Here is a 72089-nt window from a genome sequence, read left to right on the forward strand (position 1 = left end):
CATCACTGCAACACTCCACCGATCTGGGCTTTATGGCAGAGTGGTCAGACGGAAGTCTCTCCTCAGTGAAAGACATATGAAAGCCTGCTTGAAGTTTGCAAAAAAGCACCAAAAGGACTCTCAGACTGTGAGAAACAAGATTCTGTGGTCTGATGAAACCAAGATTGAACTGTTTGGCTTCCGTCTTCAACTGTTTGACTTCCTCTACCCTCTTAGTCAACATGTGGCTCTCAATGGACCGTTTAATCTCCTCTCCCTGTCAAGGTTGGAGTGACCAAAGGCAGTGTTCGGGGCCCACTTCTATGAGAGAGAGAGAGAGAGAGAGAAAGAAAGAGAGAAAGAGAGAAAAAGAGAGAAAAAGAGAGAAAAAGAGAGAAAAAGAGAGAGAAAGAGAGAGAAAGAGAGAGAAAGAGAGAGAAAGAGAGAGAGACTGACTGACTTTGACTTTTGACGTCCTTTTATTCCAAAAAATATAAAGTGCATGGATGTACAGTGTATAAAATCAACAAAGCCAAAAACAAGATAAAACGATGAAGCGAGGAAACAATACAGAGACATGCGTTGATCAGTTCAAATTTTACGGAAAACAAATGCAATCTTCTGCAGCAATACTACGAAGTGTAGAAATTATGAACAATCAAGAGAAAAATAATACCAACTCGTTTTGGCGGACTTCACAGACACTTTTCAAACACCATTTTTCTACAAATCCATCAATTTCACCCATGATCTTGGAAAACTCAAACTCATGTTTTAGCCTTGCAGCACACAGTGCATTGAAAAACGTCATGACATTGCATTGATGAATGGGCTTACCATACCGCTTCTCCTTTCTGGACAGGTAAGTAGCAAGCTTTGCTGTAGCTACAAAAAAGCACAACAGTTCATATTCTTTGTTGTGTTGCCGTCTCTTTTTGAGCCCAAAAATAAAGGATCGAAAAGTAAATCTGAAATTCATTTTGAACGACACAAAGTCTAACCATTCAAATAAAGGAAAAAGTCTTTCACAACCAATAAAAAAATGAAAAACATCCTCATTTACAGAACAAAAGGGGCAACATGCAGATATTGGGGCAAAATTCCATACATATGTATTGCATGGGATGATCCAGTGGGCAAGGCGCCACTGAAGATCACCTGTTCTTTTGTTAATCAGCTTACAATACATTGATTCCCATACAGGTTCATTGGGGGGCCCGGCAGGGAGTAGCCTCTTCCATCGTGCTACTCCATTTAGCGGCGGAATACCAAGAACTTGAGATAACCACCACCTATACAGACTCTTGCTGCTCTCAGTGTGCAATACACTTGTCCCTGTGCTAACAGGTGGAAGTTCCTTGGAAAAGCAGTCAAAAATCAGTTTCGGAAACGAGGACTCGTTGGGGTGTCCAAAAGTATTCCAAGTCCAAAGTTTCTGTAGCTGATGACGTTTTTGAACAACTTTCCTCAAAATCGTTCCAATTGTCCTCTTGGACCGAATCGCCGTCAAGGTTGAAATTTCCTCCACATTCCTCCACCCGACACCGGAGTTTGGCCGAAGGTGCCATACTTTGTTTATGCCTGCCTCAATAAAGCGTTGGCACAAATGACGACTCTTGAGAACATCAGGGAAGAGAAGATTGAAGAACAGGGGTTCAACCTCGAACATCCCTGGGGAGTAAGTGTCCGCTTTACAGCTCACGGAAAGTCTTTCCCAGGCACTGAGAAGGCTCTGGTAAAATATGGGGAGCATTGATGTATTCACGTACTTAAGGTGAGTCAGGAATACTTCGAGACCATAGCCGAGTCTACCCGCCTGCTGTAAAATATGGCAAGCCAAGGCATGGTTTGGCAGGTTTTCACCAAATAGGAGGCGTTGAATGGAGCACAGGCGAAAAGCCATGAGATGGGATCTCACGTGAACAAGGCTCTGACCACCTTCAGATGAAGTATGGCATATTACGCTTGGCCGCAACCAATGATGGCCTCCCCAAAAAAAGTCCACAAGTTTGGCCTGTATCCTGTCCAGCAGCACTTCTGGTGGTTGCAGGCAAATAAAGCGATGCCACAACGTTGTAGCAACCAAGTTGTTTGCCACTAAGACTCGGCCCTTAAATGAGAGGTGCGGTAGGGTTCTTTTCCACAGGTTCAGCCTCCTGTCTATTTCTCCAGTCACACCTTCCCAATTCCTTTTCTCAAATTGTGTAGAGCCCAGGGACACACCAAGGTAATCAACACCATCTGCTTTCCACTCCAAGTTTTCTGGAAGAGAAGGCAGATGTGTTGAGACAGGTAGGCAACTATTAAGGTATGGCACCCAAAGAGCTTTGCTTTTCGTCCAATTAACCTTCAGAGATGAAGCCATGAAAAAGGTTATTAAGGACTTTACAAGAGCAACAATGTCTTGGTGGTTTTTTATAATGATGCAAACATCATCTGCATAGGCCGATATAGTCATTGGTGGGCTTCCAGGAAAACAGGTCAGGCCAGAGATATTCTTTCTCAGTGTGCAAAGTAATGGCTCCATTGCTAACGCAAAAAGCAAACCTGAGACTGGGCAACCCTGCCGTACCCCCCTCTGAACCTTTATGGGGGGAACCAGTTCATTGTTCACCTTAATTACACTGGAGATGTCAGTGTACAATAGAGTTATAAAGGCCCTGAAAATTACCCCAAACCCACATGCTTCAAGAACATGGCACAAGAAAACATGGTCAATGCTGTCAAAGGCTTTTTCAAAGTCTAGAAAACATATTCCAAAATCATTTTGGTCATGGCGAGCATACATTAAATCCCGCACGAAAAAAATGTTGTCGTAAATCGAACGACTGTGGATGCAGAATGTCTGATCAGGTAAAACCAGATCACCAATGACTTTTTTCAAACGATTTGCCATTGCTTTCGAAAACATTTTATAGTCAGTGCACATTATTGAAACCGGTCTCCAATTCTCCATCCGCCGGAGATCTCCTGACTTTGGGAGAAGACTCACCACTGCTCTCCTTAGACTTAGTGGCATTACACCTTTTCGCAAGGATTCTTGGAATACAATCAATAGTTCCGGGCCCAAAATTCCATGTAAAACTCAGCTGGCAGGCCATCAATTCCCGGAGCCTTTCCAGATTCCATTTCAACCATGGCACACTGTAACTCATCAAGGCTTAAAGGCACATCCAGCTCCAGGCGTTGAGTCTCAGTTAGGGTTGGGAGATGGGAGGTAAAACATTTTATTTTATCCTCATATATATCTTTTTTAGCAAATAGTTCAGAATAATACTTTCTAATAGTGATTTTTACCCCATCAGAACTTGTAATTTCATTCCCACTGGGGTCCTTAACTGATAAAATAAGCCGGGGAGGCTTCGTTTCAGCTTCTAAGTGAAAGAAGGCTTTGCTAGGACTATCCGATACTTTAATGCTTTTTACTCTCAGTCTAACTAGTAGTCCTGCAGCCTTCTCCTGTAATAGTTCCCGGAGTTGGGTCCTTTTTTCAAGGAGCAATTTATAATTTGTCTCATTTTCTTGCTCTGCCATTTTGTTTTGCAGTTTTAGAATTTCGGTTTCCAACCGTGCCAATGTGATTTGACTTTCATGAGTGATGTGGGAATTAAACTGTTGACAAAACAGTCGTATATGAGTTTTCATATTATCCCACCAAAGGTTAGTGGAAGCAAAGGGGCTTTTTTCCAACTATAGCTATCCATAGGATGCGAAAGGCTTCCTTAAACAGGGTATCATCCAAAAGACTTGTATTGAATTTCCAATAGGCGCTCCTCCGTTTGAATTGAGGGAAAGATAGGCCCATCGTGACCATGTGGTGGTCAGAGAAGATGGAAGGGGTAATAGTTGAGGAGGTTACAATATTCCTTAATCGTGGGGTGATGTACCAGCGGTCAAGCCTCGCTAAGGATACTTGGCCATTGGAGCATCGACACCATGTAAACTGCCGGTCATTTGGGTGCATCAATCGCCATACATCCAAAAAAGCCCCACCTGAAAGAAACTGGGAGAGGTCACCATGGGACTCGGGATGTGGTTCCGGTGAATTTCTGTCTATTTTGGGCTCTAGCGTACAATTGAAATCTCCCCCCATGCATATGCACTGATTTGGGTCAAACAAATTTAAATGGTTTATCACTTCAGTAAAGAAGGCTTTACGGTCAGTACTCTCACTTGGTGCGTATACATTAAAAATAATAAGCTTCAGGCTTTTGATCACCAATTCTAGGGAGACAAAACGTCCCCGAATCACCTCCTGAAAGAGGCAAGATTCAGGTACAAGTCCTGGTTTTAACAAAAACCCCACTCCAGCAGATACAGATGACATATTACTGAAGAAACATTTACCTTTGAACATGCTGCACCAGTCATGTTCAACCTTCTCAATAATATGAGTTTCTTGCAGTAATATTACATCAACTTGTTTCCGTTTGAATAAACTATTCACTTGGATCTGGCGGACGTGACTGGCCCCACCACCATTTATATTGAGTGTTGCAAGATTAAGCGTCTTCATCACTCATGAGTAAATTTTGTCTGACGCTGTGAGTACTCACTCTTTGCCTTTGTTATGATTTTCTTTAGTCGATGAAACTGCGATTTTGTTAGGTTTAGTTCCTCAGATTTTTTTATGACTAGTTTTGCAGCCTGAATAAAGGGAGCCAAATCAGGGAAATGATCCCCAATGATGACATTTCGCTGTCTATACGTTTCATTGAGGAATGAGAGAACAATATGGGGAGGGGTTGGGGGTTGATCTGCCATTAATTGTGATAATGCTGTTACCTCCACCTCCTCTTCCGATTCTGATAAATCAGAAAGTGGTCCAATGGGGTCTGGGTCAATACCGTTTTCTTCTCCTGCTATGCAACCTAGCCTTCCCTTGTCTGGGAGGTCCACGCAGTGCTGTGTTTGGGAAACATCAGCACATTGATTACTGATTTCCTCAATTGGCATGAAATCATTATTCCCACATTCCTGTGGATTTATGTTTCCACCCTTATCTGCTATATTGGCAGATTTATTATGGATGTCAGCCTGTTCGGCGACATTCGCTTGGATCAATGATGCACCATTCACAGTATCGTGGCCTGAATTATTTGCATCATTAACGTCGTCTGTGTGAGTAATGGAAGCGCGTTGTTTTAGCGGCTGAACCCTGATACTCTTTTCTGGGTTTTCCTCTTTATTTATTTGGTCCACGCTTTGTAGAGAGATTCCAGGTGCATCCTGAAGAGTTTTTCCACCAACAGCCTGCAAATCGAGCACAACCCTTTTACCTGCTCCAGATGAGTCACTATCATCCGGAGCCCTTCGTTTACTCGTCCCCACTTTACTATCAGTGTCCATTTCAACATTTTGCTGAGGAGGAATAAATACGTTCACGCTTGGAACACTGGATTCACCCTCATTAGGAATTTTAAGCGGTGGCAATGCGTTAACCTCCCCCCCCACTGGGAATCTCAATTAGTGGAGCAACGTTAACCTCCCTCCCACTGGGAGTATTCATTAGTGGAGCAGCGTTAACTTCCCTCCCACTGGGCGTATTCATTAGCAGAGCAACCTCCTCCTTACAAACTATGGCAGTGTGACCTGTCTTGCCACACCTGACACACGAGGCTTTGGGACAAGAACGTTTTAAATGTCCATACGCTCCACACTGAAAGCATGTTCAGGTGGTGGACGATGCGTATAGCTGGAAATTTGCCTCTTCAAAATTAATTTTGAAAGTGATGTTGAGGCCTGTGTCGTCCCCACGGTCTGGAAAGACCATATACACCTGTCTGTGGAAGCTCATTACGTGCTTAACACGTTCATTCCGACACCCAAGAGGGATTGTTGAAATCCTCGATACCATTTTACCGTACCGTGATAGCACGGTCATTACCTTGTCATTTGGGATAAATGGTGGTACGTTGGAAATAACCACTCTCGTCGCGGGAGTTAATAGCGGCGACGCCATCATAAAGTGACCGCTTTCCGTGGTTATTCCCGCACTTACCACGTCATGGACGAGTTCCTCATCCGAAACGAACACCACCACTTTCTGGTTCATACGCGAAGCTGCACGTATATTTTCATCCCCAACAATGCTCCCCACAGCGAGGATGATGTCCTCGACAGGGACTCCATCCGGAGGCACGCACACAAACGCGTGCTTCCTGGTTAAGCCTTCAAAGTCGTCGCGACGAGAGCGTGCATTCGCCATTCCAGTGAAAATACCCCCCCCCCTCCCCCCGCTTGTCCGAGCCGGACAAGAGGGTATCAAACCTAAATAAACGAACTAAAGTAAATAATAAACGTGCATTATAAGCACAGAAATGGCTTACAACGCGCCGTCAATGCCAGTAGGCCGCACCCAAAATGGGCCCGCTCTCAATCCTCTCTCTCTCGAAGGCAAAGGTGTAGAACAGATGAAAACAAATGCCAAAGCACACAGGATGGAAAAGGAGAGGGAGGGGGGGGGGCAGGAGAGGGGGGAAAACTCACGACGGACTCACCAAAACACAGAGCAGTTGCTCACAGCCGCCATGACGCTACACCCAACGCACCGACAGCCGATAGGTGGCGACAGAGAGAGAGAGAGAGACAGAGACAGAGACAGAGACAGAGAGAGAGAGAGAGAGAGAGACACACACACACACACATACCAACAGCAGAGTTAAAGGACAAAATAGAGGGAAACTTGGACAAACAATGGTTTGGGAGAGAAATGGAGGATAGTAATGGATGTATGGGGTGAACAGGATAAATACAGAACGAAACTCAAGGAGGACAAATGGGAATTTTGGAAGGAGGGGGACTTGGGGGGTGAAAGATGAGGGAAGGGGGGGGGGGATTAATGAGGGTTGATTTGAGGACGATCTGACATGGTGGTGAACAGCTGTTTTGAGGACATGGAGGGATGAATGAAATTGAAAAGAATGTGTAAATTGGTTCCACAGGTGGGTAAAAATGGGAATGGCATAGTGGAGGTGAGCACCTGGATTTTGGGAGTTTCACCAGAAGCTGGTTGATTGTGGACCATGTGAGCCCTGCACGGAAAGAGCAGAGGGTGCAAGACCAGAAAGGAGGCGGTATAAGATAGAGAGACCACAGACCTGTCTGTGATGGGAAAGTGATAGGCTCATCGACTCAGCTTGATCACGGGAGATTCCAATAATCTTTAAGGTCTTGTTTTCCACTAGGTTAGGAAGAGTAAGGAGTGAGTCAGGGGCGCCAGCCCAAAGCGGGGAGCAGTATTTAATCAGGCTCTGGGTGAAGGCCTTTCATGTGGATAGGTGTTCAGGTGTGCCAAGAAAGGACTTTGTACAACAGAGTGACAGTTGGTGACTGGCTTTGGAGGCCAACTTTGAAATGTGGTTTACCCAAGATAGATCGTCGCTGAAAGTGAGACACAGGAGTTTGAAAGACTGAATTTCCTCAAGAGGATTGTTGAGAAAGTAGATGGGAGGGGAGTTGCCAGACGATCCTTTCGAAGAGAGTGAGAGTGAGATTTGTTTGGATTGAAAGACATATTCCAATTGTTTGACCAGCTTGTAATTTTGTCAAGACCTATGCGGCTGATGCATTTGATGTGCTGGTTAACTTGGAAACGACCAGATAATTAGAGAGGTAGTCTACAATGATGAGAACGTTTCACAATTAAATTCAAACGGGTTAGTTCCCAGCTTGGTCAAAGGGGCGATGGCGATTTCATGAGGTTCTTTCATATGGTCGAAGGGGTCGCTCTTTTCGCTCTTTTCTTTCGCTCTTTCACGAGCCTCGATCTTGTATACAGCAAAAAAAAAAAAAATAATGTAGTGTCTGGTTTTCTTGGCACGTTTGGCAGGTTCAGATAAACTTGGCTATGTTGTCGTTGATTTTTGGCCAGTATACAGTTTCCAGCTAGATGTCTGGTCTTCATCATGCCTAGGTGTCCAAGGTGAAGTTTGCTGAGCATGTCAGCATGCATTGACTCAGGTATGAGGACTTGTCTACCCTTGAGTATCTTCTCCTTCTTTTGTATGCAGCTCAAGACTGCGGTGTTGCATCATTGGCTTAAAATTTGATGTGCCGCTGATGCAATGCCCTCTTTAGGTTAGGGAAAGAATTTAGAATTTGGCCATGGTGCTGGCAATAGTTCTCCTCCTCTTTGTGAAGAATACCGTGGGATCTTTAACATCCACCAACCAATGCTGGCAGACTGGACGCCCGTTTAAAATTCATATGAGCGATGGCACCCACATTGGTGAATCACCCTGCTTGTTAAACACCTGGATGACAGTTTATAGCTGGGTCAGGATTTGAACCCAGGCAGTACAGCTTCGAGGTGACTGTGCATACCTCTGGAGTCTAGGCCAACCTGTTATATATACTGTATATATCAATGGGGCATGCTTGCACACTGCAAGCAATTACTTGGGTGCATCCTACATGCAGACGTAATAAATACAATCTTTATATATTTGATGATGTGGATTGTGAGATTATACATTTGATTGATATGTATATGGTATACACACTGTACATATGTGTTACACGGTACATATGGTATATACACGGTACATATGATATATATATATATATATCAAACAAATCTGGCATAATTGATGTCAGTGTCTTGTCACATCTAGGGTCCATGTCTGCTCCTTTTAGTTATGTACATATAACGAATATATATTCTTCATTTATTCAGTTAGTATGGCAAGAGTCATTAAAGTAAAACACGAATGACGTCAGCATGTAATTTTAAATCGTTTTTTATTACTCCTCGTCAGCTCGACCCCAACCCCACCCCACATTCTCCCCCCCCCCCCTCCCACCCCAAAATCCACCTCTCCCCTCTTTCAAATTCTGTATCTAGCTCTGTCATTGCTGGCATTGTAACAACAATGTCCAGAAAGACGTCACAAAACAAAGGAGTCCCACAAATGTGTATCATAACAGAGATAACGCTTACAAGTACAGAAGCCTATTCTGTACTCGGTATTTGGCATTTTAGTGTTTTATGGTTATGTTTTAAGATGGCTTCAAAGGAAACAAAATGATGTGGAATGACACACAACAGTCTCAAACAGAAATTTGTTTGTCTATTTGCATATCGATGGCATCAGGACGTTTGCATATATCATTGTTTGATTGAGAGCAATATGCAGATTTCATAGTCATGTTTGCTTAATTTTTTTGTTTGCATTTTAATCTTTGGAAAAATACATGACGGAAGTTAAAAAAAAGTTTTACAAACGACATGCTCTGTCTGAGATGGGTTGATGGTGGACCATGTGAGTCAAGGCCAGGGCACACAAAGGTTAAAAAATATCACTCCTGTGTTGGAAGGAAGCGGTTCACTTTTGGAATTCTTATTATGAAATAGGCAAAGTGTGCAAAGGAACTAAACCCATTAATTACCCTTCAGAATTACCCTTTGGAATTACCCTCAGAATTACCCTTTAGAATCACCCTTTTGAATAACCCTTTAGAATAACCCTTTAGAATAACCCTTTGGAATTACCCTTTAGAATTACCCTTTAGAATTACACTTTAGAATTACACTTTAGAATTACACTTTAGAATTACCATTTAGAATTACACTTTAGAATTAGCATTTAGAATTACACTTCAGAAATACACTTTAGAATTACACTTTAGAATTACCATTTAGAATTACACTTTAGAATTAGCATTTAGAATTGCACTTTAGAATTACCCTTTAGAATTACACTTTAGAATTACCATTTAGAATTACACTTTAGAATTAGCATTTAGAATTACACTTTAGAATTAGCATTTAGAATTACCATTTAGAATTACACTTTAGAATTAGCATTTAGAATTACACTTTAGAATTCCCATTTAGAATTACCAATTAGAATTGCACTTTAGAATTACCATTTAGAATTGCACTTTAGAATTGCACTTTAGAATTACCATTTAGAATTGTACTTTGGAATTACCATTTAGAATTGCACTTCAGAATTACTATTTTGAATTGCACTTCAGAATTACCATTTAGAATTACCATTTAGAATTACACTTTAGAATTACCATTTATAATTGCACTTTAGAATTACCATTTAGAATTGCACTTTAGAATTACCATTTAGAATTGCACTTTAGAATTACCATTTATAATTGCACTTTAGAATTACCATTTAGAATTACACTTTAGAATTACCATTTAGAATTACACTTTAGAATTACCATTTAGAATTGTACTTTAGAATTACCATTTAGAATTACACTTTAGAATTACCATTTAGAATTAACATTTAGAATTACACTTTAGAATTACCATTTAGAATTAACATTTAGAATTACACTTTAGAATTACCATTTAGAATTGCACTTTAGAATTACCATTTAGAATTACACTTTAGAATTACCATTTATAATTGCACTTTAGAATGACCATTTAGAATTGCACTTTAGAATTACCATTTATAATTGCACTTTAGAATTACCATTTAGAATTACACTTTAGAATTACCATTTAGAATTGCACTTTAGAATTACCATTTAGAATTACACTTTAGAATTAGCATTTAGAATTACACTTTAGAATTACACTTTCGAATTACACTTTCGAATTACACTTTCGAATTAGCATTTAGAATTAGCATTTAGAATTGCACTTTAGAATTAGCATTTAGAATTACACTTTCGAATTACACTTTAGAATTACACTTTAGAATTACACTTTAGAATTACACCTTAGAATTAGCATTTAGAATTGCACTTTAGAATTACCCTTTAGAATTACACTTTAGAATTAGCATTTAGAATTGCACTTTAGAATTAACATTTAGAATTACACTTTAGAATTACACTTTAGAATTGCACTTTAGAATTACCATTTAGAATTACACTTTAGAATTACACTTCAGAATTAGCATTTAGAATTGCACTTAAGAATTAACATTTAGAATTACACTTTAGAATTACACTTTAGAATTACCATTTAGAATTACACTTTAGAATTACACTTTAGAATTACACTTTAGAATTACCATTTAGAATTACACTTTAGAATTACACTTTAGAATTACACTTTAGAATTACACTTTAGAGTTACCATTTAGAATTACCATTTAGAATTACACTTTAGAATTACACTTTAGAATTACACTTTAGAATTACACTTTAGAATTACCATTTAGAATTACACTTTATTATTACCATTTAGAATTACCATTTAGAATTACCTTTAAGAATTACCATTTAGAATTACACTTTAGAATTACACTTTAGAATTACCTTTTAAAATTACCATTTAGAATTGCACTTTAGAATTACCATTTAGAATTACACTTTAGAATTACCCTTAAAAATTGCACTTTAGAATGACCATTTAGAATTACACTTTAGAATTACCATTTAGAATTGCACTTCAGAATTACCATTTAGAATTACCATTTAGAATTACACTTTAGAATTACCATTTAGAATTACCATTTAGAATTGCACTTCAGAATTACCATTTAGAATTGCACTTTAGAATTGCACTTTAGAATTACCATTTAGAATTGTACTTTAGAATTACCATTTAGAATTGCACTTCAGAATTACCATTTTGAATTGCACTTCAGAATTACCATTTAGAATTACCATTTAGAATTACACTTTAGAATTACCATTTATAATTGCACTTTAGAATTACCATTTAGAATTGCACTTTAGAATTACCATTTAGAATTACACTTTAGAATTACCATTTAGAATTGCACTTTAGAATTACCATTTATAATTGCACTTTAGAATTACCATTTAGAATTACACTTTAGAATTACCATTTAGAATTGCACTTTAGAATTACCATTTAGAATTGCACTTTAGAATTACCATTTAGAATTACACTTTAGAATTACCATTTAGAATTGAACTTCAGAATTACCATTTAGAATTAACATTTAGAATTACACTTTAGAATTACCATTTAGAATTACACTTTAGAATTACCATTTAGAATTGCACTTTAGAATTACCATTTAGAATTGCACTTTAGAATTACCATTTAGAATTACACTTTAGAATTAGCATTTAGAATTGCACTTCAGAATTACCATTTAGAAATACCATTTAGAATTACACTTTAGAATTACCATTTAGAATTGCACTTTAGAATTACCATTTAGAATTGCACTTTAGAATTGCACTTTAGAATTACCATTTAGAATTGTACTTGAGAATTACCATTTAGAATTACCATTTAGAATTACCATTGAGAATTACACTTTAGAATTACCATTTAGAATTACCATTTAGAATTACACTTTAGAATTACCATTTATAATTGCACTTTAGAGTTACCATTTAGAATTACCATTTAGAATTACCATTGAGAATTACCATTTAGAATTGCTCTTTAGAATTACCATTTATAATTGCACTTTAGAATTACCATTTAGAATTGCACTTTAGAATTACCATTTAGAATTGCTCTTTAGAATTACCATTTATAATTGCACTTTAGAATTACCATTTACAATTACCATTTAGAATTGCACTTTAGAATTGCTCTTTAGAATTACACTTTAGAATTACCATTTTGAATTGCTCTTTAGAATTACCATTTAGAATTACCATTTAGAATTACCATTTAGAATTACCATTTAGAATTACCATTTAGAATTGCTCTTTCGAATTACCATTTATAATTGCACTTTAGAATTACCATTTAGAATTGCACTTTAGAATTACCATTTAGAATTGCTCTTTAGAATTACCATTTATAATTGCACTTTAGAATTACCATTTAGAATTGCACTTTAGAATTGCTCTTTAGAATTACCATTTAAAATTACACTTTAGAATTACACTTTAGAATTACCATTTAGAATTACACTTTAGAATTACACTTTAGAATTACCATTTAGAATTACACTTTAGAATTACACTTTAGAATTACCATTTAGAATTACACTTTAGAATTGCTCTTTAGAATTGCACTTTAGAATTACCATTTAGAATTGCACTTTAGAATTACCATTTAGAATTACACTTTAGAATTACCATTTAGAATTGCACTTCAGAATTACCATTTAGAATTGCACTTTAGAATTACCATTTAGAATTACACTTTAGAATTACCATTTAGAATTGCACTTCAGAATTACCATTTAGAATTACACTTTAGAATTACCATTTAGAATTACACTTTAGAATTGCTCTTTAGAATTGCACTTGAGAATTACCATTTAGAATTGCACTTTAGAATTACCATTTAGAATTACACTTTAGAATTACCATTTAGAATTACACTTTAGAATTACCATTTAGAATTACACTTTAGAATTACACTTCAGAATTGCACTTTAGAATTACCATTTAGAATTACACTTCAGAATTACACTTTCGATTTACACTTTAGAATTGCACTTTAGAGTTACACTTTAGAATTGCACTTTAGAATAACCATTTAGAATTGCACTTTAGAATTACCCTTTAGAATTACACTTTAGAATTAGCGTTTAGAATTGCACTTTAGAATTAACATTTAGAATTACACTTTAGAATTACACTTTAGAATTGCACTTTAGAATTACCATTTAGAATTACACTTTAGAATTACACTTCAGAATTAGCATTTAGAATTGCACTTAAGAATTAACATTTAGAATTACACTTTAGAATTACACTTTAGAATTACCATTTAGAATTACACTTTAGAATTACCATTTAGAATTACCATTTAGAATTACACTTTAGAATTACACTTTAGAATTACACTTTAGAATTACACTTTAGAATTACCATTTAGAATTACACTTTATTATTACCATTTAGAATTACCATTTAGAATTACCTTTTAGAATAACCTTTTAAAATTACCATTTAGAATTGCACTTTAGAATTACCATTTAGAATTACACTTTAGAATTACCATTTAGAATTACCATTTAGAATTACCCTTAAAAATTGCACTTTAGAATGACCCTTTAGAATTGCACTTTAGAATTACCATTTAGAATTGCACTTTAGAATTACCATTTAGAATTGCACTTTAGAATTGCACTTTAGAATTGCACTTTAGAATTACCATTTGGAATTGCACTTTAGAATTACCATTTAGAATTACCATTTAGAATTACCCTTTAGAATTGCACTTTAGAATTACCTTTTAGAATTACACTTTAGAATTACCATTTAGAATTACACTTTAGAATTACCATTTAGAATTACCCTTTAGAATTGCCCTTTAGAATTACACTTTAGAATTACCCTCGAGAATTACCATTTAAAATTACCATTTAGAATTACACTTTAGAATTACCCTCGAGAATTACCCTTTAGAATTACCCTTTAGAATTACCCTTTAGAATTGCCCTTTAGAATTACACTTTAGAATTACCCTCGAGAATTACCCTTTAGAATTACCATTTAGAATTACACTTTAGAATAACCATTTAGAATTGCACTTTAGAATTGCACTTTAGAATTACCATTTAGAATTGCACTTTAGAATAACCATTTAGAATTGCACTTCAGAATTACCATTTAGAATTGCACTTCAGAATTACCATTTAGAATTGTACTTTAGAATTACCATTTAGAATTGCACTTCAGAATTACCATTTAGAATTACACTTTAGAATTACCATTTAGAATTACACTTTAGAATTACCATTTAGAATTGCACTTTAGAATTACCATTTAGAATTACACTTTAGAATTACACTTTAGAATGGCAATTTAGAATTACACTTTAGAATCGCCCTTTGGAATTACACTTTAGAATTACCCTTTGGAATTACACTTTAGAATTACCCTTTGGAATTACACTTTAGAATTACACTTTAGAATTACACTTTAGAAATACACTTTAGAATTACTCTTTCGAATTACACTTTAGAATTAAGCTTTAGAATTACACTTTCGAATTACCATTTAGAATTACACAACCACCTTTAGAGGCCATTTTCCCCCGCAAAGCAGGGGTTGGCCTTTTTCGGGAACCGTGGTTGTTGTTGTTTTTTGTCCCCTTTTTGAAGCAATGTTTTACGGCCGGATGCCCTTCTTGACGCCAACCATTTTTGCCGCCTTTAACGACAAACAGGGAATTACCAGTGAACTGGTACTCAATTAGCCAACCTCCGAAGGATGACAGGCTGAGTTAACCCCCCTGGCGTTAACTCAGCGATCGACCGGGATTCGAACCCAGGATCCTAGGATCCTAAGCCGGCACCCGAGCCGCTAGCCCAACACCAGGGTTACACTTTAGAATTACACTTTAGAATTACACTTTAGAATTACACTTTAGAATTGCACTTTAGAATTAAACTTTAGAATTACACTTTAGAATTACACTTTAGAATTACTCTTTAGAATGACACTTTAGAATTACACTTTAGAATTACACTTTAGAATTACACTTTAGAATTACACATTAGAATTACCCTTGAGAATTACTCTTTAGAATTACACTTTAGAATTACCCTTTAGAATTACACTTTAGAATTACACTTTAGAATTACACTTTAGAATTACACATTAGAATTACCCTTGAGAATTACTCTTCAGAATTACACTTTAGAATTACACTTAAATTACACTTTAGAATTACCATTTAGAATTACCCTTTAGAATTACACTTTAGAACTACACTTTAGAATTACATTATAGAATTACACTTTAGAATTAGAATTACCATTTAGAATTACACTTTAGAATTACTTTTTCGAATTACCATTTAGAATTACACTTTAGAATTACACAACCACCTTTAGAGGCCATTTTTTCCCACAAAGCAGGGGCTGGCCTTTTTCGGGAACCGTGGTTGTTGTTGTTTTTTGGTCCCCTTTTTGAAGCAATGTTTTACGGCCGGATGCCCTTCCTGACGCCAACCCTTTTTGCCGCCTTTAACGACAAACAGGGAATTACCAGTGAGCTGGTACTCAATTAGCCGACCTCCGAAGGATGACTGGCTGAGTCAACCCCCCTGGCGTTAATTCAGCGATCGACCAGGATTCGGAACCCAGGATCCTAGGATCCTAAGCCGGCACCCGAGCCGCTAGCCCAACACCAGGGTTACACTTTAGAATTACACTTTAGAATTACACTTTAGAATTACACTTTAGAATTGCACTTTAGAATTACACTTTAGAATTACACTTTAGAATTAAACTTTAGAATTACACTTTAGAATTACACTTTAGAATTACTCTTTAGAATGACACTTTAGAATTACACTTTAGAATTACACTTTAGAATTACACATTAGAATTACCCTTGAGAATTACTCTTTAGAATTACACTTTAGAATTACCCTTTAGAATTACACTTTAGAATTACAATTTAGAATTACACTTTAGAATTACACATTAGAATTACCCTTGAGAATTACTCTTTAGAATTACACTTTAGAATTACCCTTTAGAATTACACTTTAGAATTACTCTTTAGAATTACACTTTAGAATTACACTTAAATTACACTTTAGAATTACCATTTAGAATTACCCTTTAGAATTACACTTTAGAATTACATTATAGAATTACACTTTAGAATTAGAATTACCATTTAGAATTACACTTTAGAATTACTCTTTCGAATTACCATTTAGAATTACACTTTAGAATTACACAACCACCTTTAGAGGCCATTTTTCCCCACAAAGCGGGGGCTGGCCTTTTTCGGGAACCGTGGTTGTTGTTGTTTTTTGGTCCCCTTTTTGAAGCAATGTTTTACGGCCGGATGCCCTTCCTGACGCCAACCCTTTTTGCCGCCTTTAACGACAAACAGGGAATTACCAGTGAGCTGGTACTCAATTAGCCGACCTCTGAAGGATGACAGGCTGAGTCAACCCCCCTGGCGTTAATTCAGCGATCGACCGGGATTCGAACCCAGGATCCTAAGCTGGCACCCTAGCCGCTCGCCCAACACCAGGGTTACACTTTAGGATATACACTTTAGAATTACACTTTAGAATTACACTTTAGAATTACCATTTCGAATTATCCTTGAGAAGTACTTTTTAGAATTACACCTTAGAATTGCCCTTTGGAATTACACTTTAGAAATACACTTTAGAATTACTCTTTCGAATTACCATTTAGAATTACCATTTAGAATTACCATTTAGAATTACACTTTAGAATTAAGCTTTAGAATTACACTTTAGAATTACCATTTAGAATTACACTTTAGAATTACACAACCACCTTTAGAGGCCATTTTCCCCCGCAAAGCAGGGGTTGGCCTTTTTCGGGAACCGTGGTTGTTGTTGTTTTTTGGTCCCCTTTTTGAAGCAATGTTTTACGGCCGGATGCCCTTCGTGACGCCAACCCTTTTTGCCGCCTTTAACGACAAACAGGGAATTACCAGTGAACTGGTACTCAATTAGCCGACCTCCGAAGGATGACAGGCTGAGTTAACCCCCCTGGCGTTAATTCAGCGATCGACCCGGATTCGAACCCAGGATTCGAACCCAGGATCCTAGGATCCTAAGCCGGCACCCTAGCCGCTAGCCCAACACCAGCGTTACACTTTAGAATTGCACTTTAGAATTACCCTTCAGAATTACCCTTTAGAATTACCCTTTGGAATTACCCTTTAGAATTACACTTTAGAATTACCCTTTAGAATTACACTTTAGAATTACACTTTTTTTTTTTTTTTTTTTTTTTTTTTGTATACAAGATCGAGGCTCGTGAAAGAGCGAACATTAATCACACAGAAAGACAAACCGACACATAAAACATATAACATCGGGAGCGGTAGACAAGATGGGGGGAGAGGGGGAAGGACACAAACACAACATTTGAGAGCAGGGACCGAGAGACATGGAGACATCGAGAGATCTGAGAGAGGGCGAGGGCTTTGGGGGGGGGGGCATGGGAAGGGGGCGGTGGGAGAGGTATAAAACATATGGACACTGCCAGGACTTCCAGGAAAGAAGTTGGAATTTCAAACAAGGTGGATCTGGGGTGAATTAGCGGGGGTAGAAAAGATCAAGGTTTTGGATGGGGGAAGATAAGAGATGGTGGTGAACAGCTGTTTTAAAGACCTGGAGGGAGTAGTGGGATTGAAGGGAGTGAGGGAGTTTGTTCCAGAGGCGGGAGAAAAGAGGAATGAAAGAGTGAAGGTGAGCAGAGAGCCGAGATTTCGGCAGTTTAACCATCAGAGGGTTGCTGGCAGATCTTGTGCGACCTGTAGGAATATTTGGGGGACAGAGCACAGAGAGAGCTGGGGGTGCAAGGCCGGAGAGGAGTCGGTAGAAGACAGAAAGACCACCTACCTGCCTGCGGTGAGTGAGTGAAAGGCCCTCAGAAATAGCTTCATCGCGGGAGATTCCAATAATTCTGAAAGCTTTGGTTTCAACAGCGTGAAGCCGAGCTAGGTTTGAGGCAGGAGCACCGGTCCATAGGGGAGAACAGTATTCCATTGAGCTGCGGATGAAAGCCTTGTATGTGGTGAGGAGCTCAGGTGTGCCGAGGAAGGACTTCGCACGACGGAGGATGCCCAGTCGGCGACTGGCTTTGGAGGCCAGCTTGGAAATGTGGTTTTCCCAAGAAAGATCATGGCAGATAGTGAGACCCAAAATCTTGAGCGACAGAACTTCTTGGAGAGGATTGTTGAGAAAGTAGATGGGAGGGTTGTCCAGTCGATCTTTTCGGAGAGACATAGTAAGAGTGTGAGATTTGTCAGGATTGAAAGACATGTTCCACTTGTTTGACCAGTCTGTGATTTTGTCCAGGTCTTCAGAGAGTGAGGAGGCAGCAGACTGCCGATCTGAGGGAAGAGGAATGGAGCGGCAGAGAGTGGAGTCATCAGCAAAGAGATAGAGAGGATTTTCGAGAGAGTCAGAGAGATCATTGATGAAGACCAGAAAAAGCACGGGGCCCAGAACACTGCCTTGGGGAACTCCAGCCTGAACAGGAAGAGGAGATGAGAGAAACCCATTCAGGGCCACACGTTGACAACGACTAGAGAGGAGGTCCGCCAGCCATGCGTGGAGATTTCCATGGATACCAAAGGAGGAGAGTTTGGTGAGCAGAGCGGGGTGCCAGACCGTGTCGAAGGCACGTGATATGTCGAGGGAGACAGCTCTAATTTCCTGTTTGGCATTGAGGACCTCCATCCATTGTTGAGACAGCAGAAGCAGCATGTCCAGAGTAGAGTGACCTGGTCTGAAACCAAATTGATGATCAGAGATCAAGCCATTGGAGAAGAGGAAAGATTTCATATCCGAAGCAATGATGGATTCCATGACTTTGCTGATAATTGGGAGAAGGCTGATTGGTCTGTAGTTGCTAGGATCTGTTTTTGCACCTTTTTTGTGCAAAGCGGTGATGTTGGCTGATTTCCAAGCAGATGGCAGTTGACCTTGAGCAAAAGAGAGGGTGAAGAGAACAGAGAGAGGGTGAGATAGAGCAGCAGAGCAGGATTTTAGGACCCGTGGGCTGATGCCGTCGGGTCCAGTTGCAGAATCAGAGTCGAGGGTTGACAGAAACTTTTCCACCTTGTCAGGAGGAAAGGACACGGAGTCCAGGAGCAGCAGGGTACGACTGGGTATGGTGGGTACAGAGAGGGATGGGTTTGGGACACAAGATTTAGAGGCAAACACAGAGTTGAGGCATTCAGCTTTTTCACGTGCGGAGTCAGCTGTGTAGCCGTTTGAGGTAAGGGAGGGGATGGAGGGGGAACAAACACCAGAAACGGATTTGACCAGACGCCACCAGGATTTGGAAGAGGGAGACAGATAAGAGAGTTCGGTCTTGAGAATGGAGAGGATATTGTTTCCTGGCTCTCCTGAGGGTGGACACACACTTGTTTCGGGCTTTGTGAAAGGAAATGAGATTTCCTTCCGTTGGATTTGCTTTCCAGGAGACGAAGGCAAGTTGTTTCTGGGCAACAGCCTCACCACAAGATTCCGTGTACCATGGACGGGAGGAAGGGTATGACAACTGAAGACGAGATGGGATAAATCTGTGCATGAGAGAGAGCAATTTACTTTGGAAGAATTCCCAGGATGAGTTGATGTCAGAGGTGGTAGAGATGGGAGACCAGTCCAGATGATTGATGGCTGCTTGAAGACCGTGCCAGTTGGCCTGAGTGAAATGCCAGACTCGTCGACGCTGAGCAGGCTCCCTGAGGATGGTCAGAGAGATGTCCACTTTAACAAGGACATGATCAGATGATCCGATCGGAGCAGAAGAAGAGCAGCAGACATTTTCAGGGAAGTTAGTCATAACCAAGTCCAGAAGAGAAGATGTTCCGTTGACTGAGATCCGGGTCGGGAAATTGACAGATTGTGTCAGTCCCAGTGAGTCGCAGAAGTCCTTTGCTGAAGAGCCATGGCTGATGAGAGAGGTACCCACACCCAGCCAACTGGCATGGTGACAATTGAAATCACCACATATGAGGAAGAGAGAGTTGGGATGAGTAGATAGAAGTTGGTCCATATCATCAGACAGCGAGATGTAGATGGAGTCATCACTGTTTGGTGGACGGTACAACACACATATGAACAAGAGGTGGGAGCGAAGGGGAAGCCGTAGCCAGAGGTATTCCTGGGGGTGAGGTGGAGAGAGTGCAGTGCAGGGCGAGTGAGGAAGAGAGTTTTTGATAAAGATAGCAACCCCGCCTCCAGGACGAGGCTCAGGTCTATCATGCCGGAGGAGGGAGTAGCCCGGGAGAGATACTATGGAATCAGAGACATCATAAAGGAGGAAAGTTTCTGTTAAGCAGATCACATCTGGTTTGACAGAAGCAACCTGTATGGAGAGATCAGTTAAGTTTGAACGAAGGCCCCGGATGTTTGAGGTCCATACCGTTAATGAAGAGGAAGGGGGAGCATCAGATACAGAACAGGGGGGAGGAGGGGTAGGGTAAGATGTGGAAGAGGTGGAAGAGATAGGGAGAGCTGTTGAAGGTGTGTCAGAGATTTCAGAATAGCTCGGAGAAAGGGAAGGATGGGGCGGACAAAAGGTTTGATGGTGATTGGGTGAGCCACAATGAGGTGTTATTTGAGGAGGGGGAAGAGCGAGGCAGAAGGTTGGGGGAGATGGAGGTGAGAGTTTGAAGGGGGAAGAAGCGGGGAGACGCTTTGAGGAGGGGGAGTGAGAGGGGGGGAATTGAGAAGCAATGAGGGTGGGGAGATTTGAAGGGGAGGGGTGAGGGGGGAGTTTGGGAGGGAAGGGACAAGGGGAGGGATTTGAAAGGGATGGGATATGGGGGAGATTTGGAGGGGAGGGGTGAGGCAGGAGTCTAGGAGGGGAGGGGCGAGGGGGCGTCTTGGCGGGGAGGGGTGAGGGGGTAGTTTAGGAGGGAGGGGGCAAGGGGGGAGATTTGAAAGGGATGGGTGATGGGGAAGATTTGGAGGGGAGAGGTGATGGGGAAGATTTGGAGGGGAGGGGTTATGGAGAAGATTTGGAGGGGAGGGGTGAGATTGGATTTTTGAAAGTGTACGATTTATGGGAAACGAACATTTATTGCAAAATGAGTTTCTTGTGACCTTCGAGTTAAAAATACGTTTAAGGACGCTGGATGGAGGATGGAGTGCAGGAGAGTTTAGGGAATGTAGAAAAAAGGCACTATAGGAGATGGATATTTTTTTGGGATGAATTGATTTGGTGAGCAAGTCGAAAGCAGCCTTTTAAAGAAGAAGAAGAAAAAGGTGTTATAAAATATGACGGAATACATAACTTGAGGGGAAAGTGTAAACATTGAAGGTTAATGAGTGAAAACTATCTGGGGAAATGGGGGAGAAACACGTGGTCGAAGAACGAACGAACGAATAAGAATGAATAAACGAATGAGAACAGAGAAGGAAATGTTTTTTTTTTTTTTTTTTTTTTTTTTTTGAGTTGAGATTTACACAAGGAAGTAGGCTATGGGTGAAAAGCCTGGGAATACAGAGAACGAAAGTTATTGGATCACAAACGACGGACCGCTGAGAGAAAAACAAAGCCTCAAGGTTGTACAGTGCACACTGTACAAGGCCTCAAGACACGACACGGCAAACAGACGATCAATTTATGAAAGATAAACACCGAGAAACAACCAAAGTTGCACACAATAACTTCACACACCGAAAGATAAATACAGTTTCGACAAAATACAATTGTGAACAGACTTAACTTCGAAAAACGTGGAGACCGTGTGGAGCTTCGAAAATCCCTCCCACCGTCTCCGAGATCTCGCGAGATCTCCACTTTAGAATTACACTTTAGAATTACACTTTAGAATCACCCTTTAGAATCACACTTTAGAATTACACTTCAGAATTGCCCTTTAGAATTACACTTTAGAATTACACTTTAGAATTATCCTTTAGAATTACCCTTTAGAATTACCCTTTAGAATTACACTTTCGAATTACACTTTAGAATTACACTTTAGAAATACACTTTCGAATTACACTTTCGAATTACCCTTTAGAATTAATAATAATAATAATAATACATTTATTTTATATAGCGCTTTTCAAGAAGCCCAAAGGCGCTTTGACAGAGTACAAAAAACAAGTGCAAAAAGACAAAAATCAATAGGTAAATAATCAAAGCAAAAGGAAGGAGAAGGAGAAGAGATAGTCAGGGGTTAAATGCTGTGGGTTAAATGTTGAATGCAGTGTTGAACAGGTGGGTCTTGAGTGATGTTTTGAATGTGGTGAGTGGGGAGAAGTCTCTGATGGTGTGAGGTAGTGAGTTCCAGAGGGTGGGAGCAGCGATGGAGAAGGCCCTGTCCCCCCAGGATCTGAATTTGGTCCAGATGGGGGGGGGGGGGGCGGGGGGGCAGTCAGGAGGTTGGTACCAGCAGAGCGGAGGTTGCGGGTGGGAGTGTGTCTGGAGAGGAGGTCAGTCAGGTAGGATGGGGCCAGGTTATAGAGGGCTTTGTAGGTCAAGAGGAGGATTTTGTGCTGGATTCTCTTGGGGATGGGGAGCCAGTGAAGCTTATAAAGGACGGGGATGATGTGGTCACGGGTCCGGGAATGGGTGAGTAGACGTGCAGCGGAGTTCTGAATGTATTCGAGTTTATTGGTGATTATTGAGGGTGAACCATAGAGGAGGCTTTTGCAGTAGTCCAGACGGGAGGTGATGAAGGCGTGGATGAGGGTTTCTGCAGCCGTGGAGGAGAGGGATGGACGGAGACGGGCGATGTTTTTCAGGTGAAAGAAGGCTGTCTTTGTGATCTGTTTAGTGTATTTCTCGAAGGAGAGGGTTTGGTCAAAGATGATGCCAAGATTCCGGATGTGAGGGGAGGTGGATACTGGGAAACCGTCGATGTTGAGGGCAAAGTTATGGGTGGATTTGGTGAGCGTTTTTGGGCGAATGATGATTATTTCAGATTTATCATCGTTAAGTTTGAGGAAGTTGATTTGAAGCCAGGATTTTATTTCAGTGATGCAGTTTGTCAGGATAGAGTGGGTGGCCGTGGAGATGGACTTGGTGGAGATGAAAAGCTGGATGTCATCGGCGAAGCAGTGGAATTGGAGACCATGATGGCGGATTAAGTGACCAAGGGGGGACAGGTACAGGATGAAGAGGAGGGGGCCAATAACTGAACCTTGGGGGACACCTTGGGGGAAGGGAGCAGTGGGGGATTTGCAGTTATTGATGGAGATGAACTGGCGTCTGTCAGAGAGGTATGATTTGATCCAAGAGAGGGCAGTGCCGGTAATGTTAAAGGTGGTTTCAAGTCGGGTGAGGAGGATGGTGTGATTGATGGTGTCAAAGGCAGCGCTGAGGTCGAGGAGGATGAGAATGTTGAGGTTGCCGGCATCAGAGGAGAGGAGAAGGTCTTTGGTGATTTTGAGGAGAGCAGTTTCAGTACTGTGGTTGGAGCGGAACCCGGATTGGAATGTTTCATACAGGTTATTGGCAGAGAGGTGATGTTTGAGTTGAGTGGCTACAGCGCGTTCCAAAACTTTTGACAGAAAGGGTAGGTTGGAGATGGGTCTGAAGTTGTTTAGGGTGTCAGGGTTTAGTCCAGGTTTTTTCAGAATGGGGGTAACAGCAGCAATTTTGAGGGATGGTGGGACGATGCCTGTAGACAGGAAGGAGTTTATTGTTGCAGTGATAAGTGGAGAGAGAGCAGGAAGGGAGGCTTTGACAAAGCTGGAGGGGATGGGGTCAAGAGTGCAGGTGGCAGTTTTCATTCCTATGAGGAGTTCAGAGAGGTCAGTAGGGGAGACTGGGGAGAACTGCGACAGGGGTTGGCAGGATAAGGGGGGGCAGGTGGTTTGAGGGGGAGCGGGTGCGGTGGTGGTTAAGCTGTTGTAGATGTTGTCAATTTTGCTTTGGAAGAATGAAAGGAAGGAGATGCAGTTTTCTACTGTGAATGACTGGGTGGTGGTGTTCAGGGGGCTGAGGAGTTTGTTTATTGTCGAGAAGAGTGCTTTTGGGTTTCCAGAGCTAGAGTGGATAATTTTAGAGTAGTAGGCGGAGCGGGCGCGGGAGAGGGCATCTTTGTAGTGCTGTAGGTGGTCCTTGTAGGCTTGGGAGTGAATTGTGAGACCTGTTTTATTGCGGAGTCTTTCAAGTTGGCGAGCACGAGTTTTTATCAGGCGGAGTTCAGGGGTAAACCAGGGAGCAGAATGGGTGAAAGAAACTGTTTTGGTTTTTATAGGCGCAAGCTGGTCAAGGCAGGAGGAGAGAGTGTGGTTGTAGTAGTCAGTGAGGTCAGAAGGGGTGTGGAGGTCAACGAAGGGAGAAGTGGACATTTTTTCAGAGAGGGTGTATGAGAATGAGGTAGGTGAAAGAGCGTTTAGCTTACGGAAGTTGATAGTGCGATAATGCCTTGGTGCTGGGGTGGGGATGTTGATGGTCGTAGTGATGGCTAAGTGGTCAGAGAGGGTGAGGTCGGAGCCAGAGAGATGGTGCAAAATTAATCCAGTAGAGCAGACAAGGTCCAGAATGTGCCCACGGTTATGGGTAGGAAGACATGTTGAGTGAGGTTAAAGCAGGTGAGTAAATCAGTGAAGTCAGTGGTTATTGTGGAGTCAGTGGAGTCCATGTGGATATTGAAATCACCGAGGAGGAGGATTGAGGGGGAGAGGGAACAGAGCTGGGTCAGAAAGTAGGAGAAGTCAGACAGGAATGATGGGTGTGGTTTGGGAGGGCGGTAGACGACAGCCATGACTGACTGCGTGTGACCAGAGAGTTTAAAAGCCAGATGTTCAAATGATGGAGCAGATGAGATGGAGATGAGGCTGGTCTTGATGTCCTGTCGGTGTATTACGGCAATTCCACCACCTCGGCCCTCCGAGCGTGGTTTATTGATGTATGAATATCCATTGGGTGTCGTGAGTTTGAGTGAGAAGTAGTCCAGAGGTTGTTGCCAGGTTTCAGTGAGACAGAGAAGTCCAGTTTATTATCCAGAATGTAGTCGTTCAGGATGAGGCTTTTGTTGTTGAGGGACCGGGTATTGAACAGGGTGAGCTTCATGTTTGTTTGTACGGTGGGGATGAACTCAGGTGATTTAGCCAGGGTTTGCAGACAGGAGGTGCGATCGTGTGCGTTGCTGTGACCAGATGCGCTGGGACGATGAGTGGGAGTGTGCTGAGCCGACCAGAGTACGGGAATGAAGTGACCTGTTTGTAAGTAAACAAACTTACGACCAGAGCCTCTATGAATATATCTGGGTCATCGCAGGAGTCCGTGGTATTTGATTGCAGAGATGCATGATGGGGTGGAGTAAGTGTTGAGCAGAAGTAGCCTTGCAGCGGAGTACCTAAGAGCCATGTCAGGCAGGAGCAAAGGGGATGAGGACAAGGCCAAGGTCGAGGAGGACGAGTAGGACTTGCCAGTGGAAGCGGCTTGCCAGAAGCGGCGAGCAAGACAGTATAGGCCGAAGCGGCGCAGGACAGTTCGGGAGCGGGCCTGAGGCAACAGTGGAAGAGCCGGGCAGGCGAAGCCAGGAGCAGAGCCGGGACCGAGCAGAGAGCAGACCAACGGCCAAAAAGCCGCCACGACCACCAGAAAAGCAAACTATGTACAATGACCCAGTCGGAGAAGCGGCGAGCAAGACAGTAAAGGCCGGAGTGGCAGACAAGGCACAGGACAGTCCGGGAGCGGGCCTGAAGCAACAGTGGAAGAGCTGGGCAGGTGAAGCCAGGAGCAGAGCCGGGACCGAGCAGGGAGCAGACCCAACGGCCAAAAAGCCACCACGACCACCAGAAAAGCAGACTATGTACAATGACCCAGTCGGAGAAGCGGCGAACAAGTAACGCCAGCGTCCTCTCCAGACCGGACCTCTCCAGACCGGACCGGACCGGACCCAGAATCCAATTACCCTTTACACTTTAGAATTAACCTTTAGAATTACCCTTTAGAATTACCTTTTAGAATTGCACTTTAGAATTACACTTTAGAATTACACTTTAGAATTACACTTTAGAATTACACTTTAGAATTACACTTTAGAATTACCCTTTAGAATTACACTTTAGAATTACCATTTAGAATTACCCTTTAGAATTACACTTTAGAATTACACTTTAGAATTACACTTTAGAATTACACTTTAGAATTGCACTTTAGAATTACCCTTTAGAATTACACTTTAGAATTACCATTTAGAATTACACTTTAGAATTACACTTTAGAATTACACTTTAGAATTACACTTTAGAATTACACTTTAGAATTACACTTTAGAATCACCCTTTAGAATTACACTTTAGAATTACACTTCAGAATTACCCTTTAGCATTACACTTTAGAATTACACTTTAGAATTACACTTTAGAATTACACTTTAGAATTACACTTTAGAATTACACTTTAGAATTACACTTTAGAATCACCCTTTAGAATTACACTTTAGAATTACCATTTAGAATTACCCTTTAGAATTACACTTTAGAATTACACTTTAGAATTACACTTTAGAATTACACTTTAGAATTGCACTTTAGAATTACCCTTTAGAATTACACTTTAGAATTACCATTTAGAATTACACTTTAGATTTACACTTTAGAATTACACTTTAGAATTACACTTTAGAATTACACTTTAGAATTACACTTTAGAATCACCCTTTAGAATTACACTTTAGAATTACACTTCAGAATTACCCTTTAGCATTACACTTTAGAATTACACTTCAGAATTACCCTTTAGAATTACACTTTAGAATTACCCTTTAGCATTACACTTTAGAATTACACTTTAGAATTACACTTTAGAATTACACTTTAGAATTACACTTTAGAATTACACTTTAGAATTACACTTTAGAATTACACTTTAGAATTACACTTTAGAATTACACTTTAGAATTACACTTTAGAATTACACTTTAGAAACACCCTTTAGAATTACACTTTAGAATTACACTTCAGAATTACCATTTAGAATTACACTTCAGAATTACACTTTAGAATTACACTTTAGAATTACACTTTAGAATTACACTTTAGAATTACACTTTAGAATCACCCTTTAGAATTACACTTTAGAATTACACTTTAGAATTACACTTTAGAATTACACTTCAGAATTACACTTTAGAATTACACTTTAGAATTACACTTCAGAATTACACTTTAGAATTACACTTTAGAATTACACTTCAGAATTACACTTTAGAATTACACTTTAGAATTACACTTTAGAATTACACTTTAGAATTACACTTTAGAATTACACTTCAGAATTACACTTTAGAATTACACTTTAGAATTACACTTCAGAATTACACTTTAGAATTACACTTTAGAATTACACTTTAGAATTACACTTTAGAATTACACTTTAGAATCACCCTTTAGAATTACACTTTCGAATTACACTTTAGAATTACACTTTAGAATTACACTTCAGAATTACCCTTTAGAATTACACTTTAGAATTACACTTTAGAATTACACTTTAGAATTACCCTTTAGAATTACACTTTAGAATTACACTTTAGAATTACACTTTAGAATCACCCTTTAGAATTACACTTTAGAATTACACTTTAGAATTACACTTTAGAATTACACTTCAGAATTACCCTTTAGAATTACACTTTAGAATTACACTTCAGAATTACCATTTAGAATTACACTTTAGAATTACACTTTAGAATTACACTTTAGAATTACACTTTAGAATTACACTTTTGAATCACCCTTTAGAATTACACTTTAGAATTACACTTTAGAATTACACTTTAGAATTACACTTTAGAATTACACTTTAGAATTACACTTTAGAATTACACATTAGAATTACACTTTAGAATTACACTTCAGAATTACCATTTAGAATTACACTTTAGAATCACCATTTAGAATTACACTTTAGAATTACACTTTAGAATTACACTTTAGAATTACACTTTAGAATTACACTTTAGAATTACACTTCAGAATTACACTTTAGAATTACACTTTAGAATCACCCTTTAGAATTACACTTTAGAATTACACTTTAGAATTACACTTTAGAATTACCATTTAGAATTACACTTTAGAATTACACTTTAGAATTACACTTTAGAATTACACTTTAGAATTACACTTTAGAATTACACTTTAGAATTACACTTTAGAATTACCATTTAGAATTACACTTTAGAATTACACTTTAGAATTACACTTTAGAATTACACTTTAGAATTACACTTTAGAATTACACTTTAGAATTACCCTTTAGAATTACACTTTAGAATTACACTTTAGAATTACACTTTAGAATTACACTTTAGAATTACACTTTAGAATTACACTTTAGAATTACACTTTAGAATTACACTTTAGAATTACCCTTTAGAATTACACTTTAGAATTACACTTTAGAATTACACTTTAGAATTACACTTTAGAATTACACTTTAGAATTACACTTTAGAATTACACTTTAGAATTACACTTTAGAATTACACTTTAGAATTACACTTTAGAATTACACTTTAGAATTACACTTTAGAATTACACTTTAGAATTACACTTTAGAATTACACTTTAGAATTACACTTTAGAATTACACTTTAGAATTACACTTTAGAATTACCCTTTAGAATTACACTTTAGAATTACACTTTAGAATTACACTTTAGAATTACACTTTAGAATTACACTTTAGAATTACACTTTAGAATTACACTTTAGAATTACACTTTAGAATTACACTTTAGAATTACACTTTAGAATTACACTTTAGAATTACACTTTAGAATTACACTTCAGAATTACCATTTAGAATTACCATTTAGAATTACACTTTAGAATTACACTTTAGAATTACACTTTAGAATCACACTTTAGAATTACACTTTAGAATTACACTTTAGAATTACACTTTAGAATTACACTTTAGAATTACACTTTAGAATTACACTTTAGAATTACACTTCAGAATTACCATTTAGAATTACACTTTAGAATTACACCTTAGAATTACACTTTAGAATTACACTTCAGAATTACCCTTTAGAATTACACTTTAGAATTACACTTCAGAATTACCATTTAGAATTACCTTTTAGAATTACACTTTAGAATTACACTTCAGAATTACACTTTAGAATTACACTTTAGAATTACACTTTAGAATTACACTTTAGAATTACACTTCAGAATTACCATTTAGAATTACCTTTTAGAATTACACTTTAGAATTACACTTCAGAATTACACTTTAGAATTACACTTCAGAATTACCATTTAGAATTACCCTTTAGAATTACACTTTAGAATTACACTTCAGAATTACCATTTAGAATTACCTTTTAGAATTACACTTTAGAATTACACTTTAGAATTACACTTTAGAATTACACTTTAGAATTACACTTTAGAATTACACTTTAGAATTACACTTCAGAATTACCATTTAGAATTACCATTTAGAATTACACTTTAGAATTACACTTTAGAATTACACTTTAGAATTACACTTTAGAATCACCCTTTAGAATTACACTTTAGAATTACCATTTAGAATTACCCTTTAGAATTACACTTTAGAATTACACTTCAGAATTACCATTTAGAATTACACTTTAGAATTACACTTCAGAATTACCCTTTAGAATTACACTTTAGAATTACACTATAGAATTACACTTTAGAATTACAATTTGGAATTACCCTTTAGAATTACACTTTAGAATTACACTTTAGAATTATACTTTAGAATTACACTTTAGAATTACCATTTAGAATTACACTTTAGAATTACACTTCAGAATTACCCTTTAGAATTACACTTTAGAATTATACTTTAGAATTACACTTCAGAATTACCATTTAGAATTACACTTTAGAATTACACTTCAGAATTACCCTTTAGAATTACACTTTAGAATTACACTTTAGAATTATACTTTAGAATTACACTTCAGAATTACCCTTTAGAATTACCCTTTAGAATTACACTTTTGAATTACACTTCAGAATTAACCTTTAGAATTACACTTTAGAATTATCTATCTATAATTCCAGCAATCTCTGTGTGTCTGTGTGTCTGTGTGTTTGTTTGTCTGTGACCGCTGTTTCTCGACAACCACGGGTCCGATATACTTGAAACTTGCCAGGTATATTGCTGGGGACCCGAGGATGTGCCTTTTCAAGGTTTTAAATTAATCGGACAAGTACTTACCGAGCTATGTCCAAAAAACGCTTCAACCAATCAGAGAGCAGCGAGCTATCACGTGTGTCGAACGTGGCGATCAGACTCTACCTCGGACGGCACATTTGACAGCGTATTCATTTATTTCACGTTGGAAAACTATGTTGCCGTTAAACTATGTTTTAAAACGAATTCAAACTGCGATTAAATTAAAACGATTCATCGGAACTGCGACGATTTGCGAACTTCCGGACAGTGAAGACTTCACTTCCGGCAGCCAATCACAGAACGCTTTGTTGCGTAGGCGTGGCCGATGTGAGAACGAGCGGAGGTGAGCGCGTTACGAGCTGACCGCCATTACGGTACGGTTCGTAATTCGATTTCTTCCGGAGAAAATAATAATTTCTCGATTTCATATGCGCATTATTTCTCCCAATTCAGTCAGAGCGAAGGGCGGAAGCGAAGAGCGTTGTTTTTTTTGTTTACGGGCGTACGGGCGGGGTAGAGCGTACGGGTAGCGTTTTTTTTTTTTTTGGCAAGGAACGGGCACCCACGTACGGGCAATGCCCTAGTACTTTAGAATTACACTTCAGAATTACCCTTTAGAATTACCCTTTAGAATTACACTTTAGAATTACCCTTTAGAATTAACCTTTGGAATTACACTTTAGAATTACACTTTAGAATTACCATTTAGAATTACCCATTAGAATTACCTTTTAGAATACACTTTAGAATTACCATTTAGAATTACACTTTAGAATTACACTTCAGAATTACCCTTTAGAATTACCTTTTAGAATTACCTTTTAGAATTACACTTTAGAATTACACTTCAGAATTACCCTTTAGAATTACCTTTTAGAATACACTTTAGAATTACCATTTAGAATTACACTTTAGAATTACACTTTAGAATTACCCTTTAGAATTACCATTTAGAATTACCATTTAGAATTACATTTTAGAATTACACTTTAGAATTACACTTTAGAATTACACTTCAGAATTACCCTTTAGAATTACACTTTAGAATTACACTTTAGAATTACACTTTAGAATTACACTTTAGAATTACCCTTTAGAATTACACTTTAGAATTACCATTTAGAATTACCATTTAGAATTACCCTTTAGAATTACACTTTAGAATTACATTTTAGAATTACACTTTAGAATTACACTTTAGAATTACACTTCAGAATTACCCTTTAGAATTACCCTTTAGAATTACCCTTTAGAATTACCCTTTAGAATTACCCTTTAGAATTAACCTTTGGAATTACCCTTTAGAATTAACCTTTGGAATTACCTTTTAGAATTACCCTTTGGAATTACACTTTAGAATCATCCTTTAGAATTACCCTTTAGAATTACCCTTTAGAATTACCCTTTAGAATCATCCTTTAGAATGACCTTTTAGAATTAAACTTTGGAATTACCCTTTAGAATCATCCTTTAGAATTACCCTTTAGAATTACCCTTTCGAATCATCCTTTAGAATCATCCTTTAGAATTGCCCTTTAGAATTACCTTTTAGAATTACACTTTGGAATTACCCTTTAGAATTACCCTTTAGAATCATCCTTTGGAATTACCCTTTAGAATTACCCTTTAGAATTACCCTTAAAATTACCCTTTAGAATCATCCTTTAGAATTACCTTTTAGAATTAACCTTTGGAATTACCTTTTGGAATTACCCTTTGGAATAACACTTTAGAATTACCCTTTCGAATTACACTTTAGAATCATCCTTTAGAATTACCCTTTAGAATTACCGTTTAGAATTACCCATATAATTACACTTTAGAATTACCCTTTGGAATTACACTTTCGAATTACCCTTTAGAATTACCCTTTAGAATTACCCTTTAGAATTACCCTTTAGAATTACCCTTTAGAATTACCCTTTAGAATTACCCTTTAGAATTATCATTTGAATTGCCGTTTGGAATTATCCTTTAGAATTGCCCTTTAGAATTACACTTTAGAATTATCCTTCAGAATCATCCTTCAGGATTGCACTTTAGAATTACCCTTTAGAATCATCCTTTTGAATTACACTTTAGAACCTTTTTGCAGTTACCCTTTTGAATCATTTTGAATTGCCCTTTAGAAAGTAGAACCCATTAAGATTACCCTTTGGAATGAATTTTTTTTTTTTTTTTTTTTTTTTTTTTTTTTGGTATACAAGTTCGAGGCTCGTGAAAGAGCGAACATTAATCACACAGAAAGACAAACCGACACATAAAACATATAACATAGGGAGCGGTAGACAAGATGGGGAGAGAGGGGGAAGGACACAAACACAACATTTGAGAGCAGGGAGCGAGAGACATGGAGACATCGAGAGATCTGAGAGAGGGCGAGGGCTTTGGGGGGGGGGGGGGGGGCGTGGGAAGGGGGCAGTGGGAGAGGTATAAAACATATGGACCCTGCCAGGACTTACAGGAAAGAAGTTGGAATTTCAAACAAGGTGGATCTGGGGTGAATTAGCGGGGGTAGAAAAGATCAAGGTTTTGGATGGGGGAAGATAAGAGATGGTGGTGAACAGCTGTTTTAAAGACCTGGAGGGAGGAGTGGGATTGAAGGGAGTGAGGTAGTTTGTTCCAGAGGCGGGAGAAAAGAGGAATGAAAGAGTGAAGGTGAGCGGAGAGCCGAGATTTCGGCAGTTTAACCATCAGAGGGTTGCTGGCAGATCTTGTGCGACCTGTAGGAATATTTGGGGGACAGAGCACAGAGAGAGCTGGGGGTGCAAGGCCGGAGAGGAGTCGGAAGAAGACAGAAAGACCACCTACCTGCCTGCGGTGAGTGAGTGAAAGGCCCTCAGAGATAGCTTCATCGCGGGAGATTCCAATAATTCTGAAAGCTTTGGTTTCAACAGCGTGAAGCCGAGCTAGGTGTGAGGCAGGAGCACCGGCCCATAGGGGAGAACAGTATTCCATTGAGCTGCGGATGAAAGCCTTGTATGTGGTGAGGAGCTCAGGTGTGCCGAGGAAGGACTTCGCACGACGGAGGATGCCCAGTCGGCGACTGGCTTTGGAGGCCAGCTTGGAAATGTGGTTTTCCCAAGAAAGATCATGGCAGATAGTGAGACCCAAAATCTTGAGCGACAGAACTTCTTGGAGAGGATTGTTGAGAAAGTAGATGGGAGGGTTGTCCAGTCGATCTTTTCGGAGAGACATAGTAAGAGTGTGAGATTTGTCAGGATTGAAAGACATGTTCCACTTGTTTGACCAGTCTGTGATTTTGTCCAGGTCTTCAGAGAGTGAGGAGGCAGCAGACTGCCGATCTGAGGGAAGAGGAATGGAGCGGCAGAGAGTGGAGTCATCAGCAAAGAGATAGAGAGGATTTTCGAGAGAGTCAGAGAGATCATTGATGAAGACCAGAAAAAGCACGGGGCCCAGAACACTGCCTTGGGGAACTCCAGCCTGAACAGGAAGAGGAGATGAGAGAAACCCATTCAGGGCCACACGTTGACGACGACTAGAGAGGAAGTCCGCCAGCCATGCGTGGAGATTTCCATGGATACCAAAGGAGGAGAGTTTGGTGAGCAGAGCGGGGTGCCAGACCGTGTCGAAGGCACGTGATATGTCGAGGGAGACAGCTCTAATTTCCTGTTTGGCATTGAGGACCTCCATCCATTGTTGAGACAGCAGAAGCAGCATGTCCAGAGTAGAGTGACCTGGTCTGAAACCAAATTGATGATCAGAGATCAAGCCATTGGAGAAGAGGAAAGATTTCATATCAGAAGCAATGATGGATTCCATGACTTTGCTGATAATTGGGAGAAGGCTGATTGGTCTGTAGTTGCTAGGATCTGTTTTTGCACCTTTTTTGTGCAAAGCGGTGATGTTGGCTGATTTCCAAGCAGATGGCAGTTGACCTTGAGCAAAAGAGAGGGTGAAGAGAACAGAGAGAGGGTGAGATAGAGCAGCAGAGCAGGATTTTAGGACCCGTGGGCTGATGCCGTCGGGTCCAGTTGCAAAATCAGAGTCGAGGGTTGACAGAAACTTTTCCACCTTGTCAGGAGGAAAGGACACGGAGTCCAGGAGCAGCAGGGTACGACTGGGTATGGTGGGTACAGAGAGGGATGGGTTTGGGACACAAGATTTAGAGGCAAACACAGAGTTGAGGCATTCAGCTTTTTCACGTGCGGAGTCAGCTGTGTAGCCGTTTGAGGTAAGGGAGGGGATGGAGGGGGAACAAACACCAGAAACGGATTTGACCAGACGCCACCAGGATTTGGAAGAGGGAGACAGATAAGAGAGTTCGGTCTTGAGAACGGAGAGATATTCTTTCCTGGCTCTCCTGAGGGTGGACACACACTTGTTTCGGGCTTTGTGAAAGGAAATGAGATTTCCTTCCGTTGGATTTGCTTTCCAGGAGACGAAGGCAAGTTGTTTCTGGGCAACACCCTCACCACAAGATTCCGTGTACCATGGACGGGAGGAAGGGTATGACAACTGAAGACGAGATGGGATAAATCTGTGCATGAGAGAGAGCAATTTACTTTGGAAGAATTCCCAGGATGAGTTGATGTCAGAGGTGGTAGAGATGGGAGACCAGTCCAGATGATTGATGGCTGCTTGAAGACCGTGCCAGTTGGCCTGAGTGAAATGCCAGACTCGTCGACGCTGAGCAGGCTCCCTGAGGATGGTCAGAGAGATGTCCACTTTAACAAGGACATGATCAGATGATCCGATCGGAGCAGAAGAAGAGCAGCAGACATTTTCAGGGAAGTTAGTCATAACCAAGTCCAGAAGAGAAGATGTTCCGTTGACTGAGATCCGGGTCGGGAAATTGACAGATTGTGTCAGTCCCAGTGAGTCGCAGAAGTCCTTTGCTGAGGAGCCATGGCTGGTGAGAGAGGTACCCACACCCAGCCAACTGGCATGATGACAGTTGAAATCACCACATATGAGGAAGAGAGAGTTGGGATGAGTAGATAGAAGTTGGTCCATATCATCAGACAGCGAGATGTAGATGGAGTCATCACTGTTTGGTGGACGGTACAACACACATATGAACAAGAGGTGGGAGCGAAGGGGAAGCCGTAGCCAGAGGTATTCCTGGGGGTGAGGTGGAGAGAGTGCAGTGCAGGGCGAGTGAGGAAGAGAGTTTTTGATAAAGATAGCAACCCCGCCTCCAGGACGAGGCTCAGGTCTATCATACCGGAGGAGGGAGTAGCCCGGGAGAGATACTATGGAATCAGAGACATCATAAAGGAGGAAAGTTTCTGTTAAGCAGATCACGTCTGGTTTGACAGAAGCAACCTGTATGGAGAGATCAGTTAAGTTTGAACGAAGGCCCCGGATGTTTGAGGTCCATACCGTTAATGAAGAGGAAGGGGGAGCATCAGATACAGAACAGGGGGGAGGAGGGGTAGGGTAAGATGTGGAAGAGGTGGAAGAGGTAGGGAGAGCTGTTGAAGGTGTGTCAGAGATTTCAGAATAGCTCGGAGAAAGGGAAGGATGGGGCGGACAAAAGGTTTGATGGTGATTGGGTGAGCCACAATGAGGTGTTATTTGAGGAGGGGGAAGAGCGAGGCAGAAGGTTGGGGGAGATGGAGGTGAGAGTTTGAAGGGGGAAGAAGCGGGGAGGATGCTTTGAGGAGGGGGAGTGAGAGGGGGGAAATTGAGAAGCAATGAGGGTGGGGAGATTTGAAGGGGAGGGGTGAGGGGGGAGTTTGGGAGGGAAGGGACAAGGGGAGGGATTTGAAAGGGATGGGATATGGGGGAGATTTGGAGGGGAGGGGTGAGGCAGGAGTCTAGGAGGGGAGGGGCGAGGGGGCGTCTTGGCGGGGAGGGGTGAGGGGGTAGTTTAGGAGGGAGGGGGCAAGGGGGGAGATTTGAAAGGGATGGGTGATGGGGAAGATTTGGAGGGGAGGGGTGATGGGGAAGATTTGGAGGGGAGGGGTTATGGGGAAGATTTGGAGGGGAGGGGTGAGATTGGATTTTTGAAAGTGTACGATTTATGGGAAACGAACATTTATTGCAAAATGAGTTTCTTGTGACCTTCGAGTTAAAAATACGTTTAAGGACGCTGGATGGAGGATGGAGTGCAGGAGAGTTTAGGGAATGTAGAAAAAAGGCACTATAGGAGATGGATTTTTTTTTTGGGATGAATTGATTTGGTGAGCAAGTCGAAAGCAGCCTTTTAAAGAAGAAGAAGAAAAAGGTGTTATAAAATATGACGGAATACATAACTTGAGGGGAAAGTGTAAACATTGAAGGTTAATGAGTGAAAACTATCTGGGGAAATGGAAATGGGGGAGAAACACGTGGTCGAAGAACGAACGCACGAATAAGAATGAATAAACGAGAAAGGTTCTTGAAAGGAAATGAATAAACGAAATTAAACACGTAGAAAGGTTCTTCTTCATTTTTGATGGACGGATGGAAGGAAGGACCCAGCCAAATATTGATGTGGCTTCATTGCTTAAAAATACAACTATTAATATTTAAATAGTCATTTATAATTACCAAGAAAACGTGTATGATACATTTTTATGGCGTAGCCCGTAGGGCAATGCCGTCTTGAACAGCGTTTGTCTGTACATCCTGTATATGTATGTACGTATGTCCCTCACAAATGTCTTCCAATCAGAGCTGAAGATCTGGTCACATGACAGGGGGATGTTTTTAGTGACCATTACAGTTGCACATTTTACTAAAAGGAAAAATAATAACCCTCTTTGGAACGTTTTGGGCTCCCAACAGGTGTCGTAAGGTAGGCATGAGGCTGCAAAAATTTCTCAACACAATTAGAATTTTGAAATGCGATGGATATTGACCTTGCTCCCAAATCCCACAGTGAACAGATTATAATGGTTTGCTGGTTTTATAATATCTCAATACAATCGTGATTTAGCATTATATCTTGATATATTAATACCACACTGTAGTATTTATTTGTGATTGGAATGATGAATGATGCTGTTTGGAATAAAAATATAGAGAGATTGAGTTTAAAGTAGAATGAGGAAATTACGTAAGGGTTTCCATCCATGACATTCGCTGCTTCCCCATTTGCAGTTTCGCCATTGAGTGGATATCGCAACATTGAGACTAGGTACGTTTTTTGTGGACGACCTTCACTAATGTGCTGTCAATGCCTGATGTTCGACTTAAGGTGGCACACTGGCACAGGGATGTGGAATGTAGTGAAATTATACCAAAGTTGAACCCAGGGGAGTTACTCGCTTCAGCCACTGAAGGGCGTCTATAAAACCTGGGACGTCCGCGACGCGGAGCCACTCCTGTGACATTTACTTTACATGTAGTCTTGAATGGTACGTATATGCTAGACTCGCACATATATGCTAGACTAGCTTGCTTTGTCTATTATTATCGATCCGCTCAGTATGATACCGAGATCCTGATATCTATTGCATGATTGTATTTTACAGGATAATGCCAAAGATCTAATTGAGATTAAACCTACCTACGGGACGAAGTTGTGGATCTGGTTGATTTTCACAACACTTAATCTCAATTAGATCTACGGAAATGGCGGGACACAAGATGATCAATGTACCGATACTCGGCTCCGACCCACAAGCTGAGGAGTCGGGCTCGGTGTTCGCTCACTGGCTCAAAACGCTGGAGAACCAGTTCGGCGCCCAGGATGCCGTACCCACCGCTGAAACGAAGCTGTCTGTGCTACAGACCAAAGTCGACCACAACGTTTACAGGAGCATCGTTCGATGTACGACGTACGATACTGCCGTGGCAGAACTAAAGCGCCTTTACATTAAGAAACGGAGCGTGGTGTACAACAGGCATCTGCTCGCCACGCGACGTCAACAGCCAACCGAGTCGATCGACCGCTTCGCTCAGGAGCTGCGGCACCTCCTCGCGGACAGTACTCAAGAGGTACGGACACACGAGCAAGTCCAAGACGATCTTGTCCGAGACGCTTTTGTCTCTGGAATCAGCTCTACAGATCTGCGACTCAGGCTCTTGGAGACAGCTGACCTGACGTTCGCAGAGGCTCTACGGGTGGCCAACGTTTACACTGAGGCCCGGAAACAATCCACCGCTTATGACCACTCTCGGATCGTTGCGGGGACTACTCAACTCACGCGACTGGAGAGGGCTACCGCCGAGGATGCGGGTGCAGACTCGACTACGGCCGAGCCCCTGGCCGCTCCCGAGGTGGACTCGGATTCCGGCCTAGCAGCAACTACAGCAGCCATGCCCAGGCCTGACCGGAATGCGACGTGTTACTTCTGTGGCAACCGACAGCATCCCAGGTCAGCGTGTCCGGCTCGGGAAGCCATATGTCATTTGTGTTCTATGAAAGGACACTTTGCTAAAGTCTGCAAGAAGGCCGCGCGGGGCACACGAGCACGTGCGACCTTGAATGGGCTTATCGCCGAGCCAGCGGACCGAGCACGGAGCGGGACGCCTCACCCGGCCTTGATGTCCTCCTCCTCTGGGGCCCCTGGCTGCACGCATGTCCTTGGTGAAATACATCGGGCCGCCACAACAAATGTCGCGAACGCGACTGGCCGCGGAGCGATCGACCTTGGCTGGCGTTCGAACGCCTTCCTCAAACAAACAAAAAGTTCCGGCTTTGAAAGCTCCTCCTATTGTGCATGCGCATGCGCCATCTGACGGCAGTGAAAGTACAATTGACTGCGATCTTTCGCACGTGACACGAGCGCCCTCTGACGGCAGCTCGTACGAATTACATGCTCTTGATCGAGCACATGTTGACTGCGATCTTTCGCACGTGACACGAGCGCCATCTGACGGCGGCTTGTACGAACTACACACTCTTGGATCGGCACGACCAACTATGCGTTTGCCACGGGGGCCCTCTGGAGGCTCCTCCGACGATCGGAAAACTACAGCCGGTGTGGGATCCACGTGAGAGGCGCGATCTTCTCGCTCGGACGGCGCAATACCTGCCGGATCTTTTGGCCTTGATCAGGCCATTATCCCGCTCTTGGTCGAAGGCATTTTTGCACGGGCCCTAGTCGACACAGGATCTATGGATCATCGATCAGCGGCTGGTGCGTCAACATGGTTGGCCGGTCATCGGGACTACACGGTGGATCTTCATGGCCTCCCAGGGACTTCGGCTCAGCACGAAGGGGGAATGTAGATTAAAACTTGTGATAAAGGGACGCATGTTTTCCGATGTACATCTCATGGTCTTGCCTGCCTTATGTGCTGATATCCTGTTAGGACACGATTTCCTTAAGCGACATGGACGTTTGGAAATTGAATTCGGTGGGACGGACATGCTTGCTGTGTGTGCACTCGCGAAAATGGAAATTGAGCCTCTTTCGCTGTTCCCCAACCTGACCACTGACTGCGCTCCTGTAGCAGTAAAATCGCGGCGCTACTCACGAGCGGACGCGCAATTCATTGCGGAAGAAACGGCCCAACTCTTAAAGGATGGTGTTATCGAACCTAGCCGGTCGCCGTGGCGGGCCCAGGTCTTAGTGGTGCGAAGTGAGGCCCATCGCTGGCGCATGGTAATCGACTACTCACAGACGGTTAATCGCTTTACACAGCTGGACGCCTACCCCTTACCGGGGATGGACGCGCTAGTACGACTGGTGGCCCAGTACTCCGTCTACAGCACTCTCGATCTGCGTAGTGCGTATCATCAGATCCCCATCTCTTGGGCTGATCGCATCTACACCGCCTTTGAATCGGGTCAAAGGTTATACCAGTTCACCCGATTACCTTTTGGGGTAACGAACGGAGTCGCCTGTTTTCAGAGGGCTATGGACGACCTCGTTACTAAGGAGAATTTGACAGATGTCTTTGTCTATCTGGACAATCTTACGGTTTGTGGGTATGACCAGGAGCATCACGATGCTAATCTGAAGCGCTTCCTCGAGGTCGCGCATAGGTATCGCCTAACCATGAATGAGGCTAAGTGTCGTTACTCTCAACGCACAATAGATCTTCTGGGGTACACCGTGACCCATGGCTCTGTCTCTCCGGATAAGGAGCGTCTGCGACCTTTGCTCGATATGGCCCCGCCCGGCGATCGAGCTTCGCTGAAGCGTGCTCTCGGGCTGTTCGCCCACTATTCGAAGTGGGTGCAAAATTTCTCCGCGAAGCTCCACCCCCTCGTGGCCTGCGACACGTTCCCCATGAGCCCGACCGCCTTGGCGGCCTTCGGGGGCCTTAAGGCCGACATCGCTGGTGCCGCTGTGGCGACAATCGACGAGAGCGAATCTTTCATCGTAGAAAGTGATGCCTCGGATCATGCAATAGCGGCGACTCTCTCCCAAGGGGGGCGCCCTGTGGCTTTCTTTTCGCGGACTCTCACCTCCGCTGAGCGGAGGCATTCGTCTGTCGAAAAGGAAGCATACGCGATCGTCGAGTCGATTCGGCGGTGGCGACCGTACTTACTTGGGCGATGCTTCCAAATCATCACGGACCAACAAAGCGTTGCGTTCATGTACGACACCTTACATGCTCAACGTATTAAGAATGAGAAAATCACTCGCTGGCGTATCGAACTCGCCGACTTCTGCTACACCATCAAATACCGCCCGGGGAAGGATAACCTGGTCGCCGACGCCTTATCGAGGCCGGCTATGTGCGCGGGGATCGTAACTTTGGAGGGGCTGCGCACTCTGCACGACACTATGTGTCATCCAGGGGTGACGCGTTTCACTCATTTTGTGCGTAGCGGTAATCTGCCGTACTCGATTGAGGATGTCCGCCGGATCTGCCGTGACTGCGCTATATGTGCGGAACTCAAACCGCGTTTTTACAACCCTCCCATGGGGTCGCTGGTTAGGGCTACTAGACCATGGGAGAGATTGGCAATGGATTTCAAAGGACCGCTGCCGGTGTCAAGCAACTCTCGTTATCTGCTCACTATCGTTGATGAGTACTCGCGATTCCCCTTTGCTTACACGTGCGGGGATATGACGGCTGCCACGGTCATACGGTGCCTGCAGAATTTGTTGTCTATGTTTGGGTATCCGGCCTACGTGCATACCGATCGGGGTGCGGTGTTCCTGTCGCAGGAGGTGAGAGGTTATTTGCTCCAAAATAATGTTGCTTCGAGTTACACCACACCGTACAGACCCCAGGCGAATGGGCAGATCGAACGCTTCAATGGGATTATATGGAGGGCCGTCACGCTAAGCCTCCGGACCCACGGCCGGGGTCTTGATAAATGGGCTTGGTCGCTACCTGCGGCTCTGAACTCGATCCGGGCTCTCCTATGTACGGCCACCAACCAGACTCCTCATGAACGACTGTTCCACCACCCTGGAAGCTCGGGTAGTATCCCATCTTTACCCAGCTGGCTCGCTGAGCCGGGGCCGGCTTATCTCAAACGAGCGGTGCGCACGAGCAAGTACGACCCCTTTGTGGATAAGGTGCAGGTACTCCAGGCTAATCCCGAGCATGCTCGTGTGCTGACGGCAGATGGACGCGAGTCCACTGTCTCCGGACGCCATCTCGCCCCTTGTGGGGTCATCGACCCTTATAGGGATATCGACGAACTGATCTACGAGTCTATGGACTCTACCGAAGCTTCCTCTATGGAACCTTTGCCGTCACCTCTGTCATCACCTGCACCCCTGCCTGAAGGCTCTGAGGTCCCCCCTCCGACACCTGCCTCCAGCGGCTACTCCGACGGGGACTCCGGGCTTGGGGACGCCGCACCCGGTAGTTTCCGGACGCGGGCTGGCAGGGTAGTTCGCCACCCCGACCGCTACGGGTGGACCGACTGACATGGAATGAATGAATGATCGTTTTAAGGCCATTTTCCCTGCTAGAGCGGGGGTTAGCATTGCGGGGCCCATGACAATCATGGTTCCCTATTTGAGGCAATGTTTTTATGGCTGGATGCCCTTCCTGACGCCAACCCTTGGTCGCCTCTTACGATGCGCAGGGATACGGTGTACCTATTCTAAACCGGGGTACAAACCGGTAGAAATGCCACATGGAATGACGTACCCTAATCAATTAATGCTGACGCACGCTTGCGATCTGCCTAGCGGCAGTATAGTTCCAACGACGGGGAGAATGTAGTGAAATTATACCAAAGTTGAACCCAGGGGAGTTACTCGCTTCAGCCACTGAAGGGCGTCTATAAAACCTGGGACGTCCGCGACGCGGAGCCACTCCTGTGACATTTACTTTACATGTAGTCTTGAATGGTACATATATGCTAGACTCGCACATATATGCTAGACTAGCTTGCTTTGTCTATTATTATCGGTCCGCTCAGTATGATACCGAGATCCTGATATCTATTGCATGATTGTATTTTACAGGATGATGCCAAAGATCTAATTGAGATTAAACCTACCTATGGGACGAAGTTGTGGATCTGGTTGATTTTCACAACATGGATTGTATTGGTTCATCGTTTGCCATTCGCCGTTTTTCTTACCCAAGTCATTCACGAACCAGCTGTCAATGCCTGAAGTCTAAAAAAATTTAAAACTTACATTATTTGCTAACTGGTGGCAAATGCAACCCATGTCATACTACCCTTTTCAATTAAAGTATCAAACAAGCCTGGCTACACTGTTGTTGGACTATATCGGTCTTGTTTCTTTACCATCCCTCTCATCACACTTCAATTGCTTCTATTTTTCAATTGTAAACCGTTTCCTAAGTTTGACTTTCTCCCTGAATCTCTACCTGATTTTTTTTCTTATCTTCTGTCTTCCCCTCTTTTCTTTTTAACTCCCTATTGCTTCCTGTATTGCTTCCCTTAATTCTCCTTTTTTCTTGTGTCACTAAATCTCATGGAGGATACTATACATAATGTACACCTAAAATGACAAAAGGAAATATGATTGTACTCTCACATGAATATCATAAAGACATTAGAAGTTCTACACATCCGTCATCACAGAAGCTGATTCCTAATTTACAATCTTTTCAGCCATCACACATTGCCTCGTCTTTTCTCTTTCACCCCACAACTCACCCCTTTGAGACATTGTTTGGTGCCATCTGCATAAAGTGGGATGTGACAACCTTTTACCCCCATACCCGCCCAATTCCCTCAAGAAAAAAAACCTGGTTGTTGGTGGTGGGTAAACAATTCACCTTGTCAAAACACCTGTTCTTCAACACATTCAGAAGAGAAAAGGGAAAATGTGGGTGTGAGAGATGGCCTGGGGTCAATTGCCATTTGTGACAATCAAAGAGCATGACCCAGGGCCACAATTCTTCTTCGTGATGGATAACTTCTTTGTCTGTTGTAATACAAACAAGAATATACAAGGAAGCTCAGATGGGAAGAATTCACTCTATCTATCGCACCTGCATACATGCATACAGATATTGTATCCAGAGTGTAGGCACATGTGCAAGGCTGTTTTAACATCAATTATACACTGCAAAACTAGATGTAATTTGGAAAAGTTTTGTCTTTTTTGAATAACAAAGGATGCACACTTTGCTTTCAGCCTCATCAATTCACGCCTTCACATGGGTGGTCCAGCCGGATCCATTTTGAAGAGCTGCAGAACAGGCTGAACTAAGTTAAAGAGCGATTAACTTTCAAGTGAAGAAACACAGGTGATTTATTACAGGCAACCTAGTCCTGATATGAAAAACTAAAATGAATGAGTTAACTCTTGTGAGCTGAAATTTAACCGACATGAAGACCATTGCAGAAGCAATGACAGGTGGGAAAAGGTCATTAAAATTCACCTGCTGTTGAATTCACCTAAAATTCACCCTAACTCTAACAAGCCTTTTGCTTCCAGATATAGTTATGACTCTTTTCAAAATGCCACAATGTATTTATTATATCTGGTAGTAGCTGTTTAGTAAGAATAGCTCACACACAAAAAAATTCCCTTTGATACTCACAGATAATAAAATAAATGGTTATGATCTACAAGGAGCAAACGAAAGCATCTCGAAATGCAAAGCTCATCCGCATCTGCTTTGTACTCAAACTAAATTTGACAACAGCTAAACAAATTTAGGTAAAATGTATTAATTGGTGTTCTTCATATTCTTATAATAAAGGTTTGTTGAAAATTTGATGAAAAAAGCTGAATTGGTAAAATAAAGAAACACGGAAGCGATTGCAAAACACAGCTCTCTTGTGCTGTGTGGCAGACGGGCAAAATAGGGCCATTTGTACTCACTGTGACTTTGTTTTTGACAATTTGACCCAATTTTAAAATTATTTTCTCAATATTCTCAGAACAAAAGTTTGTTGAAAATTCGATTTAAAAACTGAAATGATAAAAAAAAACAAAAAAAAACATGGAAGCAATTACAAAACGCAGCTCTCGCGTTGTGCGGCGGACGGGCAAATAAGGGCCATTTGTACTCACTGTGACTTTGCTTTTTGACATTTTGACCCAATTATTTATTACTTTCTCAATATTCTCATAATAAAGGTTTGTTGAAAATTCGATAAAAAAAACTGAAATGATAAAAAAAACAAAAAGAAACATGGAAGCAATTACAAAACGCAGCTTTCACGTTGTGCGGCGGACGGGCAAATAAGGGCCATTTGTACTCACTGTGACTTTGCTTTTTGACATTTTGACCCAATTATTTATTACTTTCTCAATATTCTCCGAATTAAGGTTTGTTGAAAATTTGCTTTTAAAAAACTGAAATGATAAAAAACAAAAAAGAAACATGGAAGCGATTACAAAACGCAGCTCTCGCGTTGTGCGGCGGACGGGCAAATAAGGGCCATTTTTACTCACTGTGACTTTGCTTTTTGACATTTTGACCCAATTATTTATTACTTTCTCAATATTCTCATAATAAAGGTTTGTTGAAAATTCGATTTAAAAACCTGAAATGATAAAAAAAAACAAAAAGAAACATGGAAGCAATTACAAAACGCAGCTCTCGCGTTGTGCGGTGGACGGGCAAATAAGGGCCATTTGTAGTCACTGTGACTTTGCTTTTTGACATTTTGACCCAATTATTTATTACTTTCTCAATATTCTCCTAATAAAGGTTTGTTGAAAATTTGCTTTTAAAAAACTGAAATGATAAAAAACAAAAAAGAAACATGGAAGCGATTACAAAACGCAGCTCTCGCGTTGTGCGGCGGACGGGCAAATAAGGGCCATTTTTACTCACTGTGACTTTGCTTTTTGACATTTTGACCCAATTATTTATTACTTTCTCAATATTCTCATAACAAAAGTTTGTTGAAAATTCGATTTAAAAAACTGAAATGTTAAAAAAAAACAAAAAGAAACATGGAAGCGATTACAAACGCAGCTCTCGCGTTGTGCGGTGGACGGGCAAATAAGGGCCATTTGTACTCACTGTGACTTTGCTTTTTGACATTTTGACCCAATTATTTATTACTTTCTCAATATTCTCATAATAAAGGTTTGTTGAAAATTCGATTTAAAAAACTGAAATTATAAAAAAAACAAAAAGAAACATGGAAGCAATTACAAAACGCAGCTCTCGCGTTGTGTGGCGGACGGGCAAATAAGGGCCATTTGTACTCACTGTGACTTTACTTTTTGACATTTTGACCCAATTATTTATTACTTTCTCAATATTCTCCTAATAAAGGTTTGTTGAAAATTTGCTTTTAAAAAACTGAAATGATAAAAAACAAAAAAGAAACATGGAAGTGATTACAAAACGCAGCTCTCGCGTTGTGCGGCAGACGGGCAAATAAGGGCCATTTTTACTCACTGTGACTTTGCTTTTTGACATTTTGACCCAATTATTTATTACTTTCTCAATATTCTCATAATAAAGGTTTGTTGAAAATTCGATTTAAAAACCTGAAATGATAAAAAAAACAAAAAGAAACATGGAAGCAATTACAAAACGCAGCTCTCGCGTTGTGCGGCGGACGGGCAAATAAGGGCCATTTGTAGTCACTGTGACTTTGCTTTTTGACATTTTGACCCAATTATTTATTACTTTCTCAATATTCTCCTAATAAAGGTTTGTTGAAAATTTGCTTTTAAAAAACTGAAATGATAAAAAACAAAAAAGAAACATGGAAGCGATTACAAAACGCAGCTCTCGCGTTGTGTGGTGGACGGGCAAATAAGGGCCATTTGTACTCACTGTGACTTTGCTTTTTGACATTTTGACGCAATTATTTATTACTTTCTCAATATTCTCATAACAAAAGTTTGTTGAAAATTCGATTTAAAAAACTGAAATGTTAAAAAAAAACCAAAAAGAAACATGGAAGCGATTACAAAACGCAGCTCTCGCGTTGTGCGGCGGACGGGCAAATAAGGGCCATTTGTACTCACTGTGACTTTGCTTTTTGACATTTTGACCCAATTATTTATTACTTTCTCAATATTCTCCTAATAAAGGTTTGTTGAAAATTCGATTTTAAAAACTGAAATGATAAAAAAAACAAAAAGAAACATGGAAGCAATTACAAAACGCAGCTCTCGCGTTGTGCGGCGGACGGGCAAATAAGGGCCATTTGTACTCACTGTGACTTTGCTTTTTGACATTTTGACCCAATTATTTATTACTTTCTCAATATTCTCATCATAAAGGTTTGTTGAAAATTTGCTTTTAAAAAACTGAAATGATAAAAAACAAAAAAGAAACATTGAAGCGATTACAAAACGTAGCTCTCGCGTTGTGCGGCGGACGGGCAAATAAGGGCCATTTGTACTCACTGTGACTTTGCTTTTTGACATTTTGACCCAATTATTTATTACTTTCTCAATATTCTCCTAATAAAGGTTTGTTGAAAATTTGCTTTTAAAAAACTGAAATGATAAAAAACAAAAAAGAAACATGGAAGCGATTACAAAACGCAGCTCTCGCGTTGTGTGGTGGACGGGCAAATAAGGGCCATTTGTACTCACTGTGACTTTGCTTTTTGACATTTTGACCCAATTATTTATTACGTTCTCAATATTCTCATAATGAAGGTTTGTTGAAAATTTGCTTTAAAAAAAATGAAATGATAAAAAACAAAAAAGAAACATTGAAGCGATTACAAAACGCAGCTCTCGCGTTGTGCGGTGGACGGGCAAATAAGGGCCATTTGTACTCACTGTGACTTTGCTTTTTGACATTTTGACCCAATTATATATTACTTTCTCAATATTCTCATCATAAAGGTTTGTTGAAAATTTGCTTTTAAAAAACTGAAATGTTAAAAAACAAAAAAGAAACATTGAAGCGATTACAAAACGCAGCTCTCGCGTTGTGCGGCGGACGGGCAAATAATGGCCATTTGTACTCACTGTGACTTTGCTTTTTGACATTTTGACCCAATTATATATTACTTTCTCAATATTCTCATAATAAAGGTTTGTTGAAAATTTGCTTTTAAAAAACTGAAATGATAAAAAACAAAAAAGAAACATTGAAGCGATTACAAAACGCAGCTCTCGCGTTGTGCGGCGGACGGGCAAATAAGGGCCATTTGTACTCACTGTGACTTTGCTTTTTGACATTTTGACCCAATTTTAAAATTATTTTCTCAATATTTTCTTTATAAAAGTTTGTTGAAAATTTGATTTAAAAAAACTGAAATGATAAAAAAACTAAAATAAACATGGAACGATTACAAAACGCAGCTCTTGCGTTGTGTGGCGGACGGGCAAATAGGGGCCATTTGTACTCAAACAGACTTTGCTTTTTGACATTTTGACCCAATTTTTAATCACTTTCTCAATATTCTCATAATAAAGGTTTGTTGAAAATTTGACTACATAAGGTCAAATGGTAAAAAGGTTATTGGCATGGACACACACACACACACACACACACACACACACACACACACACACACACACACACACACACACACACACACACACACACACGTTCTAGTCTATGCATGACATAGTGCATGACATAGTTGAATTCTAGAACACACACGTTCTAGTCTATGCATGACATAGTTCTAGAATGCATCACATAGTCTCCCACTGTGCTGTGGGCAGGGCAATCAGGGGCAGGCAACAGGTGTATCAAGGCAAAGGCTGTCATACTGAAATCTGCAAGTGAAAGGAAAGGTGTATGACTACCTTTAGATACAAAGTGTAGAAAAACTCCTCAGCTGTGATTGTTCTCCTGCCTGTGCTCAGTCTACTGACCTCACAACTGGTTTCCTATATCCTCAATTGGCTCCAGTATTGGCCTAACACTTTCATCAGCGAGATATAGTTGGTTTAATTCTGATAGGATTATTGGCATTATTCGTTTAATTGATAAACAGCATTACTTGTCATTTTTGTGATGGAAAATACCGAAAAGAGAAATTCCATTGTTGTGTTGACGACTTGCTCTGTCAAACAAATTTGAAGGCTTCCGACGGTTATCATGTGACATTTGGGAAACTAAAATGATAATTTGCGATCTACACGTGTTGTTCTATTTTACCAGCATACCGGTGGGGATGCAAATTCTCATCATGAGCTTCATGGACTTTCAGTCTTATTCTGCTTCCCATTCTATGTTCGCCCAGTCAACCATCCTTTCCTAGGTCAGACAATCCACACAATTTTGTACACTAACCTACCTGTTGCCAACCCCTTCAGGTACCAAGCTTTTCTGCTCACTGCCATATTTTTACCTTCGCAAAAGCGGAAGGTTATGTTTTGATCGCTGTGTATTTATTTGTATGTCTGTGTGTGTGTATGTTAATCGCATAACTCAAAAAGTATTCAACCGAATTGCATGAAATTTGGTGGGATGATTGGTTATTATACGGGACACATTTGATTAGATTTTGGGAAACAGATTTGCTCAAATTCTGACTATTTTTAACTCGATCGTATTTCACTCAAAGTTATGAGCGACTGAAGAAGAAGATGTCCATCCAGGACGTCATCACTATAACGCGATCTCCCGCGATCATTTCAACCTCAAAAAAAATTATAATTGCAGATTTGACAATAGATGAGGCATATTAACAAACGAATGAAACAGATTTGCTCAAATTCTGACTATTTTTAACTCGATCGTATTTCACTCAAAGTTATGAGCGACTGAAGAAGAGGATGTCCATCCAAGACGTCATCACTATAACGCGATCTCCCGCAATCATTTCAACCTCAAATGAAATTCAAATTGCAGATTTGTCAATCGGGGAGGCATATTAACAGACGAATGAAACAGATTTGCTCAAATTCTGATTTTTAAAAATCGATCGCATTTCACATAAAGTTTCACACGCATACACTCCCATGCCAAGTACAGAACAGTAGCTGCGGCGAAGGTATGCGCTCTACCGAGTGCCCGGATTCTAGTTCTCTTTGGTTTCGGTGATGGGGTCATCTCCTTGTCGCCTCTATTCATTCTGTCAAAGGGCACTAAAGAAGTACGACTTATGAAGTTTTCATTACAAGTGTGTTTTTAAAGTTTTGAACCTCAAAATATGCCGGGTCTCAAAGCATCCAACCAATTTGACTTGAATGTGAAACATTATGTTGAACAAGAAAAAGCTGATTAGTTTGAAAGCATAATGATGGGGCCTCCATTATGCTCACTGGCGATGTTTCTGGTGAGGTTTCTGGGTAATCCTGTCAAACGTAAAACAAGGATCATAATCCTGCGTCCCATGACTAATTGGCTGGAAAGCTGCATTCTGAAAAAAAAAAAAAGAGTAGCTCATTTGTTTCGCAATCAATTTGAATTGAGCAAAACGGTTGCTGTCAACTCAATAGAGCCAATTTAATTCCATTCCATCCATTTGCTGAAAATGTCAAACAGATTCATTCATTCATTCCTGTGTTAATAAATCTGACAGATGCCCTTTGTAGCTGGCTTCATTTTATACGGAAACCTTTGTTGAAATAAGTCAATAGCTTCTAGGGCAATACGGTAAATTCAGTACAAGTAGGATGGATGTGTCTTTTGCCCCTAGGTTTTTGTGCTTGGCAAAAATTGTTCAAATCCTGCAAATACTCTTTGTAAATAGGACTGCTTTTTCAAAGGAACTAACTTTCATTCACTGACTACAATTGGAGACTGAGCTTTATCATGACAGAGGAGCTTGAAAGGAGGACTGGGGTTAGGAGGTGCAGCAGAGTGGGAAGGGAGTGAATGAGTCCTGGAATGCACGTCAGGTGAGCTAACAACATAAACACTGAACCTTTTTATCCACCGGTTCACACCGTGGCTCCAAAGCTAATATTTGACTGTTGATAACCGTCGGTAGACGTTGTTCAAGAAAGGGTAATTCGAATTATCAGTTGCAAAAAGGATATTGCATTCTGCGAAGGAATGCTTTTTGTTTTTTCCAACAGCATTGTTCTTCTGCAACAATAAATTATTTAATTGTGACCCAATCTCACTATAATTTGTACGCAGTGCGAAGAAAGAAACAGCTGAGTGTGAGGAGCAAGCCTTCCTTTATGGAGGAATTCATTCAAATTATAGTAAGATGTCTGATCAGAAACTGGATATTCCTGCATCTTGCAGACAGATTTAGCGATGAATTCCCCTTAATAACTTTTTAGCTATTTTCATGGAAACAGCCATTCTCATGGAATAATTTAAAAAGAACTAGAGCAATGCAACTGCATCACCAATATGCCTCCACGTAGTCTCTGCCCTGACAATGGGTAAATGCCCTCATTGACGGTCCTCAAAATAAACAAGTTTGATTAAATCTCTTCAGCTGTTCTCAAGTATCATATTGTTGCGTCGACGGTTCGTCGACGTACTAAGGGGGGTTGAAGCCCTGCTCCCCCTCGAACTCCGGGTCCACGAGGCCACCAACCACAACTACACTAGTGGTGGACGGATTGCTAAGCAATTCCAGCTGCCGAGCCCACAGCTACGCGTGGAAGGGTTAACGGTCACCACCCGAATACCTTCAGACACACGCAGCTGTGAGAACGGGGACTGAACCCCGCACGAGTCACGCTGATCCTGGACACCCGAGCGGTTGTGCGTCGTGTAACTTGTGCCGTTAACACTATCGAACCCGATCGAGTGGTTTTAATTCGGGGCGATGCCAGGTCAATATGGAAAGGACGATGACGGCCAGGTTGGAAACCAAAACACAGTATTTATTCACAGTATTTACAGAACATGGACAAAGCGAAGAATCTTAACGGCCTTACCTAGGTTCCCAGACAAGGGCCCTCATTCGTTCGGGAAAGGGAAGGAAGAGGGTAATGGCAACGAAGCGCGGCCGCTTCGTGCAGCTCGCCCGGATGGGCTCGGTCGTGCAGCTTGTGCGAATGGGCTCATTGGACGGAAGCTGGAACGGAAGCTCCAACCTGGGACACCACAGTCGGAGATGATCACGGCAGGGACGACGATCGATAACGTGCACGTAGCAGGAACCCCAGGAGTGCTCAGTCTGCGGGAGCCAAGCGAGTGGGGGAGAGTATAGCAGGAGCCCAGCAAGAGAGTCAGAGCCAAAGAGTCAGCGGGTCAGAGCGAGCAGGAACCCAGCAAGAGAGTCAGAGAGCCTGCCAGAGAGTCAGAGAGCCTGCCAGACCCTGCCAGAGAGAGTCAGAGCCTGTCAGAGAGAGTCAAAGCCCGCTAGAGAGAGTTAGAGCCTGCCAGAGAGTCAGAGAGCAGGAGCCTGGCACGAGAGTCAGAGGGTCAGAGAGTCAGAGTATCTCAGGAGCCCAGCAAGAGAGTCAGGGCGTCAGAGGGTCAGTGAGTCAGAGAGTCAGAGAGAGAGCGGGGAGTCTGGGCCGGGTTTTATAACAACCCGAAACCCCACTTGAATGTTCCACGGGCCTCCATTGGCCGCCTGGGGTCACGTGTCATGACAGCCCCTCATTGGTCACCCTCAGCCACTCCCTTTAGCTCCTCCTTCGGGCCTGCAAGGCCTGGCCTAGTCCCATGACGAGGCACTTTCGGCTTCAATGAGGCATACTATTACCCTGCCTGCCTCAAAGCATATCAACGCAACCTAACACTGGAAAGGGGACTGTGCTTCACATTTAATAAGAAATAACTAACTATGCGAGGCTACATGTTGTAGTGTAACTAATAAATAAGATGTCTGATCAGAAACTGGATATTCCTGCACCTTGCAGACAGATTTAGCGATGAATTCTCCTTAATAACTTTTTAGCTATTTTCATGGAAACAGCCATTCTCATGGAATAATTTAAAAAGAACTAGAGCAATGCAACTGCATCACCAATATGCCTCCACGTAGTCTCTGCCCTGACAATGGGTAGATGCCCTCATTGACTGTCCTAAAAATAAACAAGTTTGATCAAATCTCTTTAGCTGTTCTCCAGTATCATATTTTCACCAGCCATGACAGGTTTCACATCAATCAGTGAAGCAGTTTTGGAGAAGGTTTTTTTTTTTTAAATATCGGCTTTCAAGCTAATATGGCTGCCAAACCACACGGCATATGACATCAAAAATGTACACTCTGTATATGTATGGGTAGGGGATCACGTTTGTGAAGTTTCGTGTTGATCGGATAAGGGTCGTTTTTCTATCCAAGGTGGCTGCCAAACCACGTGACTTACGACGTCATCATTTTCAAACTATATGCAGCAATGCTGTTAGATGACATTTGTAAAGTTTTGCATGGATAGGTTAAGTGGTTTCTCAGATAAAATTATTTACTATTTTCCTTCAATCCAATGTGGCTGCCACACCATACTACCGATGACATTTTCGTGATCAACAGTTAATCGCCATGTCTAGTCCATGACACACGTAAAGTTTTGAGTCGATTGCTTTGGTGGTTTTGGGGAAGATGTTTTTTTAAGGTTTCAGATTAAATCCAATATGGCTGCCATACCAGGTGACCTGTGACGTCACAATTATCATAACAACATTCTCCATGGGTGTCGCTCCTACCCTATAGCCAGGAATGATAAATCAAGACCACGCACGACGAGAGAACTTCAAAACAACTATACTATTCGTATTATTCGGAAAACAACTATTCGGAAAAGTGGTCAGTGCAATTTGGGAGAGCAAGAAATTGTCAATTTTTATTTTTTACTAGTGGGGCGAAAAACCTGATTTACTAAAAGGTGTAAAAGTATACCTGATGTAAAAGTAAGGAGAAGCAATGACTGGGTGAAGTAATTCATTGGAGCAGCAAAGTACTACTGGATGTTGAATCTGACTTCAATAGCACTGGACATTTGCCAATGCTAAGTTTCTCCACTGGGATTTTGACCTTTCACAAGGACACACTTCTAGGCTTCCATTGATTCTGCTGCCCAATTTGAACAGCCTGTTCCTGGATCCACAATACAAGGAATTCCTGGGCTTTTCACGGTTCTTGCCAGCGACGGTTAGGTGCGCTGAAGAGACATGTGTGGGGTCGGCCCTGCACAAACTTCAACCAAGTCTGTTCCTTGGCGGGAGGTCACTCCTACCACAAAAAGCTGTAACCTCTCAAAATTGGGGGCACTGACCCCCAGTCTTTTGTCCTATTCATTTAAGCTTGGCAGCTGTCTGCTGGCTGATGGTAACGTTTCCTGCTTGTGCCAATCTCTCACCTGTCTTGCCAACTCCAATGTGAATGTTATGTTATATAATAAGCAGCTGTGCAGAATTTCAATTGAGCTTTTGGCTAACCAAACATTTGTCCTTCTTTCAATATTTTCAATGTTTCATTGCTAGTTACTCCTCATGATGTTTGAATATGATTTCTGGACATAGTATGAGTATCTGTTCACATTTTACACATATTTAATAGAGAAATTTGGTGCTGACAGATAGCTCTAAAGTAAGTGCTCATCTGAGTTTGATTCTCAATCCGACTATAAACTGCCACACTGTAGTATTTCAATTAATAGGCAAATCTGTTTTTTTGTGTGTGTGTGTGTGTGTGTGTGTGTGTGTGTGTGTGTACAAGATCGTGGCTCGTGTAAGAGTTAAATTAAAAAATGTTAGATCAAATTAAAAAATGTTAAATTAAAATTAAAAACTGTTAAATTAAAATTTAAAAATGTTAAATTAAATTTTAAAATGTTAAATTTAAATTTAAAAATGTTAAATTTAAATTAAAAACTGTTAAATTAAAATTTAAAAATGTTAAATTAAATTTTAAAATGTTAGATTAAATTTAAAAATGTTAAATTAAATTAGAAAAATTAAAAATTAAAATTAAAATAATAAAATGTAAGAGCGTGTAAGATTGCTTGGATCAGACCAAACTATTGACGGAAAACAACCTTTAGATTTTAGCTCTTACACGAGCCTCGACTTGGTATACCAAAAAAAGGGCATTGCATAAACTAGTAGGTCATTCATTGGAGGGGATGTAGAGCTTGTCTGCCACCACTCTGTAGTGGACATTAAAGAAAATACCTTGTCTTATTTCTTTCTTTTCAAGATCGAGACTCGTGGAAGAGCAAAGTTAAAAATAGCATGCCTACGTGTGTCGTTAGCTTGATCGAATTCCAAATTATTTTCTCACTCGTTAAAGGAATGCCAGGCCCTGCCAGCCGATTTGTGGAAACTTGTGCCAATCTCACACGCTCTATGATCCGTCGACCCGACTAATATGACATGGTGTAATGATGGGTGACGACATGATGTAATGAAATCAGGTCGTACTGATAACTTCGAGAATTTTGCAGAAATTGCTAATATAATCATCTGTTGCAAACAATATATATTTCACTCCATCCACTCAAAGTAAACAAATTGAAAAATTTGCCTTCCTTCTGCAACAAAACAAAAATTGTTTCAAATGGACGTCTGACATGCATTTGTTCCACCCAATGAAATTATTGGTATTGTTGGTAATATAATATTAACCTGCTGATCCTCTCATATTTGGTCCTGGAAAGTGCGGATGGAAGGAGGAAGGGATTCGATAGTTGGGGAAGAGGAAGTGTGTTGGTGAAGAATCTCCTTTAGAGGCCATTTCCCCCCACAGATCAGGGGTTCGCCTTTTTTGGGCACCGTGGTCCCCTTTTGAAGCAATGTTTTATGGCCGGATGCCCTTCCTGCCACCAACCCTGTTAGTCGCCTCTTGCGACACACAGGGAATTACCAGCAAGCTGGTACTCAATTTGCCGACCTCGGAAGGATGACGGGCTGGGTCAACCCCCCTGGTGTTAATTCAGCGATCGACCGGGATTATGAACCCAGGATCCGAGGATCCCAAGCCGGCACCCTAACCGCTAAGCTGGCACCCTAACCGCTAAGCTGGCACCCTAACCGCTAAGCTGGCACCCTAACCGCTAAGCTGGCACCCTAACCGCTAAGCTGGCACCCTAACCGCTAAGCTGGCACCCTAACCGCTAAGCTGGCATCCTAACCGCTGAGCTGGCACCCTAACCGCTGAGCTGGCACCCTAACCGCTAAGCTGGCACCCTATCCGCTAAGCTGGCATCCTAACCGCTAAGCTGGCACCCTAACCGCTAAGCTGGCACCCTAACCACTAAGCTGGCACCCTAACCGCTAAGCTGGCATCCTAACCGCTGAGCTGGCACCCTAACCGCTGAGCTGGCACCCTAACCGCTGAGCTGGCACCCTATCCGCTAAGCTGGCATCCTAACCGCTAAGCTGGCACCCTAACCGCTAAGCTGGCACCCTAACCGCTAAGCTGGCATCCTAACCGCTAAGCTGGCACCCTAACCGCTAAGCTGGCACCCTAACCGCTAATCTGGCACCCTAACCGCTAAGCTGGCACCCTAACCTCTAAGCTGGCACCCTAACCGCTAAGCTGGCACCCTAACCGCTAAGCTGGCACCCTAACCGCTAAGCTGGCACCATAACCGCTAAGCTGGCACCCTAACCGCTAAGCTGGCACCCTAATCGCTAAGCTGGCATCCGAACCGCTAAGCTGGCACCCTAACCGCTAAGCTGTCATCCTAACCGCTAAGCTGGCACCCTAACCGCTAAGCTGGCACCCTAACCGCTAAGCTGGCATCCTAACCGCTAATCTGGCACTCTAACCGCTAAGCTGGCACCCTAACCTCGAAGCTGGCACCCCAACTGCTAATCTGGCACCCTAACCGCTAAGCTGGCACCCTAACCTCTAAGCTGGCACCCTAACCGCTAAGCTGGCACCCTAACCGCTAAGCTGGCACCCTAACCGCTAAGCTGGCACCATAACCGCTAAGCTGGCACCCTAACCGCTAAGCTGGCACCCTAACCGCTAAGCTGGCACCCTAATCGCTAAGCTGGCACCCTAACCGCTAAGCTGGCACCCTAACCGCTAAGCTGGCATGATAACCGCTAAACTGGCACCCTAACCGCTAAGCTGGCACCCTAACCGCTCAGCTGGCACCCTAACTGCTAAGCTGGCACCCTAACCGCTAAGCTGGCACCCTAATCGCTAAGCTGGCACCCTAACCGCTAAGCTGGCACCCTAACCGCTAAGCTGGCACCCTAACCACTAAGCTGGCACCCTAACCGCTAAGCTGGCACCCTAATCACTAAGCTGGCACCCTAACCGCTAAGCTGGCACCCTAACCGCTAAGCTGGCACCCTAACCGCTAAGCTGGCACCCTAATCGCTAAGCTGGCACCCTAACCGCTAAGCTGGCACCCTAACCGCTAAGCTGGCACCCTAACCGCTAAGCTGGCACCCTAACCGCTAAACTGGCACCTACCCGCTAAGCTGGCACCCTAACTGCTAAGCTGGCACCCTAACCGCTAAGCTGGCACCCTAACCGCTAAGCTGGCACCCTAACCGCTAAGCTGGCACCCTAATCACTAAGCTGGCACCCTAACCGCTAAGCTGGCACCCTAACCACTAAGCTGGCACCCTAACCGCTGAGCTGGCACCCTAACCGCTAAGCTGGCACCCTAACCGCTAAGCTGGCATCCTAACCCCTAAGCTGGCACCCTAACCGCTAAGCTGGCACCCTAACCGCTAAGCTGGCACCCAAACCGCTAAGCTGGCCCCCTAACCGCTAAGCTGGCACCAGGCACCATGTTGGTGGAACCCTGATAAAATGTACACAACCCGAACACGTTTAAATTTACAATTTTTGAGTCTGCATCCTTATTTTGTTCCATGTCTGCCAGTTTCCTTCACTCCAATGCCAGTTTCCTTCACTGCAATGCCAGTTTCCTTCACTCCAATGCCAGTTTCCTTCACTCCAATGACAGTACTTTCCATCCTCTATGTTCCCATTAACTTAGCTATTCTATGTTCCTCGACTTTCTCTATGTGAGAGTGAAAATATACTTCTAGAATATCCAATGTGGCTCCAGCCTGTTGGGTTTGAGTTGTTGTGTTTTTTTTAACAATATGTAATGCTTGATAGGGGGCTGCCACACACACATCTCTATATATAAAGGAGGAGTGTCTGTGTGTGTGTGTGTGTGTGTGTGTCTGTCTGGATGTCCGCTTATAACTCAAGAACTACACATCGGAGAAAAGTTTTAGACACAGATTCGGAATCAGCATAAAATCCCGGTGGTTATAGGCTCCGTTTTATTTTAATATCAATGGTTTAAAAAAACCGCGCCAGCTGCAATTCCATGGTGTAGTTTGTGACGGCGCTAGACGTTCGGGGTATATTGCAATGGTTTGTCAGGTTTGGCTGTGGGTCCAGAATAGCTCCCATTTCCTTATGTTCTTCCACTTGCATTTTGATTCTTCTGTTACAACGCCTTCCTTATCTACCTTATATCCCTCCCGACGAGGCCTCTACATAATTTCATGCGGCAGAATTTCGTGCATTTTGAGTGAAAGAAGTGAGACGAAGTTGAAGGAGGAAGAAGAGGCGCGATCACTCTGGAGGCCTTGATCGTGAGTGGAAATGGCGGGAATTGCGTTTGTATCGCAAAGTAAAGGATCTGCATTCATTTCTGAACTTGCATTGGTGGATTGTTATACATCTGCATTATTTTTCATTAAAAAAATTTATGTTGAACTTGAAGGCTCCAAGCACGGACCATATATATAGCCCTCATTGTATTGAGGTAAAAATAAAAGTCAAAAGCCTGCTATCGCTTGCCAAGCTAGCCGTTCCCCCCCCTCCCCCTCCACTCCCCCTCCCCTCCCCCCTCCCCACCCTCCCCCCCTCCTCCCCACCCTCCCCCCCCTCCACTCCCCCCTCCCCACCCTCCCCCACTCCACTCCCCCCTCCCCCTCCCTCCCTCCCCCCTCCACTCCCCCTCCCCCTCACCTCCCCCCTCCTCTCCCTCCCTCCTCTTCTCCCCTCTCCTCCTCCCCCTCCCTCCTCTTCTCGCCTCCCCCCTCCCCTCCCCCTCCACTCCCCCCTCACCCCTCCCCCTCCCCCTCCCCCTCCCCCTCCCCCTCACCCTCCCACTCCCCTTCCTCCCCCCTCCATCCCCCCTCCCTCCTCCCTCCCTCCTCCCTCCATCTCCCCTCCCTCCTCCCTCCATCCCCCCTCCCTCCCTCCCCTCCCTCCACCCCCTCACCCTCCACTCCCCCTCCCCTCCTCCCCCTCCCCTCCTCCCCTCCCCCCTCCCCTCCCCCCTCCCCTCCTCCCCTCCCCCCTCCTCTCCCCCTCCCCCTCACCTCCCCCCTCCCCCTCACCTCCCCCTCCCCCTCCCCCTCCACTCCCCCTCCCCCTCCCCCCTCCTGCCTCACCTCCCCCCTCCCCCTCTCCTCCCCCTCCCTCCTCTTCTCCTCCCCCTCCCTCCTCTTCTCCTCCCCCTCCCTCCTCTTCTCCTCCCCCTCCCTCCTCTTCTCCTCCCCCTCCCTCCTCTTCTCCTCCCCCTCCCTCCTCTTCTCCTCCCCCTTCCTCCTCTTCTCCCCTCCCTCCTCTTCTCCCCTCCCTCCTCCTCCCCTCCCTCCTCTTCTCCCCTCCCCACCCTCTTCTCCCCTCCCCACCCTCTTCTCCCCTCCCCACCCTCTTCTCCCCTCCCCACCCTCTTCTCCCCTCCCCCCCTCTTCTCCCCTCCCAACCCTCTCCTCCCCTCCCCCCCCCGTTCCCCTCTCCTCCCCCCCCCCCCCGTTCCCCTCTCCTCCCCCCCCCCCGTTCCCCTCCCCTCCCCCCTCCCCTTCCCCCTCCTCTCCCTTCCCCCGTCCGGCAATGCCGGGTACTTCCCATGGCCAGCTGTACGTGGGCTGCTCGAGGGTTGGAAAACCAAACAATCTTTTTGTCTTGGCACCAAGTAAGAAAACCAGAAATGTTGTATACCAAGAGGTTTTGAGAAATTGAAAATTGACAAAACGTCATGTAGGAAATGTACTGTGATATTGCTCTAAAATATACATGTTCTTTTCATCATATATTTGTATTATTCTTATTCAACCCGGGCGAAGCCGGGTACCTCAGCTAGTCTCACATATACATGGACAAACAGACTAATACATGAGACATAACACAGGGCTGTTAGATGAGACTTACACAGCCACTGAGCTTGTGGGAAGTTCCGTCCCTTCCCGAGGCACTCTGGGTACCAGCGGCTTCACAACAATGGCGCCGCTTTTCTCACCATACTCAGCGGGGAATTTCATATGGAGTAATTTCCTCCATCCCGTGGATGCCATCCAGTGGGGATTATCTGTGCTCTTATCCTTTTAAATGCTGAACGCCAAGTAACGAAGGAGCACGTGCCATTTTCTATAAGTCTTTGGTATGACCTCTCAGACAAGATTTCTTTAAATCTGACAATTTAAGGAATCTTGTCTGTGAGAGCTGAAACAGTAGTAATCTAGCTGTTGGGATCCCATCACAGGTAGTTGGCCAGCTGTTTGAGATAGGACTGAGAATCTCTTGTAGGCAGTTTCCAGTGAGACTTCTTTTGAGAGAGACTGTAACTATTGACATGGATCATTCTGAGTTGAATCTGAATTTTCTATGGAGCCTGAATATTTGCACGCAATTGCCCTTTGCATTCAGTCTGCATTGAGTTAAAGTGCTCAATGTTGTTGTGTTTTTTTTTTTTTGTTTGTTTTTTTTTGTATACAAGATCGAGGCTCGTGTAAGAGCTAACATTAATCACAAAAAGACAAACTGACACATAAAACATAAGATAAAGGGAACGGGAGACAAGATGGGGAGAGAGAGGGAAGCACACAAGTACAACAGCAGAGAGCAGGGACATCGGGAGATCTGTGGGATGGAGAGGGCTTGGGGAGGAGGCAAGGGAAGGGGGGGGGGGGGGGAGGTATAAAACACATGGACATTGCTAGGACTTCCAGGAAAGAAGCCGGAATTTCAAAAAAGTGGATCTGGGGTGAATTAACGGGGGTAGAAAAGATCAAGGTTTTGGATGGTGGTGAACAGCTGTTTTAAAGACCTGGAGGGAGGAGTGGGATTGAAGGGAGTGAGGGAGTTTGTTCCAGAGGTGGGAGAAAAGAGGCATGAAAGAGTGAAGGTGAGCAGAGAGTCTTGATTTTGGCAGTTTCACCAGAAGAGGGTTACTGGCAGATCTTGTGCGACCTGTAGGAATATTTGGGGGACAGAGCTGGGGGAGCTAGGACAGAGAGGAATCGGTAGAAGACAGAAAGACCACAAACCTGCCTGCGGTGAGTGAGTGAAAGGCCCTTGGTTAGCTTCTTGGTTAGCTTCATCGCGGGCGATTCCAATGATTCTGATATTGTTTACTTGGCTTATAAACACAATTATTTTTTCCTGGTCCATTTATCTTTCAGAGACGTCTGCTGAATACCCAATAATATGTCCGATGCAAGAGATCCTGGCTGAATCGTACCTCACTTGCTGGCATTTTCCAGGAGCAAAGGCCCACTCAAGATGTCACCATCCCTTTGGTAACTGCCGTAAGTACGAGTTAGAAGAGGAAGCCTCCCACTCCGCTTTTCAAATATCCCACACATACCCACGGTTGTACATTCTCCACGATAACCGTGCACTGTTGATACGATACTTTGGACATATGCAGCGGCGACTTTTAAATTACAAATACAGTCTAAACACAGAATTTTTCGTTTACCAGATTGGAGTCCTAAACAAACCATTCTTCTGCCTCATTTCAGAGCAAAAATAAAACATGTAACTAAGTCCTTGTGCGTAAAGATCTGCCTCGACACATCTCAGCCCAGTAAGCTTTTCTTGGAGGTGAATCACGGGGTGAGACTGCTGTAAGAACTCAACTGAAATTATCTTTGTCTTGGCTAAACTGACACCGAGATGTAAACCATAATAGGCAGCAATGGCTTTGTACTGGTTCATCACAGCTGCGATAATGTACAAACTGTGAAATGTTCATCTGTGTGGGTGGCACACTAACAGAGATTGCGCTCTGAATAGCGGTGGTAAAAGACTCTCTTTCAGCCAAAGTCATGTCACGTTTCAGTACACAAAGCCTTGAACACTCTTCCCTTTGCATTTAGGTTGAAATGCATAATTTTGTCTTAATTTATCAGTGTAAATCACAAACATCAAACAAGATGTGTCAGATGATTTATGGAAGGCACATGCAGCCACATACCGACCTTACAACTGAACGCCAGTAGAGGTACCATGAAATCATCGTACCTGTGTTCACGAAGCTTGTGACAAGCGGACAACTCACATTTATAAGGTGCCCCTTAAATAAGTACCCATTTTATCTGTTCGATCCGACAAGTATGCACAACTTTCCAGTTGAATATGGAACAGTTTAGAGTGATGTTTGAAGTTTTCTTTAGTACCTAACATGTCCACCTTCTCGTTCAATACATGTCTGGAGATGTTGAACGAAATTATCCATCGCTTTTTCACAGATGAAACAGGATATGCCTTGAACAGCGGTGGCGATGCGATCTCGTAGCTCATCCAATGACTGTGAATGCCGGGCATAAACTCTGTCCTTGATGAAACTCCACAAAAATCACATCACAGGGAGTCAGGTCCGGGGGTCTTTGGGGCCAAGCAATGGGTCCACCTCTGCAAATCCATTTGTTGGGGAACATTGAATCAAGGAATTCACAAACAGCTCATTCATGGAAAAAAGCAAATCGGTGCTAATTTAAAGAGGTGTATATGGTGAGTACCGTAAAATGGGGTGAATAGGGACAGCAAGGTGAATAGGGACACAAACTGAAAAAAAGTTCAGAAACTTTTTTCGCTGAAAATTGATAACCATACTGATTTGTTGATATTTGGGTTGAAAGTGTTCTCTTGTTTTTTTAAAAAGCAACTTATAGTCCCTATTAACCCCATATATGGGTTAAATAGGAATAAATAGGATTTTTATGGCTGTCCCTATTCACCCCGTTTTACGGGTGAATAGGGACAGTCACTAATACAAAAAAATAATAATCAAGAAACAATCCTGAGTTTCCAACTTATTGCTAAATTGATAGCTCAGATGGATGCACATAATATGCACCCATAATATAAACCACGGTACCAATGAAAAAAAATATGGGATTAAAAGTTTCTCCAAACTTCCCCTATTTCTTCATTATTATTTTTTTGTATTAGTGACTGTCCCTATTCACCCGTAAAACGGGGTGAATAGGGACAGCCATAAAAATCCTATTTATTCCTATTTAACCCATATATGGGGTTAATAGGGACTATAAGTTGCTTTTTAAAAAAACAAGAGAACACTTTCAACCCAAATATCAACAAATCAGTATGGTTATCAATTTTCAACGAAAAAAGTTTCCGAACTTTTTTCAGTTTGTGTCCCTATTCACCTTGCTGTCCCTATTCACCCCATTTTTATGGTACTCAACAAAACTTCAAACATTACTCTAACTGTTTCATATACGTTTTAAATGGAAAGGTGTGCATGCTTGGTGTACCCAATAGATATAAATGGGTATCTATTTCATGTAGTGTGTTACGTGGTCCCCTCGGTGAATACCTGGTCTCGGTGACCCCCGGACCGTGAGAGGAACTTCGCCAGAAGGTTATATTATATATGCGCTTTCGCCACGCAATCCATATGAATTCCACCCAAGAGAAAACTGATGTTCAAGGATATATTTCAATGGTAATGATACCATACAATTTCAATGATACAACCACGGAGATTTTCCCCGAGCAATCAATAACAAACAACCATCAACAATTCCCAATCCACAATCAATTCCCTATATGATTAAGATGGCCATCTTATATATGTGTGTCCACTTCGGTACTCACGACCCCCTTTTGGTCTCTGCCCCTCACAATGTCTCTGGGCCCCTCCTGACCAAGATGCTGGTCGGCGTCGCCGCACTCGGGCGGTTGAACGAACCCCGGGTGGACGTTTTTCCACCGGGCAGGTATCGTACCAGGCACCGCGGCTGCAGCCCCTCGTGGCCACGCGAAGCGGGTACGGTAAAGCAAGCCAAAAGCCCCACGCCGCTTGCAAGGCGCGTTAGGCCCCAACGTGCGACCCGCACGCGTCTGTTTAGACGGTGCCGCGAACGGTGCCAGACGCGGGGTCGATGCACGGCCCCACGTCAACTTGACGTCTCCACCGGGCAGGTACACGTCCCGGTAACTCCTCTCGCCAGACGGGCTTCGGAACGCCGCTTTTTCACGCAGCGCAAGGTCGATCCCACCTTTCGTCGGAGCGGGGCGAGGAAGAGGAAACCTCGCTTTTTTTCCTCGTGTCTTTTTCTCTTCCGTTTCCGGTCACTTCCGTTTCCGGACACTTTTTCAGAAGGGCTCCTGATCCTCCAACCACAACAACCCTTAATCTACTACACACGGATAAGCAAAGACCTGAATGGTAATTTACATACATTCACATAAATATGTAACACTCCCCCCCTTCAAGAAAGAAAGTTTGAACCCAGCGAAAACTTTCTTTGCCGGCCAATTTGGAGAGACCAACCAGATAACTCAACCCCCCCCCAGAATAACTCAATCTGGACAAAGCGTCCGCCACGACATTGTCCCTGCCCCGTACATGTTCAATTTCCAAGTTGAACCCCTGCAAAGCCAAACTCCATCTCATCAACCTCTGATTTTTATTTTTCATTCTTTGAATGAAGGTTAAGGGGTTGTGATCCGTAAAGACCTTTATGGGAAAGGACGTGATTCCTAAATACAACTCATAATGTTGAAGCCCTAGCAGGAGAGCCAGGGTCTCTTTCTCCACGGTGGCATAATTTGCCTGATGTTTATTGAACTTTTTGGAGTAGTAGCACACGGGGTGGTCCACCCCATCCTCATCTTCCTGTAACAAGACCGCTCCAGCCCCCACATCGCTTGCATCTACGGCCAACTTGAAAGGTGCTTGAAAGTCCGGAGCGGTTAGGACCGGAGAGCTCATTAGTATCGCTTTGACACGGGCAAAGGCCGCCTGACATTTGCCATCCCAAACGAATGGGGTCTCCTTTCTCAACAAACTCGTTAAAGGGGCTACCACATCCGAAAAATTCTTACAGAACCGCCGGTACCACCCCGCCATACCTAAGAATCTCATCAGCTCTTTCTTCCCCTTTGGGACTTGGAAGCGATCGATAGCTTCTACCTTGGCGGTCACTGGTTGTACTTGACCCTGCCCTACTACATGGCCGAGGAACACTACCTGTGCTCTTACAAACTCACTCTTGGCTAAGTTGATGGTCAGACCTGCCTCGGACATCGTCTGAAAAAATGCATGGATTTGCTTAATGTGGTCTTCCATGGTCATGGTGTGGATGATTACATCATCCAGATATGCCTCCACCCCCTCCAGGTCTGCAATGAGCCTATTAATCAGTCGTTGAAATGTAGCCGGCCCGTTCTTCAACCCAAAAGGGAGGACCTTGTACTGATATAACCCATTCGGAGTGACCAAAGCTGAGATTTATTTGGCTCTATCGGTAAGAGGGATCTGCCAATACCCTTTCAGCAAGTCAAATTTGGTAACAAATTTAGCTGGGCCTATTCGATCAATACAGTCGTCAATCCTCGGGAGCGGATAGGAGTCGGTCTTGGTCACTGCATTCACCCGTTTTAAATCTGTACAACACCGGAAGCTGCCATCGGGTTTCGGAACCAACACACATGGGGAGCTCCATTCACTGTTGCTTGGTTCGATGATGTCATTGTCCAACATATATTGCATCTCCTTCCGAAGATACTCCATCTTTACCGGGTTCATCCGATAGGGGTGTTGTTTCACTGGAGTGGCCTCCCCCACCTCGATATCATGATATACTAAGTCCGTACGACCAGGTACATCTGTGAACAAATGTTTAAATTCGAACATTAGGCTGGACAGTTGTCCTTGCTGTTCCCTTGTTAAATGACCTAACTTCTCATCCAAATGACTCAACACTTCGGTGTTCGTCAATTTGGGGCAGGCCTGGTCATCCAAGTTATCAAACTTCACACCGGCGTTTCCGTCCATTTTCACCGGTACGACAGGTGAGACAGGAACTACGTCTTCCACCGGTTCCCTCTCATGATATTTCTTCAGTCGGTTGACATGACACAACTGTCGCTTTTTCCGTCGGTCGGGAGTGGTCACCACGTAGTCTGTCTCATTCACCCTCTCCTCCACTGCATAAGGACCGAAATATCTAGCCTGGAGGGGCTGACCTGGAACGGGCAGCAATACTAACACCCGGTCCTGAGGACTGAAATTCCTTATCTGCGAGGTCTTGTCATGTCTCTCCTTCATTTTCCCCTGGGCCCTTCTCAAGTTCCGTCGTGCCACCTCACACGCCTTTGCCAATCGGTGTTTCACTGTGGACACATACTCCACCATCGGTGTCCGGGACTCCTGTAGTAACCACTGTTCTTTCACCAATTTCAACGGTCCCCGCACTGCGTGTCCAAACACCAGTTCAAACGGACTGAATCCCAAGGAATCCTGCACGGACTCCCTCGCCGCAAACAACAATAGGGGTATCCCTTCATCCCAATCCTTGGCACATTCAAAACAATACGTTCGGATCATATTCTTTAAAGTCTGGTGAAACCTTTCCAGGGCCCCTTGGCTCTCGGGATGGTAGGCGCTGGATCTTACTTGTTCCACCCCCAACAGGTGTACCACTTGCTGGAACAGTGTGGACATGAAATTGGAACCCTGATCCGATTGGATGATCTTAGGCAGACCAACCCAAGTGAAAAATTTAATCAAGGCCTTTGCAATAACTGCCGCCGTTATTTTCCTCAGAGGCACTGCCTCGGGGAACCTGGTGATGCACACATGATGGTCAGTAAGTATTGATGTCCAGCTTTGGTTTTGGGTAAAGGGCCCACACAGTCCACAATGACTCGGCTGAATGGCTCTTCAAAAGCTGGAATTGGCTTTAACGGGGCGGGTGGGATTTTTTGATTAGGCTTTCCCACCAGCTGACAAGAATGGCAGGACTTGCAGAACTTCGCCACATCCCGTCGCAATCCCGGCCAGAAAAAATGTACCAATATCCGGTCACAGGTCTTGTTCACTCCCAGGTGCCCGGCCCAAGGGGTCTCATGTGCCAAACTCAAGATCTCCTTCCGGTACAGCGGTGGCACCACAATCTGATAGTGAACTTTCCACTCATCGTCTGCGGGCACCTCCGGGGGCCTCCATTTCCTCATTAGGGTTTCCCCCTTCATGAAATACCCCACAGATATCTTTGTAGCCTCTTCTTCCGTAACGGCTTTCTCAATTAACCTCTGGATCTCCGAGTCTTCGTGTTGTTCTTCCACTAGTCTCCTTCGGACCAGCGCGGTTTGCTCCCCTTCATTCCCCGCGGTCTCCGACGGACACTCCACGTCCCCTTGCGTTCCAGACGCTACCATTTCTCGAACTTCCTGGGAATCCCTCCCCTGGTTATTTCCCTTTTCCGAGTTGTCTTCCCGTACCTCTAAGGGTTCTAACTCCCCCTCTCTTTCTTCCTCCGCTTGTTTCTCTTCTCTCCTCTCTTCTGCTTTCCTTTCTTCTTCTGCTCTTTCCTTTTCTGCTTTCCTTTCCTCTTCTTTTCTTTCCTTTTCTGCTTTCCTTTCTTCTTCTGCTCTTTCCTTTTCTGCTTTCCTTTCTTCTTCTGCTCTTTCCTTTTCTGCTTTCCTTTCTTCTTCTGCTCTTTCCTTTTCTGCCTTCCTTTCTTCTTCTGCTAACCTTTCCTGGAGTTCTCGTTCCACTCTCCTTTCCTCTGCTTGTTTCTCTTCTCTCCTCTCTTCTGCTTTCCTTTCTTCTTCTGCTCTTTCCTTTTCTGCTTTCCTTTCTTCTTCTTTAATCCGTTCCTGGCTCCGTAATTGCAACTCCAGTTTCCGGAGCTCAACGTCTTCTGGTTCTTCGGGTAGCCACTCCCAGGCTAACTCGTCCCATGTTCCTAATCCCACCATAGATTGTATCACCGTGGCCTGCAACTCTGCCTTCCTCAAATTAGTTCGGACCTCCAAGTTAAAATGTTTGGCCAATTTCAAGAGGTCCGACTTTAGTAACGCTCGGAACTGTGCCTCACTCGGTGTTACCGCAAAGTTCTGTGCCACAAACGCCATGGTGACTATCGTTAACACCTGTTAACCTTCACCCAAGACTTTACCCCAATTTCCCCAAAAATTTTCCAATTAATACTTAATTAATAAATTTTAATTAATAAAAATATTATTTTATTATTTTACACAAATACACTTTTAGATCCCGGACGTAGACCCAATTGCGAATACGCAAATCGTAATTTGGACGAGCCCCCAATTCTGTTACGTGGTCCCCTCGGTGAATACCTGGTCTCGGTGACCCCCGGACTGTGAGAGGAACTTCGCCAGAAGGTTATATTATATATGCGCTTTCGCCACGCAATCCATATGAATTCCACCCAAGAGAAAACTGATGTTCAAGGATATATTTCAATGGTAATGATACCATACAATTTCAATGATACAACCACGGAGATTTTCCCCGAGCAATCAATAACAAACAACCATCAACAATTCCCAATCCACAATCAATTCCCTATATGATTAAGATGGCCATCTTATATATGTGTGTCCACTTCGGTACTCACGACCCCCTTTTGGTCTCTGCCCCTCACAATGTCTCTGGGCCCCTCCTGACCAAGATGCTGGTCGGCGTCGCCGCACTCGGGCGGTTGAACGAACCCCGGGTGGACGTTTTTCCACCGGGCAGGTATCGTACCAGGCACCGCGGCTGCAGCCCCTCGTGGCCACGCGAAGCGGGTACGGTAAAGCAAGCCAAAAGCCCCACGCCGCTTGCAAGGCGCGTTAGGCCCCAACGTGCGACCCGCACGCGTCTGTTTAGACGGTGCCGCGAACGGTGCCAGACGCGGGGTCGATGCACGGCCCCACGTCAACTTGACGTCTCCACCGGGCAGGTACACGTCCCGGTAACTCCTCTCGCCAGACGGGCTTCGGAACGCCGCTTTTTCACGCAGCGCAAGGTCGATCCCACCTTTCGTCGGAGCGGGGCGAGGAAGAGGAAACCTCGCTTTTTTTCCTCGTGTCTTTTTCTCTTCCGTTTCCGGTCACTTCCGTTTCCGGACACTTTTTCAGAAGGGCTCCTGACCCTCCAACCACAACAACCCTTAATCTACTACACACGGATAAGCAAAGACCTGAATGGTAATTTACATACATTCACATAAATATGTAACAAGTGCAAGAAGTCCTTAAAATACAACACATGTCATGCAACCCTATTTGATGTGCCCAAAGATGGAACATTCAGGAATGCCTCTGTTTAGTGTACTATATGTCAGTATTTTTTCATAAAATGTATTTTAAACAAGTGTACAGAAATCTGGCCGTTAATTTTTCTTTATTGAGCATGTGACATTCATTTTTAGCTCACCTGGAACAAAGTTCAGGGGAGCTTATGCGATGGCGCGTCATCCGTCCGTCAGTCCATCAGTCCGTCCGTAAATACTTGCAAATTCTTCTCCGAAACCGCTGAAGGGATTGTGACCAAATTTGGCACAAATTATATTTGTTGTGTTGTGACTAAAGTTTGTTCACGGCTTTAAATAAATCGGGGTTGAAGGTGGTTTACCAGGGTCAAAGTTGATCCGGGTATGACCTCCATAAATAGGTATTTGCTTTCTTCTCAGAAACTACACACGCAATTTCAATGAAACTTCACCACAACCTTCATCACCAGTGATGTACCAATGTTTTTTCAAGGCATTAGAAAAATTGGGGTCTGAGGAGGTATACGGGGTTGGGGGAGGAGGGAAGTTTTCCCCCAAAATAGGTATTTTTTTGTTTGTTTAAAGTTTTATGAATATGTTAGTATGATTCTACATGCTGCCCTGTCTTCTAGCAAGCATTGAAATTGATTTAAATTACCTTTAGTCAGTGCAGTATACTGTTTATTCTACCAGGTGAGTGCCAGGGGTATTGCCCTTATGTTAATTTTTTTCCTTGCAAGAGTGAGGTGTATGGATGAGCCAGGTTTAACTGACAGTAGGACAAACACAAAGGGAAGGTGTGGACAGGAAAGACGAGAGAGAGAGGAGCAGAGGAAATTGAAACTAGCGAGTGAAAGGGTTGAGGTAGGAAAGGTTAATGGGGGTATTAAAGATAATGGGTCAGAATTTGGGATGGCAAGAGATGGCGGTGCACTGCTTGCTTGAAGTCCTGGAGGAAAGAGCGAGACAGAACAGCCTCTGGAAAGGGGTAAGCAGAGAATAGAACAGGACTGCCATATTATTATTACTACATGTTGTTGAATATGCACATGAGTTTATGATTCCAGCTCATTCCACATGTGTTTCTGGGGGTGGCATGGGTTCGATAGCGATCCATCATGGCTGATCCCGCATTGTCTGTATGTCGTCAATCATAAGTTGAACAAAGTTGATTGTCAATTTAACTTCAACTCTGGGAACATTGAACAAGGACGAGAGTCCGACTCTCATCAATATAGGAGAAAACGAAGGCTAGTTCAGAAAACAAGTCAGCATTTAGCAAAAAGAGGATATGGAAAGGATATGGCCAGCAATATTAAACATAGCAGCAAGACATTCTTTAAGTATATAATGGATAAAGAAGAGGTTAAGGCAAGTGTTAGATGCTTAAGGAACAAGAAGAACTAGAACTGCCACTTTAAAACTGCTGGCAGTGATGACCGGTTTACTCGCACCAACTTTTGATACAACCCCACTTTTCATACAACCCCACTTTTGATACAACCCCACTTTCATTGGACATGCTTTGCCACAACCCCCTTGGATACAACCCTGATAAACACTCACACACACACACACACACACACACACCCTTCACACACACACACACACACACACACCCCCTTCACACACACACACACACACACACACACACACACACACACACACACACATCCCCCCTCCCCCCACACGCACACCACTCCACACATACATATACACACACACACACACATCCAACCCCCCCTCCTTCACACGCACCCCCCCCCCACATACACACATATCCACCCCCCCCAAACCCACACACCCACACACAAACACCCCCACACCCCTCCCCCACATGCACACCCCCCCACACATACACACACACCCCTCCACACAAACACACACACCCCTCCACACACATACACACACACATCCAACCCTCCCTCCTCCACACGCACACCCCAACCCCCTCCAACCTCCACACACACACATATCCACCCCCCCCCCGACACACATCCACCCCCCCCCCACCCACCCACACACACACACAGACATCCACACACACGCACATCCACACATCCAACCCCTCCTCCTCCTCCTCCACATGCACACCCCAACCCCCCCCCCCCCCACATACACACATATCCACTCCCTCACAACACAACACAACACAACACAACACACCCCCACCCCCCACAACACAACACAAAACACTCCCCCCCCCACCCCTAACACACACACACACACACACACACACACACACACACACACACACACACACACACACACACACACACACACACACACACACACATCCAACCCCCTCCTCCACACGCACACACCAACCCCCCCCCCCCACATACACACATATCCACCCACCCCACACACACACACACACATCCACACACACACACACCCTCCCCCCCCACCATACCCACACCCACCCACACAAACACACACACACACACACACACACACACACATACATACCCCCACCCCCCCCCACCCCTAACACACACCAACCCCCCCCCCCACACACACCAACCCCCCCCCCCCCACACACACACCAACCCCCCCCCCACACACACACACCAACCCCCCCCCCCCACACACACACACCAACCCCCCCCCCCACACACACACACCAACCCCCCCCCACACACACACACACACCAACCCCCCCCCCCCCCACACACACACCAACCCCCCCCCCCACACACCCTCGCCCCCCCCACACACACACACCCCTCCCCCCCCCACACCCACACCCCCCTCCCCCCCCCACACCCACACCCCCCTCCCCCCCCCCCACCCACACCCCCCTCCCCCCCCCACACCCACACCCCTCCCCCCCCACACCCACACCCCTCCCCCCCCCCCCACACCCCTCCCCCCCCCCCCCCACACCCACACCCCTCCCCCCCCCCCCCACACCCACACCCCTCCCCCCCCCCCCCCCCCACACCCACACCCACACACACATCCACACACACATCCACACATGTCAATCCATGCACTGATTGCAGAAAAAACCATTTTAAAAAGAAAATTAACCTGAAATTGCAGACAGAATTATTTATTTTATCTGAGAAGCTAAACGAATCTTCTTCTTCTTTAGTACCTCAAACTTTATGTGAAATGCGATCGATTTAAAAAAATCAGAATTTGAGCAAATCTGTTTCATTCGTCTGTTAATATGCCTCCCCGATTGACAAATCTGCAATTTGAATTTCATTTGAGGTTGTAATGATCGCGGGAGATCGCGTTATAGTGATGACGTCTTGGATGGACATCCTCTTCTTCAGTCGCTCATAACTTTGAGTGAAATACGATCGAGTTAAAAATAGTCAGAATTTG

The sequence above is a fragment of the Myxine glutinosa genome, chromosome 11, assembly GCF_964187855.1.
Source record: "Myxine glutinosa chromosome 11, kmMyxGlut1.1, whole genome shotgun sequence".
In the NCBI taxonomy this organism is placed as follows: Eukaryota; Metazoa; Chordata; class Myxini; order Myxiniformes; family Myxinidae; genus Myxine; species Myxine glutinosa.